Here is a 72,089-nt window from a genome sequence, read left to right as displayed (position 1 = left end):
CTTAAGATGAAGAGTCGGCGTTGCAGGATTTATTTTATTTTTTATTTGGAGATTTTTTGTTTATTTAAGGAAATTGACTTTGTATAAACAGAGGGCATTTTTTTTTTTTTTTTTTTATGATCCTGGGTGTATTTTGATGTTTTTGGACTTGTATAAATCGAGAATTTTATTGAAAAATTCGGGGCGTGACAATATGGTATCAAAGCATGTACCCAGCCGGAAGTGTAAGTATAGTGATGATGTAGACGGGTGTGAGTGGGCGAGTGTGTAACACTGGTGAGCTACCACTCGTACCGGGTGTGTGTGGGCGGATGGCGTTCACCGGCAGCTACTGGGATGGTTGGTTAGTATGGTTGGGCAGGTAGCCCAGATTTGTTATTGTTTGTTTTTTTTTTTTAGTGGGCGGGTGACGCATCGACAAGCTACCACAACGGTTACGGAGTGTGTGGGCGGGTGACTAGCACTGTCAGCTACCACAACGTCCTACATATCATTATATCTCACATCGCCTGAGGTAAGGATTTGGATTTGGTTTTATGGTTATTGGTGTTTTTGGGTTTATGGACTGTTGGATTCGAATTTCGGGAACAAAATTCTTTTTAAGTGGTGGAGATTGTGATGACCTGAATTTGTGAAATTTTAATTTAATTATTTTATGAATTTTAGACTGTTTAAATTAATTATTTATTTATTAAAATTAGTGGGTTTTGAATTTTGATTTGTTATATATATATATATATATATATATATATATATATATATATATATATATATATATCATTTGGAAAGCTTTTTGGCAACTTTTGACTTTGGTTCTTTTTGCACGTGGGTTTGTTGGAGGAAAGGTGAGAGAATGGGTCTTTCATTTGGTTTATTATATATATATTGTATATATATTTTGTGTTCTAGATAAGTAGGTGATGGGTGGCAAAAGGAAAAAGAAAAAGGTGGACTAGCCGAAATAAAAAGAAATTTGAAAATTGGCAATTGTAATGATTTTGTTGGAGCCCATAAGGATTTATTTTGCCAAAAATCAATGATGTTCACGTGGGTTTGGTTTGATGGAGTGAGATTGTATTGGAATGAAAATGATGTTCACATGGGTTTGGTCAAGCGTATTGGAATGAGATTTTTTTTGTATGGTGAGATATATTGTGTCGGTGGAAAAGTCTTTAAAAGCTGAGTATGTGTGTGCTTTCAATTTGTGTGAATAACAGGAGAGAAATTAGACAGAGAGCTGAGACAGAGAGTTGAGAGAGAGAAAAATAAAGTGATGACAGAGAGAGTTTGAGCAGTCAGTGAGTGTGTCGAGAGTTACAGAGGGCACAGCGGAAGCTTGAAAACTTGATGATTTAGTGAGGAAATACTTTTTCAGTGTAGGGTTCTTTATCCCTTGAATGGCATGGGGAGGTTTTGCTTTAATGTTTATATTTAATGTTTTCAATCAAATGCATACGTATTAAATGTATATGTTTATGTCGTGAAGCTGTTTTGTTAAACCTCCATGAAATTCTTGTTATGATTTTTTCTACTGGGACTTTTGTCTCACCACCCTCTAGTTTCAGGTACCGAAGATAACCAGGGATTGCTAGATACGGGCTTAAGATGAAGAGTCGGCGTTGCAGGATTTATTTTATTTTTTATTTGGAGATTTTTTGTTTATTTAAGGAAATTAACTTTGTATAAATAGAGGGCATTTTTTTTTTTATTTGTGATCCTGGGTGTATTTTAATGTTTTTGGACTTGTATAAATCGAGAATTTTATTGAAAAATTCAGGGAGTGACAAAATGGTATCAGAGCCTGTACCCAGCCGGAAGTGTAAGTATAGTGATGATGTAGACAGGTGTGAGTGGGCGAGTGTGTAGCACTGGTGAGCTACCACTCGTACCGGGTGTGTGTGGGCGGATGGCGTTCACCGGCAGCTACTGGGATGGTTGGTTAGTGTGGTTGGGCAGGTAGCCCAGATTTGTTATTGTTTGTTTTTTTTTAGTGGGCGGTGATGCATCGATAAGCTACTACAACGGTTACGGAGTGTGTGGGCGGGTGACTAGCACTGTCAGCTACCACAACGTCCTACATATCATTATATCTCACATCGCCTGGGGTAAGAATTTGGATTTGGTTTTGTGGTTATTGGTGTTTTTGGGTTTACGGACTGTTGGATTCGAATTTCGGGGACGAAATTCTTTTTAAGTGGTGGAGATTGTGATGACCTGAATTTGTGAAATTTTAATTTAATTATTTTATGAATTTTAGACTGTTTAAATTAATTATTTATCTATTAAAATTAGTGGGTTTTGAATTTTGATTTGTTATATATGTATATATATATATATCATTTGGAAAGCTTTTTGGCAACTTTTGACATTGGTTCTTTTTGCACGTGGGTTTGTTGGAGGAAAGGTGAGAGAATGGGTCTTTCATTTGGTTTATTTTATATATATTGTATATATATTTTGTGTTCTAGATAAGTAGGTGATGGGTGGCAAAAGGAAAAAGAAAAAGGTGGACTGACCGAAATAAAAAGAAAATTGAAAAATGGCAATTGTAATGATTTTGGTGGAGCCCATAAGGATTTATTTTGCCAAAAATCAATGATGTTCACGTGGGTTTGGTTGATGGAGTGACATTGTATTAGAATGAAAATGGTGTTCACGTGGGTTTGGTCAGGCGTATTGGAATGAGATTTTTTTTGTACGGTGAGATATATTGTGTCGGTGGAAAAGTCTTTAAAAGCTGAGTATGTGTGTGCTTTCAATTTGTGTGAATAACAGGAGAAAAATTAGACAGAGAGTTGAGAGAGAGAAAAATAGAGTGATGACGGAGAGAATTTGAGCAGTCAGTGAGTGTGTCGAGAGTTACAGAGGGCGCAGCGGAAGCTTGAAAACTTGATGATCTAGTGAGGAAATACTTTTTCAGTGTAGGGTTCTCTATACCTTGAATGGCATGGGGAGGTTTTGCTTTAATGTTTTTATTAAATGTTTTTAATTAAATGCATATGTATTAAATGAATATGGTTATGTTGTGAAGCTGTTTTGTTAAACCTTCATGAAATTCTTGTTATGGTTTTTCCTACTGGGACTTTTGTCTCACCACCCTCTAGTTTCAGGTACCGAAGATGACCGGGGATTGCTAGATACGGGATTAAGATGAAGAGTCGGCGTTGCAGGATTTATTTTATTTTTTATTTGGAGATTTTTTGTTTATTTAAAGAAATTGACTTTGTATAAATAGAGGGCATTTTTTTTTATTTTTTATGATCCTGGGTGTATTTTGATGTTTTTGGACTTGTATAAATCGAGAATTTTATTAGAAAATTCGGGGCGTGACAACTCCATTTTGATGTAAGTTGTCCATGATGTAAAGTAGAGGTTAAAACTCGTGTAATTTATTTCAATGATGTTTTATGTGATCACGTGTTGGTTTTCTTGTCTATAACCATAGAGTAACTTAGGATTGATGATTTGACTCAAGATTAAACCATTGCAAAGTCTCCATTTTAGTTCCCCTCTCATCTCCATAAGGCAGCAGGTCAGATTCAGGATGCAGGGCTCGGAGAAGCCACTTCGGTCGACCGAACCCCTTTGTGGACTCTCGGGATCTCCATTTCGGTCGACCAAAATAGGGTTCGATCGACTGAACCTTTCACATACTCTCAGTATCTCACCTTCGATCGACCGAAGGGCCATTTCGGTCGACCAGTTCTGGAAGGCCTACTTCGGCCGATCGAAGTGTGCCTGTTTTGGGTTTCTTGTTCCTTCTTCTTTTGTAAATCTTTCCTTGACCCTTGGATTTTGTTTTGATTATTTAGGAGAGCCTAGTTTGATCCTAAGGATGAGGTTTTGACGCTTGAAATGTTAGGATTGACGAAGATGACCTCGGGTTCTTATAAGGACCCGGCTAACAGTTCGGACCCCCGGGTTTAGGTTGTTACATGTAGCTTGATTGAGTCCATAGTCACTTAGGATGGTGATAGGAAATCTTGAACAAAGTGGTCCTCTAGAAGCCCAATTATCCCACCAAAATGATGTGAAAGCACCATTGCCTTTGGAATGCTTGATAAATAATCTTGCTGGTTGCCTCAATTGAAGGATTTTCCTCCAATTCCAAGAGCAAGGCTGTGGGTAGTTGAGTGTCTATAGGTTCTTGGATTTAAGAAGGTGAGAATGGCACCACAACACCCAAAGTTTGTTTAAGTCATCTGTTAAGAGATCCCAAATGAATCTGATGATCCCAGCCCTATTTGCAATCTCCAAATTGGGGATCCCCAACCCTTCAGCATGCTTAGGCCAGCAGACCAAATTCCAAGCAACTTTACTACCAGAAGATTTCATTTCTGGTCCAGACCATAAAACCTTCTGAAAATCTTGTTAAGTTCATCAATGACTCCCTTGGGCAAAATGAAAATATTGCACCAATAGTTTTGTGTGGAGACCAAAACTGCTTTAATCAATTGAAGTCTACCTGCATAAGAGAGGGATCTAAAAGTCCAGTTAGAGATTCTATAGTGATCTTACTTACCAATAAACTACAGTGATCTGCCTTTAAATTGGTTGAGATCAATGGCATTTCTAGATATCTCACTGGCAGTGTGCCCATATCAATCCCCAGTAGTGAAGTAATGTCATGTTGTGTTTGGTCATTAATTCCAGAGAGGTAAACTTCACTATTTGAAAGATTAAGAGTGATATTTGATTGAGAGATTAATATCATTCCTAATTTAAAGCCACCATTTTGAAGATAATTGAAGCCTCTGCAAGGTGGAATCGAAATATCAAAATAGTAGTACTATTTCCAAAATTCAACTAAACTAGATTTAACAATTTATTTATCTATAAAATGGCACCCTTTGTGAACTAATCATTCATCCAAAATAAAATATAATTTTTAGAAACATTTATATCAATATATGTGTATATATTAACCATAGAAGTTGAAAACCTTTAACCACTTCAAGTCATAAATATTTTACAATTTTACTTTAACAAATATGTTTAACTAATTAGCCTGAATACCAATTATGGTTATTAAGTATTTCGCGTGACAAAAAAGGCCAATTGCCATCCTACTTATTCTTATTAGGGTAAAGTGCAAAAAAATCCCATGAACTATGTCTGGATTTGCAAATAACCCCATTGAAGTATATTTTATGCATAATATATACCCGCTAAACTATCACATTTAGTTGCAAAATGTCCCAGTGGCTTGACTATTTTCATTAAATGAACATAGTTCCCTTTCTTATTGAATTACACTTAATCTATTTTTCTTATTGAAATTAATTATGAAAAAAAATCATACTAATTTGATTACATATTCTACATTAAATTTGCATAAATTTATCTTTACTTTTTAAGATTAATTTTTTAAATAAAAATCTTAAGTAGAAAATTTTAAAACAATTTAAGTAATTTATTAATTTTTAATGAATATATTGCATAAAAAATAAAGTATTTTTATTGAAGTAATTCATTAATTTTTCATGTATATATTATATATTGTAAGAAAAAGAATGTATTTTTTTTATGGTAAAAAGGTTTCAACCAACTATAATAAGTTTTATCATAAATAGTAAAATTTTAATAATAAGTTAATCATTTTAGAAAATGGTAGTTATAATATTTTTTTTTTCCACTTTTATGATAAATGTATACTAATAATAAAATTAAGGTAAATGGTTAATTTTTAGACAAGAGAGAAGATAATAAAAATAATTTAATAAGAAATGAGGAGGATAAAATAGTCTTTTGTGATGAATTTTTGTTTAATTGCAACAAATCATTAATTCAGGGGGGTGTTATTTGCAAAAGGATAATAATTTAGGGAAGTTTTTTGCACTTTACACTTAGGGTAAATTACACTAACCTCCCTTAAAGTTTAGGCATATTACACGCGGGTAGAGCATTTGAGGTTTATTATTTTGACTACCACTTAAGTTTAGGGTATATGTTTAACAATACCCTTGCCATTTATTGTCTATTAAAGCAACTCCAATGTTTTCTCATTTGAGCTCTCAAACTCAAAATATGAGAGGTGGCTAAAAAGTGAGCTCTTCAATGGACTCTCATTTGGTTCTCAAAATTTGAGATTTTCAAATTCACTCTCAAATCTAGCAACTGCCAATTTTTTTGGCAAGTCTCTTATTTCGTTGTACGATACCGTTTCCTTCCTTTTGTCTCCCCCCATTTCATTCTATCAGTCTCGAGAGAGCCCTAATCTAACCCTACCACCACCATCACCGATTTCTAATCCATCCATCCCATTATGTTATCTGAACCTGACAATAAATGCCTTATAATTGAAACATCTATATTCATAAATTTTCCAAATAATTCCCAAGTTAATAAGTAACAAAAAAAATGCAGAAGTCCTTTGCAAATATAGAATCTGGCTGTGGCCGAGTTCATCCTCGTAGAACTCATCGCCAGCCCATTCCCGCCGGATCTATCACAGCCGCTGTTCTCGGCTGTCGCTTCATTCCGCCAAGCACCGCCGAAAGCCACTGCCGTCCCAAGCTCTCTGTTGTCGCAAGAACAATTCCTTGCTTACCGAAGCTTTCTATCGTCGCCAGAGTTGTTATCCTTGATGTTTGCCGCCGACTCAGTTCACTACGACTGCGGCTCTCATTTATGCTCTGACTGCAAATTACCATATATATATATATATATATATATATGAGAGAGAATATATATAATTTTTTTTTTCCGGAAGGTATAATATATATAATTTTTTTGTTTTCACATATATATATATAGATTTGTTCACTTGTTTCCTGGTGTGCAAGAAAATGTATGAACACCTCAAGTATTAACCGTTAGATTTTATTGGGCAATTAAAAAAGTAGTTTATTCTTTTATATCCAACGGTTAAGATTTAATTCGTGCATAAATTCCTTGCACACCAGTGAGCAGGTGAATAGTCCTATATATATATATATAATATAATATAATTATTTGGTTGTGGGTTTGGGTGTAATAGTTGTGAAGTGATCCAAACAAAGAGTTGATTGTTATGAATGCTATTGAAAAAAAGTTTTGCATTGGAAATGCTATTGAAAGAATATGGTACTTAGAAAAAAATGATTGTTTTGTAAAAAAAAATAGCATGTTGGATAAAATGCACCATTGGAGCAAAATTGCTAAAATATAATATTGTGACAGCTCCTCTCAAAATATAAATTTGACATGCAAAAATAGCATTTTGCATTGGAGATGCTCTTAGAATTGTGAAAAGAAATTTACAAAATGACTGTGCTGCCCTTGTCTTATATGAAAAGACGGTAATAGGTTTAAGTTTTGTAATAAAATTACTGAATTACCCAACAATTACTTTTTCTGTCCAATTATTTTATTATTGTTTTTTTCATTTTGAAATGCACATGATCCACCATCGCCAACCACCACCACCATCGCCCTCCTCCTCCGCAAGCAAAAGCCCCCAGTACACCATCGCCTACTTCCTCCACAAGCAAAAGCCTCTATTACAAGTTATTTCTATCTAAAAGTCATGCATCTTTATATACATGCGTATGTATAAATAGTCTTTCTAAAACCAATATATATATATATATATATATATATATATATATATATATATATATATATTATGGTTTGTAGTCGCGGTGTAACGGACTCGGACAAAATCAGAATAAATTGACCGATACAACGATACGGCAAACCATGGTATATATATATATATATATATCAACCTAAAAGGAATAACCAGAGACATGGTAAATGGAGGGAGCTTACTTTCTTTCTGCAGGTCAGTTGCAACAAAAAAAGGTAAGTAAAAAATTTTCAGTTCATATTGGTTGATGAAATAATATATATATATATATATATATATATATATATATATATATATATATATCAACTGTTTGAAACCTTAAACCGGCCTATTATTTCCTACCTATAATTAACCCTCTAATCCACCATAAATCCGCATCAAACCATGGGATTTTCATTCCAATTTTCATACACAGTCAAAATCGTCAAAAAATGATGTTAGTTCCTTTGCTTCAGAGATGGGGCAACAATTTCATATTAAGTTTAGCCGGAATAAGGTGTACAAGATGATCTTCACAGCTACTATGTATTATATATGGAATGAAAGGAATGGTAGACTTCACAATGATTTAATTAGGTCTCCTTCCATGCTATTGAAATCCATTGTTTGGGATGTATTAGATATAGCAGGGGTGTCTTCAAGATTTTTTATGTCCTTAGGAGTTTGAGGTTGATGCAGGGTTTGTCTGTACTTCCTTAGATGTCCTTGTATGTTTTCAGTGAAGGAGATTTACCTCACTTCCTTCTTTGTACCATATTGTTATATGTTTATAAAATTTTCTTCATTTAGGGGGAAAAAAATCCTTAGAAAAATTCTTGAAACTTCTCACGAATTAAGAATGTGGTGTTGAGTAAGAATTGGTTTTGCCGAATCTGCCAATGGGTTTTTTTTCAAAGCATGGGTATTTTTGCTTTGAAAAGAATTTGTAAGAAAATCAGTAGTTGATGGATTCAATTTACCCGTATATATAATATACATGTACACCCATATGCATTAATAAAATCGACCAAGATAAAATAGACCCAAATGCTTTAATGACCACAACTTGACCTCATGTATTAATACATCTAGTTTGCTTCTGTATACCAAGCATGGCCCAAATTTCTGAATGAAGTATCTACTGATTATGGATTGTAGCATCTGAATAAGCCATTGAGGAAAGAGGAGAGAGAAATGGAAAGGAGAGAAAACAAATGTAGGATTTTCGTGGTGATGATGGCGGTAGAAAGAGGTGGCCGTGGGAGGAGGCGGCGGTAATCGAAGGCAGTGATATTGGCTAGGTGGGTGACGGTATGTGTCAGTGATGTAACTATAGAGAGAGAAACAAAGAGTACTTAATACTTTGCACCTGCATTATAACACCGAAGCATCATTACTTTAATGCTGCACTTGGTATACAGGAATGGAATGCAATATAAGTGGGAATGGAATGAGAATGTGAATGACCATTCTCATTCTATTATTTGGTTGTAAATATGAAATATGTAGAAATAGAATGATAATAACCATTCTAATATTTGGTTGGACTATTTTAAAATTTAGAATGGAACAAATTAATTTCAAATTGAGTTATCCAAAATATCCCTTCTACTAACAAATAAATTATATTAACAAAGTGACATTCTTCTATAATTTTTTAAAAATAAATGGTGGCAGTGGTAATGACGATGGTGGTGGAGGTAGAAAGCGGTAGTGGTATTGGTGGTGGAAAGAAATAGCGATGTAGGTGGCAGTGGTATAAGCCAATAGAGGTAACTGTGGTGGTGATGGAAGGCCCAGAGGTAGCGATGGTAGTAGTGATGGAAGGCATTGGAGGCGGCGGTGGTGGAAGGCGGTGGTGGTGGAAGGCGGTGGCGGTGGAAGGTGGTGGAAGGCGGTGGCGGTGGAAGGTGGTGGATAGCGATGGCGGTGGTGGTGGTGAAAGGCTGTGATGGCGGTGGTGGTGAAAGGCTGTGATGGCGGTGGTGCTGGAAGACGGTGGCAGTAATGGCGGCGGTGGTGAAAGGCGATGGGTTGGTGGTGGAAGGCGGTAGTGGCGGTGGTGAAAGGCAGTGGCGACGGTGACGGTGGTGGTGGAAGGCGATGGCGGTAATAGTGGTGAAAGGAGGTGGCGGTGAAGGTAGTGGTGATGGAAGGTGGTCATGGTGGCGACGGTCATGATGGCGCTGAAAGGCGGTGGTGGCAATGGAAAGCGTTAGCGGTGGTAAAAAGCAGTGGTGGTGGTGATGGTAGTGGAAGGTGGAGAAAGGATGTGGCGATGGTGAAAGGTAGCGGTGGTGAAAGGCTATGGCGGTGGCGGTGGTGGAAGGTGGTGGCAGTAGTGGCGGTGGTGAAAGGCGATGGCAGTAGCGGTGGCAACGGTGGTGGTTGCGGCAAAGGAAGACCCAGTCATTTTCCTCCCTTTCCTTTTCTCAAATTTTACGGATAAATTTTTTCCGTTTAATTTTTTTTCCCGAGTTTTGTTTCTCGTCACTTGGTGTCATCTCGAATGATTGGAAATGGTTTCCGAAACTCTTTCCTTTAAATTGACAACTTTTTTTAAGGACCGAATCATTTCCATATTTTTATTTTTTCGACACTATCCACTTTTCGTCATTTCCCTATTTTGTCTTTCTCCCCGTTGGTCACTTTTTTGGCGCAACCTCACTTTTCATGCTCGAAGTTGGTTTTTGATTTCACGTATCTTTATTCTATATGGTTTCCACGAAATATGTATCTTTACTTTTGTAGAAAAGTACTCTGATTGCTCCCGGTGTTCATAAGGGCATAGATGTACAGTTCTTCAGAATCTTTTTCTTTTCTTGGGGTGTTTTTCATAAATATCTTTTGAAGATATTTTATTTCAGGGGTTTTTAAGAAAATATTTTTTCAAGATATTTTCATTCTGGATCGTTAGTGCAGTTAACCCTTTTTGTAGGTGCAATCAACGAAAGTTATTACAAAATACCTCGTTTTGAGCCTGAATCCTCGTGCGGGATTCATTTTCACATTTCGTCGAGTCGTGTGCTCTTAGAATTTCCTCCCGAACATTTTCCCCAATTTCAGGGATTTCTGACCCAGGTTGCCGCTGAACTTGTTCGAGGCATATCTCTCTGTTTGTGACTCGATTTTCGACGTCGTTTCTTCCGTTATTTTTTTTTCTTTTTCATTTTGGTTCTTTTTCGTTCATGGAGTTTCGTCGTTTGAGCGCGTCTGCTCAAATTCCACTTTTCTGGACCCGGTAAGACCCTTCCGGTGCACTTTTAGGGTTTTACTATAAATAGATTGACTTAAAGTCAAAAATCTGATTTTTCATCATCTTCTCCACTCTTTGGCCGGCAGCCATGGTAGCCCCTTGGGCTGCCACCTTTTCTTCTTCTCCTTCACTTGATTTCCTTTGTAAAAAGTCTTCCGCCTTAACGTTTACCGTAAGCCTCGTCGTGCTCTACCTTTTCCCCTTTTTAGAATCCGTTTCTGACCACTTTTGAGTTCGGGTTTTAAGTTCGGGTTTAGATTTTCATGGTACCTCAAAAGTTAAAGTTGTTCCTCTCGTTGTCCCCGACATAACCCAGCGGTATCGTCGGATTTGGAGCACTTTTCTTTCGGTGGGGAATTGAGATTTTAATCTCAAATTGAGGTAGGGGGTGTTATAATTTATATTCTTGATGTATTGCATGCTATTGATGCTTATACAACTCAATTACATGTCTTTGTATTAAATCTAGAGATTTTATTATTTATTTTTCTTGTGTGAGATTTGATTTTCCGGTTGGTTATAGCTTCGTTTAAACTTGTGGCATGCTATTATATTACACCTTAATATGATCATTGACATATATTAATTTGAGAGTATTTGGACAAGTATTGAAATTTTTATTTAATATTTTTTTGAATGAAAATTTAATTCACGTGGCCTTATCTAGCTTGAAATCAAAATGTAATGTCATATTATATTAGGCCCTAGTATATTCTTCCACATATATGAATTTGAGAGCATTCGAAGATATTTTAAAATCTAGAGATAATTAATTAATTTATTCCAATTGCACTATTCACTCAATTGAATTTCCGACTTGATATTATTGATATGCATGCCATATACTTTCACATATATTAAATCGGGAATATTTGATTAGGTTTTGAAACTTTTCATTTATTATTTTTCTTGCATGAAAATTTAATTATCATGATTATACCTTCCATGGAAATCATTTGTATTAGACTGTTAAATCAAGTCTTGGCATGTTATATAACATACTTTAATTTGAGAGCATTTGGATGAATTTTGAAATTTAGATATTTTAATTAAAAGAATTGATTAAAACATATTCAATGGTTCCATGAGTTTAATTAAGTTCTAACTTGGTATTCATGATTTCTTTGACAAGTTCCTTCACGTGTATTAATTTGAGAATAATCGGATAAGTTTTGAAACTTATATTTAATTATTTTCTTTGTATGGAACTTAATTCACATGGTTGTAACTCTTATTTCATGGGGCTTTTAACTTTTTATCATGTATCTAGACTTCTTGTAACTTGACTCCATTAATGTGTTTAATGAACTAGTACAATTGTCTTGGAATGATTTAATTATCCATGTATTGCTTAGTAAATAATTAAATCATTAATCTTATACTTGTGGTATTTTTACATCAATGGATTTCTTGTAGTTTAAATTCTAGTTTGTAATCTATGTAGATGCATACCATGATCTCTTGACATTTCACATGCCATCATAGTTGAGAATTTAGGGCATGACTTGTGTGTTTCCAAAATCTTGGTTGTGCATGAAACGTGGTTAATGCATTACTTGTATCTTGATACTATCTTGATTTACACAACTTGTTGATTTTGGAACTTGGGATATCAATTAAGAATTGACATGGCTAGAACTTGGTTATGAAACGTGGTTATTCCTTGAAGATTTAAAACTTGTCGTGTTATGTGAAATGTTCCAATCTTGTTAATTACATATATATTATGCCTTACCCTTGATTTCATGTATTATTCTTGTTGTGTAAATTGAAATGTTCCAATCATGTTAATTGCATTGATAATGTGATCCTTGTATTCAAGTACCATTCTTGTCGTGTTATATGGATTATTCCAAACCTTGTTCAATTACATTGATAATGTAACTCATGTTAAATTATAAACTGGTCGTGTTCCTTGGATTATCCCAACCTTGTTTAATTTCATAGATATCTTGATTCATGTTGCTTCATGTTGATATGACTTAGGAAAGATCCTATGTAAGCATCTTGACTTAGATTCTAGGTGGCATGAACCGTTCAATAGTTATCGCATTCTAGGTTAAAAGTTGATAACTTTGGATACCTATATCTCGTTGCGTTACACAATATGCCCCTATGTTGTTTAAATTGCATGAATGATGTGGTTTATGCTAGAGATACTCTAAGGTAGCTTAGGATGCTCCCTGAGTCTCATTTTGACATAGACATTAAGTTACATGTTCCCCTTTAACATGTTTCACCTTAAGGTAATATTATTGTAAAATGTTAGGTCGATATATGCTCATTTCCTACGAGTAACTTTATGTTACTCACCCCGAAGTTACTGGGGATATTTTTCAAGTACGAAGACTTGGTTTGTAATACTCATCATTCCTTGGATGACTTGTAACTTTTAAATTTCCATTTTATGCAAATGTTAGCTTGAAATGTTATTTAGTGACTTTCTATGTCAAAACTTGTATCTTTAATTCCATATATGTAATGTGTACTTAAGTACACCTTTTGTAACGTATTTGACTTGTGTGAGATGAGGCCGGAGGCCAATGACATTTATATTGCATCTTATGTAATTCTTGACTTTATGAAATATTGAAAAATCGCAAATCATTGCTTCACCATGTTTGCATCGAGTATGGGAATTCCATTTTTATTCTTTCATAGGGTCTCATTAATCGTGTATAAAGTGTGGCCAAGGGCCAAACGGTAATTTGAGATCATTTGTTAATTTTGGTTTTCAAAATTTTCATTTCTAGTTCATTTTAACCATTTTGGCCGTCGGGGGGTCATATTTTGCATCGGCGGTATTTTTACGCCGTGGGTCATTATAGCGTGTCCTAATAGGTAAGTTACGTCTGTGTGCATGATCGTTTTCAAGAAAAACCCTTTCCTTTGTGATTTAAGCTTCCTATAGACTCATTTTACAATTTTCTTGTATAATACAGTTTAAGGGCATTTTGGGGTTTTCCTTCGGGAAATAAACTCCGGCCTTGATATGGTCACTTAGAAAACGTGGTTTTAGGGAGGGTTTCATCTTCGTGTTTTTCCAGAAAAATGTCGTGTTGGTGCTGGAAATCTCATGCAAAGTTCAGTTTTCTGTTTTGCTTATAGCAGCTTTTTAACTCTCTTATCCTTTTCTGATCTTGGGGCATTCTGGGTATTTCAAAGTGTGTTTTTAACTCTCTTGCCCTAAATCACTCTCGGAACCCTTGTGACACGCTAACTGGTGCGTGAGATGCAAAACGAGGCACAAAAATTAAATAATCCAAAAAAATTAAATAATACCGAAAAAATGATAAATTGCGAAAAGTTGCGTACACTAACAACTTCTTCACGGAATCAAGTCTCTTACTTTCGATTCAAGAGAACATGTACCGTTTTGCATGAAACGTTGCTTCCAAAGCTCGGTACTTTAACCAATCTACTTCAATATAGTTCACTCTCCATTGCCGGTATTGCATTATCTGCAAATCAATTTTTTCTTTTTTTTCTTTTCTAACCAATCACTCGTTTTTATTGATTTTTCAGGATTGCTACTAGCAGAGGCCAACAGGTTATTGTCGTTACACCTTATTATTGATTTCTGTTCCTCATTCATTGTTTCAGAATACAATTGGTTTTTCATCATTCTCAATCTTTTTATGCATGTTTGTGTCTTATGTGTGTGGGTGTATATATATGTGTGTGTTTTTTTACATATTGGGTTATACAGATTGACAGTAAATTTGTGTGTGTGTGTGTGTCCGTATCAGGGTATTTACATATAAATATATAATATATATGATTTTATTTGTGTTTTTACATATGGGGTAATGCAGATTGGTAGTAGATTGATTGCTAAGGCTTATCAGAAACCAATTTGTTTCTTCCTCTTTTCATTGTCATACCTTACGGCTAGAAAATTTGGTATTGGAATTGCTCACCCAATTTGTTTAGAGATAGGTAGACATTTTTTTCTCCAAAGATTGAAGATCTTTGGACATACTAACCTTGTTTTAGTGGAGTGGCCGGTGGTGGCGAAGCTTCTATAATGAATTAAGTGTTCCGTTGACAACTTGACACATATTTGTATAATATGTGTAATTTGTGAGTAAGAAGTGGGGTTGAACATGATGGTGAGAGAAAAAATAGTGCTAGAGAGAGAGATGTGGTGGGTTATTTTATAGGCAGAGGGTTACAAGATCAAATTGAAGGCAAATATAGAATTGTAAAAATATACAACTCACGTGCTGCTGCTGACTGAAAATGTGCCCAAAGGGGCCTAGGGACATGTGCTCCCCTTAGCCTGCCCCCTTATATAACATATATGAATTTTAAAATTATTTTTACATATATATAGAAATTTATATATTAAGCCCTCCTAAAAATATTAAATTCCTAAAATTCTCTTAACTTTTTCCTTCTTTTTTTTTTCCTCATCTATTTTTTAAATTTCTTTAATTTCCTTTTAAAAAAAGTTAAATTTTCCTTATTCAATCATACTTTAATTCATTTCTTTAAACTTATGTCATTTTTCATTTCCTTTTTTTTTTTTTTCTCGGATACTGTGGCCCCCAAATTTAAATCCCGGTTCCACCCCCGACAGACAGGGAACAATATGCATGGTTTTGATAGTTATTGTACCAATTTGTTCACTTTTGTAACTCAAAGAGGTAAAATGGTAATTTTTGATAATTGAAGGGAGTATTTTTTTTTTTTTTTCAACCAATGATACAACCTGTGGACTTGGTTACCGCGTGAAATGACACAATATTGAATGGAATAATAATGATTTAATGAAATCAGATCATGGACCACCTGTGCTGTTGATGATTGTGATAGTGAGTTTGTTTTTTATTTTGGATATTTGTTAACAGTGAAAAAATGAACAAGTCACTAACTTCTTGGCAGGGCACTGTCAGTGCACTGTTTAGTTAGAAAAGAAATTATTTTATCCAGCTTAATATGGTAACCAAGCCCTGAAACAAATTCTTGGCTGACAGTAGTAGTACACATGGGTGAACCTACATCTTATCTTATTATAATCTCATACAGCAATGATCATTTCTGGGAAATCAAGAACTGTTTCCAGACTCTAGCCATGTTCTCCAAGCTTCTAATATTACTACTGCTCTATAGTAATAGTACTCTTCTTGGCTTGGCAGCCACTGAAGAAGATATTGGTTTCACCTACAATGGTTTCCGATCCGCCAATCTGAGCCTAGACGGCATGGCCCAGTTCACCCCCAATGGCCTCTTGCAGCTCACCAATCACACCGAACAACAAACGGGTCATGCCTTCTACCCTAACCCAATTACTTTCAAGAATTCATCAAACACTACCACTTTCTCCTTCTCCACCACTTTCGTCTTTGCCATCATCGCCCAGCATCCGCTAGGGGCTGGTCATGGAATTGTTTTCGTGATCGCACCAACAAGAGTCCTCCCTGGTGGTCTTGCAAGCACATACCTAGGTGTTTTCAGTAAGACCAACGATGGCAACTCCTCTAATCACATTGTTGCTGTAGAGCTCGATGTAATTGAGAACAAGAAGTTCAATGATACTAATAACAACCATGTTGGGATTGACATTAATGGGTTGAATTCCAAAGTAGCCATGCCAGCAGGCTATTACGATCCTAATAATTGTCCTTGTCTGTTACAGAAATTGTCCCTTACTAGCGGCCAGCCGATGCAAGTCTGGGTGGACTATGATGGTGTGGACAAGTTCATGAACGTCACACTAGCTCCTGTTCATGTCCAGAAACCAAATACTCCACTTTTGTCCTTTCACTATGATCTTTCGACTGTAATCAATGAAACCATGTACATTGGCTTCTCATCGTCCACTGCTGCTGTCCCAACCAACCATTATATATTAGGATGGAGCTTCAAGATGAATGGCCAGGCTCAAGGGCTCAACCTCTCTCGACTTCCTGAGCTTCCTCGAATTGGACCAAAGCAAAAATCTCGAGTTTTGAGAATCGGGTTGCCTGTGATTTGTGTAGGTTTAGTGTTAGCAGTGGTCTCAGGCACAGCATATTATGTTAGATGGAAGATGAAGTATGCAGAAGTACTAGAAGATTGGGAGCTTGCCTATGGACCTCACAGATTCAAGTACAAAGATCTATATATTGCCACCAATGGGTTTCAAGACACACAATTGTTGGGAACCGGAGGATTTGGAAGGGTCTACAGAGGTGTATTACCTACCTCTAAAATTGAAATAGCAGTGAAGAGGGTCTCTCATGAATCTAGACAGGGTATGAAGGAATTTGTAGCAGAAATTGTTAGTATTGGGAGACTACGCCACCGCAACATAGTACAACTCCTGGGCTATTGCAGGCGCAAAGGAGAGTTGCTTTTGGTGTATGATTACATGCCCAATGGAAGTTTAGACAAGTTTTTGTATGACCAACCGGAGTTCACCTTGAATTGGAGCCAGAGATTTCGAGTCATCAAAGGTGTAGCATCAGGGCTTTTCTATCTACACGAAGAATGGGAACAAGTTGTAGTTCACAGAGATATCAAGGCTAGCAATGTCCTGTTGGATGGAGAATTTAATGGGAGATTGGGAGATTTTGGCCTAGCAAGATTGTATCGGCATGGAACTGCTCCTCAAACGACCTGTGTGGTTGGAACTTTTGGGTACCTTGCCCCGGAGCACAGTAGGACCGGCAAGGCCACAACGAGTACTGATGTGTATGCTTTTGGGGCATTTTTGCTTGAGGTTGTTTGTGGAAGACGGCCAATAGAGCCGAGAGCACCAGCTGAGGATATAATATTGATTGATTGGGTGTTTGGTTGTTGGAGTGGAGGTGATATTCTTAGGGCGGTTGATGTAAACTTGGGTACCAACTATGTCCAAGAGGAAGTGGAGTTCGTATTGAAGCTTGGGTTGCTGTGCTCTCATTCAGAACCGATGGCTAGGCCAACAATGCGGCAAGTTGTGCAACATTTGGAGGGTGGTATTTCTCTGCCAGAGTTGTCATCGTTTGGTATAACTGGCACTGGACTAACATTTGGGCACCATGAAGGCTTTGATGAATTTGCAATATCATATCCATCTTCTATTGGGAAGCTATTTTCACAAACATCTTCTTCTGTTGCAGAATCACTTCTCTCTGGAGGCCGATAATATTAGACCATTTGTTTCAGTTATTAATCTCATGGACAATTGAGGTATTTGGTGATAGGAAGTTTAATTTTAATTTTAATTTTTCTCTTTTTCCTGCTTATGCATATTGGCGCGACATAGAATAATGTAAATCACAAATCCTCTGATTTCAATTTTCAAGAGTCATTACACAGTTCCAATCCAAGTCTCGTATGCACGGGTAAAGGTTACAAACTCCATTTTGTTTGGGAGAAATCTAGATTAGGGAGACATTCTTGCCCACACAGATCATTGATATTTCTCCCCCCCTCTAAAAAAATCCTCCATCTATATTGAAACTGTTTTTAATTTATATGCTCTATTTTGGGTGGATCCACATTTTATGTAACGACTCACTCCACCACATAATATGATATTGTTTGCTTTGCGCCTGAGTCCGCACGGTTTTACTCTTAGGTTTTACCCTAAAAGACCTCATACCAATTGAAGTGACACACATACATATAAACACTTCACCTTTCCATTTCCCAAACGATGTGGGACTGTGCACCCGTAACTCGCCAGTGTGATAACCTGACAGTGTCTCGCACCCGCCCACAAGGTCATCACAATCCACCCTCCTTGGAGGCCCGATGTCCCCATTGGCACACTTTCGATTGGGTCAAGCTTTGATACCATTTGTAACGACCCACTCCACCACATGGTATGATATTATCCGCTTTGAGCCTGAGCCTGCACGATTTTGCTCTTGGGTTTTACCCCAAAGGCTTCATACCAATTGGAGTGACACACATACATATAAGCACTTCACCTTTCCATTTCCCAGGCGTTGTGGGACTGTGTACCCGTAACTCGCCAGTGTGGTAGTCTGACAGTGTCTCATACCCGCCCACGGCACACCTGTCCACAGGGTCATCACATTTTACACATCACAAATATCTAATGAATGTATCAATTATGACTATCTACACTAATGACACGAGGTGAGAGTCTATTTTTACAAACTAGGGGTAGAATATTTTCACTGAAAACTGTTCTATAAAATATATATATAAGAGAGTGAGAGCACTGTCGAAGGACACTAATATACAATAATCAAATTGACTAACATATAACACAAAGAGTTGTATTCGCCTTAAAATTGTTTTTTAAACTTTTTTGGATAAATTATACAAACCTCTCATATGATTTGTTATAATTACAGGGACCTCCCATTTAGTTTGGGAATTTACTTGGATATCCCCTAAAAATGAAACTAATCTACGCTGTCCTCCCCTCCTAGTGACGGACGGTCAAATAGATTAACAGACTTGTTTAATTTACTGAAATACCCTAAAGTTACTAGAATAAATGGCTAAACTACCCATCTCTCTCTCCATCTCTCATATCATCTCTTTCTCTATCCTAATAAACCCATATGTGTGTGTGTGTATCTTATCAGGAAATTGAACTGGCCATCAAAGAAACGGCAATGAGACCCAATACTGCTTCGGCTTCGACCCAATAACGATTCGTACACCGTCGAAGACGACAGTGTTAATCCGAACAAGCATGCCAACATTGACGAGCATCAATTCCTCACTTCTCCGATTCGTACACCACCGACGGCGACGTTGATCCGAACAAGCACGCCATTACTGACGAGTAGTGGACCATCGCTGGTTTGACGACGCTTGAATCTTTTCCCATTTGGGTTTGTTTGAAGTCTCTATGTTGTTTTATCGATGTTTTTGAGTTGTTGATGACCTCTCTTGTTGGTCTTCAATGGAGTTTTGACATGGTGGAGACTTAGAGGATTTGTCTGTATATTTCGACGAGCATCGAGTTGAGAGGGTGATGTCGATAGTGACTAAGGGTTATTGGTGTTGGTATAACTGATGGTGACTTTGTTCCGGCAACTAATTACGTTGGCGTTTCTGTGATGATTCCAGAGGCAGATGAGAATAAAATGAAGCCAATGACTGTAATTTACAGAAGTCAAAGGATGAAAATTTCTGCAACCACAAATCACAGTAGCCAAACCCAATTGCAAAATTCATACCCACAAACCCGATCGTTCGCAGCCACTATTCCTTTTGCCGGAATCACTGAGAATTAAAAGGATCCAAACTTCTCTCTGGCCGCCGTCCTCGTCACAGATACTGTGTCTTTCACCATCGAAATTTTTGGTATTTGCTCGCCAATCAAAAGCTTGCCTGCCGAATCTATCATAGCCTTCGTCGAAGCTCGTCGCTGGAAGCTTTCTCTGGTTGTCGGCCCTGTTTGTTGGTTGAATAATATATAGAGAGAAAATGAGTAGATTTGAGATAAATGGAGGGTAAAATAGGCATTTTACATAATTTAGTACACGACATCAACTTAATCTGCCATTGACTGCCGTTGACTCTAATAGAAGGGAGGTCAGTGTAAATTAATTTCATTTTTAGGAAAAGTCCGAGTAAATTTTCAAACCAGATGGAAGATCCCTGTAATTATGACAAACTAGAGGGGAGGTCTATGTAATTTACCAAAAAAAAAAAATCATTTTTTTTGTGTTTAGTTGTCATAAAATATTTATGAAGAAAAAAAATAAGCAAAATCAAACAAAAATAAATTACTCATTAAGATGGACTCGATCTCAAACTCAATCTAGACCTTTTGTTGAATATTAGAAAAATAAAAATAATATATATATATATATATATATATATATATATATATATATATATATTACCTCCGTTCCTTATTAATTGTCCATCTTTTATTTTATAACATTTTAAGGAAACACGCAATTAATATATTGTCCCTTTTAAAATTACCAAATTATTCTTTTCAATTTAAATATATATAGTCATAAAGTTTGAAAATTTTTAAAAAGATAAAAGAAAATGATGAAAACATAAAGAAAAGATGTTTTGACTTTTTAAAGAAGATAATTAATTTGGAATATGTAAAAAAAAATAAAAATAAACTACTAATAAGGGACGGAGGAGTATATAATTTAAGACGGAATTCCAACTTTAGATTTTTTTTTAATTTCAAAGTCCATGCTACGCCATGTCAACCATGGCATCATGAAAAAGAAAGAAGAATCCCACATGGCTGATGGCTCCTTCCTGCACATATCTTCCACGAGGCGACTTGACTTTATGCTAAGAGTGAACTTCCGACAGGTCAAACACTCCACACATTAGAAGTCCAAATTGTCGGCGAACAATTCATTTTTATTAGGTCAAGTCATGCATGGCAACAAAAACAATTCAGACATATGAGATAAATTTATTATTAATTAGAAACTTCTCGTCATACTTTTCAACGTAGAGTATAGAACACGAGGAAGACGAAGAAGACAATGTTTTTTTCTTACAAAACAATTTTCCAATTATCCAAGACTTGTTTATTCCTCTTTCTCCACTTCATCAAAGTGGGGTCCTCTTGTGACAATGGTTTCCATTTTTTATGAAAAATTCAAAATAGTCGAGGACAGAGACTGCACCAGATGGCCTTCTCATACTTCTTAAATTTAATATTACTTTTGTAATTAACTCATAATATATTTCTAATTGCGTTAAATCCCACTTTTTAAAAATAATTACAAAATCACTGGCCACATGTCCTTTTATACTAGCCGTTTTTAGGAAAAAATAAAATATTTAGGACACTTCTACACGTATCCAGATATCCCGCACCCTTAAGTGGAGTACCCGTGCTTTCCAGAATTCAAGAACTCATTAATTGATAATGCTCTTTCTATCCCCACCATGTTTGAATTTGATATTATCCTTGACATTCAGAATCTCGCGATACTTAGAATGGCTTTCATGATATACATAACATCCCCCTAAAACTATTTTAGTTTCTAAAATCCTCTTTAATTTTTCCTTACTTCCCTCTTTAAATCCCTTTGATAGTAAAATTTATCTACTTCAATCACACACTTCTCTTTTTCTTTTCAAACTTGTGTCATTCTTCTTTCATTCTTTTATTGCCAAGTTTTTGCATATGCACTCACGGTGTCAGTCACCCAGTTTACCGTGACAGTCTAGTCCAATGTATCTGGTTGAAAACAAATATTATAAGTAGGTGAGACCAATTTTATTCTTCTTCCATAAGAATATCTTCTTCCGGCGTAGACTGGTCCACTACCAGTGACAAATGACGAACCACTGAAACAGTGAATCAAATGTCACATTGTCAAAAGGAGATGACCAATCCTAGGAAGAGTGGTTTCCATACTCTAGCCATGTCCTCCAAACTTGTAATTGTACTACTGGTTTGTCTTGACTTGGCAGCCACTGAAGATCTTGGTTTCACCTACAATGGTTTCCCATCGGACAGTCTGAGCCTCGACGGCATAGCAAAGTTCACGCCCAATGGCCTCTTGGAGCTCACCAATAACACGGTACAACAACTGGGTCATGCCTTCTACCCTTGCTCAATTAACTTCAAGAATTCATCAAACACTACTTTCTCCTTCTCCACCACTTTTGTCTTTGCCATGATCCCCAAATATCCAACCACGGGTGGTCACGGAATAGCTTTCGTTATTGCACCAACAAGAGGCCTCCCCGGTGCTCTTCCAAGCACATACCTTGGTCTTTTCAATAAGACGAACGATGGCAGCTCCACTAACCAAGTTGTCGCTGTAGAGCTCGATACAATTATGAACATGGAGTTCGATGATATTAACAACAACCATGTTGGGATTGACATTAATGGGTTGAATTCCAAACTAGCCGAGCCAGCAGGTTATTATGCACCTAATAATGGTCTGTTCCAGAACTTGTCCCTTATTAGTGGCCATCCGATGCAAATCTGGGTGGTCTATGATGGTGTGGAAAAAGTCATGAATGTCACACTAGCTCCTGTTAATGTCCAGAAACCAAATACACCACTTCTGTCCTTCTACTATGATCTTTCGCCTATAATCAACGAAACCATGTACGTTGGCTTCTCATCATCCAGTGGCTCACTCCTAACACTCCATTATATATTAGGATGGAGCTTCAAGATGAATGGCCATGCTCAAGGGCTCGACCTCTCTCGACTTCCCAAGCTTTCTCAAATTGGACCAAAGCAAACCCCTCGAGTTTTGACAATTGGGATACCTGTGATTAGTGTAGTCTTAGTGTTAGCAGTGGTCTCAGGCACAGTTTACTATGTTAGAAGGAAGGGGAAGTATGCAGAAGAACTAGAATATTGGGAGCTCGCCTATGGGCATCATAGATTCAAGTACAAAGATCTATATATTGCTACCAAGGGGTTTCGAGACAAAGAATTGTTGGGAACTGGAGGATTTGGAAGGGTCTACAGAGGTGTATTACCTACCTCTAAAACTGAAATAGCAGTGAAGAGGGTCTCTCGTGAATCTAGACATGGTATGAAGGAATTTGTTGCAGAAATTGTTAGTATTGGCAGGCTCCGCCATCGCAACGTAGTACAATTCTTGGGCTATTGCAGGCGCAAAGGAGAGTTGCTTTTGGTCTATGATTACATGCCCAATGGAAGTTTAGACAAGTTCTTGTATGACCAACCAGAGTTCACCCTGAATTGGAGCCAGAGATTTCAAGTCATCAAAGGTGTAGCATCAGGGCTTTTCTATCTGCACGAAGAATGGGAACAAGTTGTGGTTCACAGAGATATCAAGGCTAGTAATGTCCTGTTGGATGGAGAATTAAACGGGAGATTGGGGGATTTTGGCCTAGCAAGATTGTATCAACATGGAACTGTTCCTGAAACTACCCATGTGGTTGGAACATTTGGGTACCTAGCCCCGGAGCTCACTAGGACCGGCAAAGCCACACCAAGCACTGATGTGTATGCTTTTGGAGCATTTTTGCTTGAGGTTGCTTGTGGAAGACGGCCAATAGAGCCGCGAGCACCAGCTGAGGATCTAATTTTGGTTGATTGGGTGTTTGCTTGTTGGAGTGGAGGGGATATTCTTCGGGCAGTTGATACAAAATTGAGTACCAACTATATGCCAGAGGAAGTGGAGTTGGTGTTGAAACTTGGCTTGCAGTGCTCTCATTCAGAGCCGGTGGTTAGGCCAACTATGCGGCAAGTTGTGCAACATTTGGAGGGTGACATTCCTCTGCCAGAGTTGGCATCGCTCCGTATAACTGCCGCTGGCCTAACTTTTGCACATCGTGAAGGCTTCGATGATTTTGCAATATAGTATCCAAATTCTATGGAGAGAGGCATTTTCACACTCATCCTCTGCTGCAGAATCAGTTCTCTCTGGAGGCAGATTTGTTTCAGTAATTAACCTCATGGACAATTGAAGTATTTGGTGAACCATAGAGGGTGTTTTTTATTTTTCTTTTTCATTTTTTTAATGAGCGTTAGTGCACCTGTCATATCAGTATTGGTGCGATATTGAATTATGTAGTATATCGAAACTCCCCTGGTTTCAATTATCAAGGGTCATTACATAGTTTCCAATCCAATCTCCTACGCACAGGTAAGAGTTACAGACACCATTTCGTTTGGGAGAAATTTAGATCAGTAAGATGTTCTTGCACACAAATAATTGGTATTTCTCCCTTCCTCCCTCTCTTACAAAAAACCCACCATCTAAATTAAAACGGTTCCAATTTGTATATTCTATTTTTGGGTGGATCCACATTTTATACATCTTAAATCGAACTACTGTTAAAAGAGCACAGGAAGGCAGATCGATTATGATGATCTACACTGATGACATGAGGTGAGAGTTTTACAAACTGGGGGTAGAAAATTTTACCAAGAACTGTTGTATAATATATATAGTGTGTATATATATATGCATAAGAAAAAAATGATAAGAGTAAGAAAGAAGGAAATCAAGTAATGGAAGACCAATATTCTCGCAAAATGTGAACAATGTGCTTGGTAGTCTGGCTGGGGATAAATGTCTCCTAATATGGAAGTGAAGTGTGTTTTTCTTCTTGTTTCGAACAACGAACATGCAGAAATCAAAGTGATCAATCACCCACTGACTAATAGAACATGTAACAAAAATAGTTAGTAAAATTTGCATCTTTGGGGATTTAAACAGTTATATAACATAAATACTAATGGACATTCTTGTTATTTAGTAATTTTTTTACATTTTTGGGGTCAAACAGATATATAGCATAACCCTAAGGGTTACCCTAGTTGGAAAAAGACTTGGGCTCTGGTTCCTCATGAAGCATTAGGTCTCAGAATCGATTCCTGTTAGGTGCAAACAATTCCTTCGGGTGTATTAAATAAAAGTCGATCCAAATTGCCTGCTTTCGGACCCGATTTCTAAACTTGATTAAAAATAAAAGTTAGTCCAAATTTCTTAAAAGTTGTCGTGGCACTATTCAAAAAGAACCACCATTTTTTTTCTTTTGTAAGTGTGGGTACGTGTATTGGCATGAAAAGTAACCCAAAGACACAAAGCCAACCATCTTTTCTTCATCTTTTTTTTTTTTTTTTTTTTGGTAAAAGACACAACCAACCAGTAGCCATTGACAAGGAAACATGAAACCTCATCTGCATGAAGGCATGAAATCAAAAACCCAAGTGATGGGGCGTAAATGATCTAGTCATGATTTCAAGTTTCATGGGGTAGCCATGGTTGCTCCTCAGCCAACTCTAAAAGACCGGTGAAAAATCTTTATCTCACATTATTCTAATAAAAGTGTCTGCCAAAGAGGTAAGATGTTTTCTGATATAGCTTTAGTGGTGATTGAGTTTTAAAATATTTGTTGAAATGGAGTTCATCCCTTTAGAATTTTTTATTCTCAATCTATCCAAAATCTTGTCAAGCAAGGCACCAAGAAAAAGAAAGGAAATTATTTAGGAAAAAAAAAGAAAAAGAAAGGAAATTGGGGAATGATAGGTATTGAATTCATAACAAGAATTACTTTACTTTCATTGATTTCACAGAGTGAATTTCTACAGCTTATTCTTTTACAGTAATGCCTGTCATGTTCATCTACTCTATATTACTACATGCACAACACAAGACAAGAAATTGCCCAGCTGAAGTCATTTTAAGGATAATTTAGCAATCTCTCATAATCCTATGCACCTTTAGAGAAGAACAAATAGTTTGAAGCAGAGTACATATTTTGATTCATGTTGTCTAGGGCTCATTTATTGTTCTTTCTCCTTATCAAAGTGGTATCCTCTTATGATAATGGTTTCACATTTTACAAAAGCTTCAAACTAGTTGGAGAAGCAGAAATTATACCTGATGGTCTCTTCAAGCACATCAATGAAACATCATGGGGAATAATCCATACTTTCTACTCCCTTCCGTTCAGCTTCAAGAATTCGTTAACTGGTAATCCTCTCTTTCCCCACTATGTTTGTATTTGAAATTGTCCCTGAAATATAGAATTGCAAAGGAGTCAGAATGGCTTTTGTCATTGCTCCCTCAAAAGAGATCCCTGGAGTTGGAGATTCCCAACATCATGGGCTCATTCAATCTAACAAATCATGGACAACCATCGAATCATATCGTCTCCATCAAGTTTGACACATTCAAAGAAATAGAATTTGGGGATATCAATGATAAGTTGATAACTATGTTGGGATAAATATTAACAGCATAATATCAATCAAATCCGCTCCTGCAGGCTATTTTAAAAATGAAAATGGTGAATTTAAGAACCTCAGCCTTATGAGTGGAGAGCCGACACAAGCTTGGGTGGAATACGATGGTATTGAGAAACAACTTAATGTCACTTTGTCACCCATAAACATAAACAAACCAAATCGTCCACTCGTCCTTGAAAATTGATCTATCACCAGTCTTTTTAGACCAAATGTAAGTGGGGTTTTCTTCATCTATTGGCATAAATCAACAGTCTCATTATGTTCAGGGATGGAGTTTTCAGTTGAATGGGAAAACTGAGGAGCTTGGTCTTTCCCAACTTTGGTCTCTTTCACATGAAAAAAATTCCAAGAAGACAGATTACTCTGGCTATTGGATTGTCCTTAATGGGTATAATTTTGGCAGCAACAATAATTTTTATCATTTTTTTCTTGTTGAAAAGAAAGGCAAAATACTCCGAAATACTGGAAGATTGGGAGGTTCAATATGGACCTCACAGGTTTCAATACAAAGATCTATTTCTAGCCACCAAAGGTTTCAAAGATACAGAACTTCTTGGAAGAGGAGGTTTTGGTGAAGTCTATAAAGGCGCCCTACCAATGTCCAATGTTCAAATTGCTATGAAGAGAATTGCACACGATGCAAGACAAGGAATGAAGGAATTTGTTGCAGAAATTGCCACCATTGGGAGAGTGCGGCATCCCAATTTGGTAAGACTGCTTGCTTATTGTCGACGAAAAGGTGAGCTCTATTTGATCTATGATTTCATGACTAATACTAGTCTCGACAAATTTATCTAAATGACAAATGCCATGCTTAAATGGAATCAAAGATTTAAAATCATCAAAGACGTAGCTTCAGGACGTGAATCAAAGATTTAAAATCATCAAAGACGTAGCAGCGATGTTTTTTCATTTGGCGCATTTCGTTTGGAGGTTGCTTGTGGTAGGAGACCAGTGGAGCATCAAGCACCATATGAAGAGATAATTCTGGTGGACTGGGTATTGGAATGTTGGAGAAATGGGGAAATTTTGATAGCGGCAGATTCCAAACTGAAAGGTGATTTCAAGGTGGATGAGTTAGAGTTAATTCTGAAGCTTGGACTGCTTTGTTCACACCCTGCAGCAGCCATTAGGCCAAGCATGTCTCAAGTTCTGCAGTGCTTGAACGGCCATGCTTCGATTCCTGAAAAGTTGGATTCTCATTGGACAGAGGATCATTTTGGAGGTACTTCCCAGTCGAAGGACTCTAAACCTTTGTCAACAATCACTGAATTGTTCATTGTTACTGGCCGTTGATTGTATTAAAGAAAATTCTTAGAAGCTGAACTTTGTAGATAAATAGTTAATTCCTGTAATTATGATGGTCATCTATGTTTGAGGAGTATAATTTATATATGAATTTAACCAGGTCAAAGGAAGAATTTAGTATCGCGTGCCAGCCCAAAGCTGGACAGCTGGTGCTAAAACATTTTATTTTTCTAGTATCAAAAAAAGTGTATGCATTGTCATTGTGTTCCTGGGAGTTATGACCCATTACTTAGCACTTCAGTTCATTGAAAATTTTCGGTGTGATAAGTGACAATTGGCTCACTACAATCAGCAAATAAGGTCTTGGAGGATAGTTTTTATTCCATTAAACATTCAGACAGGTTCAATGCAACATGCATTTTAGTTATATAGATATTTATCACAAAGGTAGCTGATGTAATACTAATGCATCAGCAAATCAGGCCTTGTAGATGGATTGATGATCGGCATTAGGAATCTGAAACTTCAGCTAGTTTGTGCAGCAATCCATTGTCAAATTGAGTTAATCAAATTTAGCTTCAGTTTTGAGAAGCATAATCTCTTGTAATTGCTATCTACAAGTAGAAGTTTGGATCTCCTGTTACCACTGGTCAGTTTGCTGTTGCTTGGTGAAGCTGAAGAAAACTACAAATGTTAAGGGGAATCTCTCCAAATTGGTATGAAGAGTATTAATTAAGCCCAATTAGAAAGTAATAATCCGATTAATGGCCTCAACAAAATATTAAAAATATAAGGTAAAATTACACCGACCTTATTTGAGATTCGTAAAAATTAGACCATATCCAGATTTTCAAAAATTACGCAAAACTCACTCGTCAAAAAATCCATTACACTTTCACAGTGCCTTAATAGATACTATGATATGATATTTTGCACCTTAATTTGTTTTTCAGTTGGAAACTCAAATTTTGTGAAAGAACAGAGTTATCTTCTGTTCTCTACTCTCTTTTTAAACTCTCATTTTCTCCGAAACCCTCTCTTGTCAGAACCCCCTAATTCCACCACTACACATGATTCTCCCCACACTTAATCTCTCTGTCATTTATTTGCCATTAGAGAAGCAACTTCAGATTTATCCATAAAAAGATGTCTCCATTTTGTCGAGGTTTTCCACCAGTTTCTTCAAAGATCACAGCGGAGAGGTGCATATTGATAAGTGCTTAAATGTTGCACATTTCAGCACCTAAGCTAGGGTATTTTAGTCTTTGCATTTATCTTATTTTTAAGTTTTAGTCCTAATTTATGTTTATGTGTATTTCAGGGTAATAAAGTTTAAATGGGTTTAAATCGGTCCATTACCGCATTTTTGGAGACAAGCAGAAAGTTCCAGAACATTTCAGAAGAAATCAGAAAAATGCCAAGGATGCAGCAGAGTGCATTGCGTCCGGACGCCATTTCTTGCGTCCGGACGCAAGCTTTCCATACACTGCGTCCGGACGACATGTTGCTGGCAACAATTTAAGTTACGGGTTTGACATGTTTTGATGGCTATGGGATTTTGTCTTTTGGGCTTATTTTTGTAACTTATGGGCTTTAATAGAGTTTGTTACTTAAGAGAAACAAGCCCATTATTTTTAGGGTTAGTTTTTCATTATTTTAATTAGGAGTTTTTATCAGATTATTATTAAGTTTTTAGTTTTGGGGAATAAAAAGAAAGGATATATTACGCTCTCTTTGGAAAACGCGAAGGAGGAGGAGGAAGAACAGATTAGGGTTAGAAGAAAAAGAAGAGTGGAGGCACAAGGGTTCCAAGAACTTCAACACACACACTCATTTCTCTTGAGCATCAAAGAAGAAGAGGAAGGAGCAAAGCATGGAGGAGGATCTTGTTAACACCTTGACCACCACAACCATGATGGGCTAGCTCTCCACTTAGGGCTTGGTTAAGCCCTAAGTTTCTTGTAATCTAAACCTTTGCAATTTCTATTTTTGGGTAGATTAATATATTGTTGTAGTTGATATTATGGCCTTGTGATTCTTATTTACATGCTTGATTTGACAAATCATGGCTTGTATTGGTTTAATTCTTCCATTAACTCTATATGTTGATTACATGTCTATGTGTGATCAATGTAGGGTTATGCTCTTGATTAGATGTTAAAGATTAATTCTTTTATTAATTCTCTATGTTAATTGTATGTCTATGTGTGATTAGAGAATTATACTCAACATTTTGTTCCATTGTTATTTGGGTTTAGTGATGGCCATGGCATGGTTTTTATTGGATGAGATTGTTGATTAATTTGATGGGTTGTACTCTATCTTGATGGGTTGTGTTACAAATTAGTTTACTTGTCATTAGGTAGACAATCTATGTTTGAATTGATAATCCACACTTATTATATGCAAATTCCATTATCCTCTTGATTAATGTATGCTCTCATTAGATGCAATTGTGGTTAATTTTATGGAGTATGCTTAGGCTTGATGGGTTATTCTACACCCTAGTTTACATGCCATTAGGTAGACAATTCATACTTGCATTTGATAATTCATGTATACTTGATTGCAAGTTGTTTTAGCGATTGAAGCTACATTTAAATTGCAATAATATTCTCCCCATTAATGGAAAGCAAATGGTTAATTGCATGAGCTTAGTGGTGATTCCAACAAACCCTAAGAATTCTCTTCTATCTCTTAAATCCCTAATTCTAACTTAGTTTATTTTCATTGCATTTCAATTTAATTGTTCACTAACTTAATCAACCAACCATCTCTTTTACTCTCTCTCTCTCTCTCTTATGGTAATCATTTGTTAAAACCAATTGTCTTATTTAAATCTGAGGCAAAGGTCTCTTGGGTTCGATCCTTACACACTATATACTTCATTATAATAGTAGTGGTTTTTATAAATATAAATTTGATTCTTTGATAATTCTTTCAAAAAGGCTTTTCCTAAACCACACATTCAAACATCTCATTTTGATTAAAGGAAAAACGACCCCCACAAAGGGGCTTGATCACATATCCACTATAGATACAAACACGGAACACAAGTACAACACGACAAAAAATAATAATAAATTATATAATGTATCATTGTATTAATTCTATCCTTTCTAGTCTTACCGCAAATTCATCTCAACATTCGCATTACAGCCACACTCACTTTATGTATATGTTATTTCTTAGTTGCCCGACATTTTGTAGCATAAAGTATGGTTGGTCTAATAGCAGTTTGATGGAACTTCCTTTTCAATTTTAAGTTGATACACCTACCAGACAATATACTAGATGCATATTATATATAATTCTATCCTCTCTAGCATTTCAGCCGCACTCACTTTATGCATATGTTGTTTCCTAGTTGCCCAACATTTAATGTCAAAGTATGGCCGGTCTAATAGCGGTTCAATAGAATTTCTATTTCAATCATAAGGGGATATGCCTATCACACTAAATACTAAATGCACTCACCTATTTAACCCATCCTACCTTGATTCTACGATTACCTTCATCTCCAATTTCTCCTTCATTATGAATAATTGAACCTAAATAACGAAAATGTTTGCTTTTTTAACATAATCCACTTTGAGGTAATGCTAGGGAAATAGGAAGACCAAGTTAAGTTGGGTAGAATTACTAAAGAAGGATATGATGGCATGTGGTTTGACTCAATCTATGGCCTAAGATAGAGTGGAATGAAAACATAGAATTCATGTAACCAATCCCACGTACTTGGAAAAAAGGATGCTTCTTGTTATTGAATATATGTAAAAATATATATATACATATATATATATATATATATATATATATATATATATATATATATATATTATTTTTGCTCATTTTATCCACAAATTATGAATGCAATCACTAATTCGTTCATAAGTTTCATCATTTAAGTATGTAGCATTGAAATCGTAGAATCCATTTCCTTCTAAATTCAAAAAGCAATATAGCATTTACAATATTCTAATCGTTTTTGCTATATTTTGCAGGTCAACGATGACAAATAAGAAAAATCACGAAGCAAATTCCAAGAAAAAAACAATCGCCAAAAAGCAATGCACTAACAGTCGCCAACAGTAATGTATTAACAGTCACCAAGAACAAATTCCAAGGGAATAGAAAGTGAGAGACCGAAAAACCTGGAGGAGCTCGTGCTGGAGGAGAGATAAGGTGGTGAAGGAGCTTCTTCCCTCTAATGGAGGAGCTTGCGGTAGGCAGTGTAGGAGGCCGAGACGGGCGGTGGAGGTCGGCTAGGTTAGATCGTGATTTAGGTTTTAAATTTTATGTTATTTTTGTATTGATTCTAGGAAGACAATTTATGCAGGGTAATTTCATTCATACCCCGTGAGATTAGGTCATTTTTGAGGAAGATGAGAATTTTGATTTTAACTTTCACTTGTTCCCCAACTTACTTTTTAGTATCTAATATATGTGATTAACCATTTTACCCTTAATTTTTTTTAATACAAAATATATATAATCTTAAATAACAAAAAGACCTATACATATATATATATATATTCAACTGCTACCCAACCCTTAACACCTTCAACGGATCAGAGTTGCGGAGATCCGACGGAATCAACGCTGGCGTCCTCTCAGGTCTCCTTTACACTGTCGTCTCTGCCCACCGACGCTGCTTTTCCATTTCGGTGATGAAGCTCGATTGGTTCAGCGGTGGCTTTGGCTGTGATGAAGCTCGGCTGGACTGATGGTGATGCAACGACGGGCTGGTTCAGCCGGTGTAGACGGGCTCGGCCGTGGACGCCGGTGCAGACGGGCTTGGTCGTGGATGCCGGAGGAGACGGACTCGGTCGTGGACGTCAGAGGAGATGGGCTCGGCTGGTGGTTTGCGACGGAGGTGGGCGAAGAGGATGTTGGTTTGAAACTTAGCCGTGAAGAAGAAGATCGGTTGATGGAGAAGAACCCACCGGCGGCGATGGATTTGGCAATGGGCGGGCGGCCAACGAGATCTCACGGCGGTTATGAGCAAAGGCGGTGGAATCGGCTGGACTGAACTCAGTCGTGATGAAGACGACGACTCGCAGTGTTATGGCAGCGATGATTGATGGCGATGATGGATGTGCACGGCTAGGAAGGTGATGGCAGTGAACAGGCCTGGAGAAGCCAAGCTTCTGGAGGCAATGTGGATGATGCTACAACAAGAGAGCCCCGACGACTATGTGGTGGCGACGAAGTGGCGTTTAGGTACGTTGGGTTGAATTGGAAGGACCATATAATGATTGACAAGAGGTATTTTAGGCCTGTCAAAACGGCAAATCGAATCGGTGATAGATAGGATTTGGGTCTTTCCAGCACTGTGCTTCTTCTCGGTGGAGGAGTGGCGTCAGTGGTGTTGGGTCTTGAGATCGACGTCGGCTGGGAGGCGAATTAAATAGGGTTGGCAGGTCGGCGAGTTGAGTGTCGCCACCTACACCTCTTCGACCTCGCCTAGCCACCGCCACCTCCAATCCACAACCCAAATCCCCATCATCGATCGGGCCGACTGGCTCCCGTCTGTTTTGTATGTGTGTATATATCTATGATTCTATATATGTTAATAATTTTGTATATATATATATGTGTAATTTTGAGGAGTGGTGCAGTGGTTTTGTCCGGCGTGAATTGGGGATGATGATGGTACGTGGACGAAGAAGAGGAAGGTGTATGTTGGGGTATTTTGGTCACAAAAATAGTCAATAGAAGGTCAAAGGGTAGCATAGTCATTGAACACCTCAAAAGTACTATGATCCCACCAAAAATTGACGTTTGGGGTGTAAGTGAAATGTTAAACCACTAATTCAAATATAAGTGAAATCTAAAGCCAAAATTCTCATCTAACTGAAAAATGACCTAACCTCAGGAGGTCTGAGTGAAATTTACCCATTTATGTATCATAGAATGACACTGTATATCAACTCCTGTATTCATCTCCTTACAATCATTAAGTGTATATATATATATATATGTATGTATGTATGTATGTATATACATTCAAACATTTATATCAATATATCTGAGTTGAAACCTTTACCCACTTCTTTATTTTTATTTTTTTAAAATTAAAAAATATTAGAAATTAAATTAATAAATATCAAAGTGTCTAAATTTAACATTTCAAAACAAACGTAGACACTAACCCACTTCAAATCATAATTATTTTACTTTAATAAATAAACCTAACTAACTAATGTATCGCGTGGCAAGAAATGCCAATTGCTGTCCTACTTATTAGGAGTATTATTATTTCTAAAATATCTAGCCCAATACGCTAAGTAGATGGGCTTGAGCGAGACGATCCATATAGGCTCATAGTTAAATTGGGCCTGTATTACCTACTATTTTTGGGAAAGTGAACAAGTAATAGTTCCCACTGCCAAGTCAACTTTACTGAGCCCATCGTAGCTACACCATCATCTCAATTGACCGTGACAGCATCTCCGGAATTGATCAGTGATAACAACCTTGGACCGACCTTTCTTTTTTTCCTGGAAAGTCAAGCAACAATCTTGGACTTGGTTAGCGGGTGAAATGATACACTATTAAATGGACTAATGGTATAATGAAATCAGATCATGGACAACATGTGTCATCGATTGTGATAGTGAGTTTGTTATTTATTTTGGATATTTATTAACAGTGAAAAAAAAAAAAATTGCATATAGTTTCAAATATAAATTAAAAGGCGCGTAATTGCTTTAAAATATATATTGAAACATTTATTAAGTGCAATTGGAATATTAAAATGGTAGTACTATCTCTAAAATTTAAATAAAGCAGATTTAATAATTCATATGTCTATTGAGTGACACTCTATATGAACTCCAATATTTATCTCCTTTCAATCATTCATATATATATATATATATATATATATATATATATATATATATATATGAGGATGCAGCAAGTGGCATAGGCCAGATATAGTTCGCTGGAACGGGATCGGGTCGAACAATTGAAGTATGGCCCATGCCAAAGCACCTCGGAATGGGCCGAACCTGGAGGATCCACCGAGGAAGATCAAGCCCATTGGAAGATCAGGCCCAGAAGGAAGAAAACTTTTGAATATAGGCCCAATGTAATCAGTTAACAATAATAATTGTAATGGTCTATAAATAGACCATTACAGGTGGATAAGAAGGGAGGAATTTTTTGGAAGAATTCTAGAGAGAGAGAGAGAAAGAAGAAACGAATTCTTGCATCTTCAATTGGCGCCGTCTGTGGGAAACGGAGAAGAAGATCAATTCGAGCCCGATCAGTACCATATTAGTTCAATCAAGTTTGTGAGTGCACAGTGTGATTTCTGGAAGTTGAATCCAGATCAGTGAGATTGTAGTTTGTTCAGAGAGAATTCTTGCTTATTGTGGATTCTGAGGCATTTGCTTCGGAATGGCGCAATTGTGATTTGCTCAATTGCAGTCAGATCTGGTGAGTTCAAAGCTAGAAAAGTTCAGATCTAGCAAACAGTGATCACGATTCGGTGAAGTTAAGCCCAGATCTAACGGAGTTTGCATCGGTGACGCTTAGATCTGTTTCGAAGTTCGTAATTCATGCCTTTGCTTCGATCCGGAATCACAATAGGGGGTAATTCAACCTCTTGATGGTGCTGGGCTGTCTCCTCATTATTGTTGGTATCACCATCCTCACAAGGTGGAGAGTCGAGGTGAATGACAGAATCGTTCTGTTGAGTCCTACCCTCAATAGCGTTGGAAGAATCATTCTGCTGAGGGTTATCTTCAGTAGTAATAACAGATAGAGTCAAGGTGGACAGAGGAAGAATGTCCAAAGTCAGAGCAGCAGAAGGAGTATGAGTGATCCGAGAAGAGGCAATCTCTTGGCATTCATCAAATATGCCCTCAGCAGCGGTGGAGTCTGGATCGGCATAAACACCAGGAGGGTCAATATCCAGTTCTTTGTCAACATTATCAGGGATAGAACCGGTCTGACCCTCATCCGGAACACTATTGGCATAACCTTTTCGGAACCCCTGAGCATATCTGAGGGCTCCAACTCTAGAAAACCGAGCATGCAGAGCTAGCATACTACTGTTTACCCTACTGATGGTATCGAGTAAAGCGTTGCGCTAGCCCAAGGCCCTCTTCTCAAAGGCCATCTGAGCGGATTGCTCATCACTTAAAAGGCGTAGCAGTTCTTCCTTTTCAGCCTTAAGGGATTCCCGCTCGGTATGCCAGGTACTCTTTTCGAGCTGCAATGCATTCCTCTCTTCCAGAAGAGAGTCAGTCTCCTTCCTCAGCGAATCCCCCTCCTTTTCAATCTTACCAAGCTGAACCATCAACCCGGTCTTCTGAGCAGCCAAATCATCGTTCTCCTTGTTTACTGCATTAAGGCTGTTAGAAAGCGCATGGACCTTGGCATTCACAAGCTCAACTTGTTTCTGCATAGCCATCATCCCGTACAGGGTCTGTAGAGATATACAGGACAACTGGTTAAGCCGAGCAGATGGTTAGAAGAAAATAAGTGTAAAGACTGTATAAAGACTTATTAACTAAGGGGCAGAAGTTACCTCCATGGTGGATAAGGGAAATCGGCTGAACACTTCCCTCTGGGACAGACCTTTGGCTACCTCAATGTCCTTGGGAGTCCACATGCTCCTGTAGTAAGCCATTACGGTCTGACCATCTTTGAACATGGTCTCGGTCGGTTTAACAGACGATCCGTCTGTTCGAATGAAGTGAGGGTTCCATGGAGTCGTTCCTGAAGCGGAGGCATGCCCAAAAGGGGTAGGGGACCTAGTCTGAGGAGGTCTCGCTAGGGATATCACATTCGGCCCAGAGGGCCTAACCCTTTGAGACAAAGGAACATCATCGACACCGAGGGCACTATCAGGTTAGTGCCTTTTTCCTCTTGCCTTTTCCCGTGCGGAAACAGTAGTAGAACCAGGAGGATTGCTGACAAAAGGGGTAACGTTCGGACTGGCGGTCGCTGTGTTAGCGACCGGGTCAGCAGCCGTCACGGATGGATCGGTGGAAGGAGTGGTATCAAAAAGGGTTACAGAGGAAGATGCTGAAGCTGGTAAAGAATTTGATGCAGGGGTGATAACAGGCCTGGGGGCAGTTTTCTTCCTGCCGAAGGAAGGGATATGGAGTTGGCTCATTGTCTTGCCGAGGACTGAGATATCGAGGAAATTGTCTGAGGTGAGGAGGTCCGAGCAGGAGGGAACGTTGGTCAGAACGTACTGCTTCAGGTAGTTATCCCTATCCCTGCACACACCGTAGCTCAAATCATCACAAGGAATGCCTAAGGAATGGCACAAGAAAGTACAAAAACGAGGAATGCAAATCTCGCAAGGACAGTCACTCTTATGGTTTTTATATTTCTTGTAAAAAAAGACAGAGCACTCTCCAAAAGTGCTCAGGATAGGGAAATCCTCCTCAGCTGGAGAGAACCAGGCTCCCCTAACCCCAATTATATTTTTCCTCCAACCCTTCTCGGATTTGATTTTATCCGTGCAGATGGACCTCTTCTCAATGGGAAAAAAGTGGTAAAACGGTTCATCAGTTCTGATCTTGCTAACCTTGTAACAGAGGAGAAGATCTATGAGGTCCAGATCCAGACCTCTGTCACGAATCAGGAGTAACATAACAGACAAAATCCTAAGGAAATTTGGGTTTACTTGCAAAGGGGAAATATTTAGCTTGTTGAAAACATAGCAAAAGAAGGGATGCAAAGGAAACCTAAGGAGATTAAGATGGAGGAGTGAAAACAGGACCTCGCCGGGAAGAAGGCTAGCACCGGTTCTAATATTCACCTCTCGGGGGCAATTTCTAATTTCTACATCGTCAGGGAGGTGAAGTTTCATGCGAAGAACGTCTAGATCTACTGTCATGGTGAGAATGAATGAAGATTTCGAGGAGAAGAAAGAAGTCTTCCAAAAGAAAAATGCAAATGAAACTAACCTCAGAGAGTGAGAACGGCAAAAAGTACTGCAAGGCCATTGGAAGGAGGATCTTTTGCAAGAGATCGCCGGAAAGGATTCGAACAACTGAAAGTGAGATGGAGACGGTAAAGAGGATTGATGGAACATCTATGAAGCTTATAAAGACAAGGTGAGCTCAAGGGCCGAGGAGTCAGGAAAGCGATGAGTTTTTTGAATCTCGAAATGCCGACCCCTAAATCTAACCGTCCATTCTCCCACGTGATCTTCTCGAGCCGTCAGGTTATCATTAGCAGCCTCTAATAATTACCCCATAATCAATAAGGGGTAATTATGGGGGCAGTTGAGGATGTAGCAAGTGGCATGGGCCGGATATAGTTTGCTGGAACGGGATCGGGTCGAACAATTGAAGTATGGCCCATGCCAAAGTACCCCGGAATGGGCCGAACCTGGAGGATCTACCGAGGAAGATCAAGCCCATTGGAAGATCAGGCCCAGAAGGAAGAAAACTTTTGAATATAGGCCCAATGTAATCAGTTAACAATAATAATTGTAATGGTCTATATGGTCTATAAATAGACCATTACAGGTGGATAAGAAGGGAAGAGTTTTTTGGAAAAATTCTAGAGAGAGAGAGAAAGAAGAAACGAATTCTTGCATTTTCAATATATAGAATTTCTTGTCATTGATTCGTCAAGCTTATTTATTAAGGTAAAACAATTATGACTTGAAATAGGTAAAGGTTTCCAATTTCTATCTAGAAGAATTCTAGAGAGAGAGAAAAAAAAGAAAAAAGAAACGAATTCTTGCATCTTCAATATATAGAATTTCTTGTCATTGATTCGCCAGGCTTATTTATTAAGGTAAAACAATTATGACTTGAAATGGGTAAAGGTTTCCAACTTCTAATTGCTTATTACTATTATTATTTCTAAAATATCTAGGCCAATACGCTGAATAGATGGGCTTGTGCCAGACGATCAATATAGGCCCATAGTTAAATTATGCGTATATTACCTACGAAGGCTACGATTTTTGGGGGAAGTGAACAAGTAATAATAGTGCCCACTACCAAGTCGACTTTGTTTAGGGTTTCAACTTAGCCTAGCTACACCATCGCTTTCTTTCTAAATCAAGCAACAACCTTGGGACTTGGTTAGCGCGTGATATGATACACTATTGATTGGACTAATGATTTAATGAAATCAGATCATGGACAACTTGTGCCGTTGATTGCGATAGTGAGTTTGTTATTTATTTTGGATATTTATTAACAGTGAAAAAGATGAACAAGTCACTAACTTGTTGGAAGTGCACTGTTAGTTAGAAAATAAATTATTTTATCCAATTTAATATGGCAACCCAACCATGAAACAAATTCTTGGCTAACAGGTGTAGTATACATGGTTGAGCCAACATCTTATCTTATTATAATCTCATACACATTTCTGGGAAATCAAGAACTGTTTCCAGACTCTAGCCATGTTCTCCAAGCTTCTAATATTACTACTGCTCTGTAGTAGTAGTACTCTTCTTGGCTTAGCAGCCACTGAAGAAGATCTTGGTTTCACCTACAATGGTTTCCAATCCGCCAATCTGAGCCTTGACGGCGTGGCCCAGTTCACCCCCAATGGCCTCTTGATGCTCACCAATCACACCGAACAACAAACGGGTCATGCCTTCTACCCTTACCCAATTAATTTCAAGAATTCCCCAAACACCACTACTTTCTCCTTCTCCACCACTTTCGTCTTTGCCATCATCGCCCAGTATCCACTAGGGGCCGGTCACGGAATTGTTTTCGTGATCGCACCAACAAGAGGCCTCCCCGGTGGTCTTGCAAGCACATACCTTGGTGTTTTCAATAAGACCAACGATGGCAATTCCTCTAATCACATTGTCGCTGTAGAGCTCGATGCAATTGAGAGCAAGGAGTTTTATGATATTAATAACAACCATGTTGGGATTGACATTAATGGGTTGATTTCCAAAGTAGCCGAGCCAGCAGGCTATTATGATCCTAATAATGGTCGGTTCCAGAACTTGACCCTTATTAGTGGCCATCCGATGCAACTCTGGGTGGACTATGATGGTGTGGACAAGGTCATGAAAGTCACACTAGCTCCTGTTCATGTCCAGAAACCAAATACTCCACTTTTGTCCTTTCAAAAAGATCTTTCGTCTGTAATCAATGAAACCATGTACGTTGGCTTCTCATCTTCCACTGCTGCTATCCTAACCAACCATTATATATTAGGATGGAGCTTCAAGATGAATGGCCAGGCTCAAGGGCTCGACCTCTCTCGACTTCCTAAGCTTCCTCGAATTGGACCAAAGCAAACATCTCGAGTTTTGACAATTGGGTTGCCTGTGATTTGTGTTGTCTTAGTGTTAGCAGTGGTCTCAGGCACAGTTTACTATGTTAGAAGGAAGAGGAAGTATGCAGAAGTACTAGAAGATTGGGAGCTTGCCTATGGACCTCATAGATTCAAGTACAAAGATCTATATATTGCAACCAATGGGTTCCGAGACAAAGATTTGTTGGGAAGTGGAGGATTTGGAAGGGTCTATAAAGGTGTATTACCTACTTCTAAAATTGAAATAGCAGTGAAGAGGGTCTCTCATGAATCTAGACAGGGTATGAAGGAATTTGTAGCAGAAATTGTTAGTATTGGGAGGCTACGCCACCGCAACATAGTTCAACTCCTGGGCTATTGCAGGCGCAAAGGAGAGTTACTTTTGGTGTATGATTACATGCCCAATGGAAGTTTAGACAAATGCTTGTATGACCAACCGGAGTTCACCTTGAATTGGAGCCAGAGATTTCGAGTCATCAAAGGTGTAGCATCAGGGCTTTTCTATCTGCACGAAGAATGGGAACAAGTTGTGGTTCACAGAGATATCAAGGCTAGCAATGTCCTGTTGGATGGAGAATTTAATGGGAGATTGGGAGATTTTGGCCTAGCAAGATTGTATCGGCATGGAACAGTTCCTCAAACGACCCGTGTGGTTGGAACATTTGGGTACCTTGCCCCGGAGCACAGTAGGACAGGCAAGGCCACAACGAGTACTGATGTGTATGCTTTCGGGGCATTTTTGCTGGAGGTTGCTTGTGGAAGACGGCCAATAGAGCCACGAGCACCAGCTGAGGATATAATATTGATTGATTGGGTGTTTGGTTGTTGGAGTGGAGGTGACATTCTTAGGGCAGTTGATATAAACTTGGGTACCAACTATGTGAAAGAGGAAGTGGAGTTAGTATTGAAGCTTGGGTTGCTGTGCTCTCATTCAGAGCCGGTGGCTAGGCCAACAATGCGGCAAGTTGTTCAACATTTGGAGGGTGATATTCCTCTGCCAGAGTTGTCATCGCTTGGCATAAATGCCACTGGACTAACATTTGGGCACCATGAAGGCTTTGATGAGTTTGCAATATCATATTCATCTTCTATGGGGAAGCCATTTTCACAAACCACCTCTTCTTCTGTTGCAGAATCACTTCTCTCTGGAGGCCGATAATATTAGACCATATATTTCAGTTGTTAATCTTATGGACAATTGAAGTATTTGGTGAACCATATAGGGTGTTTTTCTTTCTTTCTTTTTTTTTTTTTTTTTTTCTTTTTTTTCTTCTTTTTTTTTCCCCTGCTTATGCTATTGGTGTGACGTAGAATAATGTAAATCACAAATCTTCTGGTTCCAATCCAAGTCTCGAATGCACAGGTAAAAGTTACATAACTCCATTTTGTTTCAGGAAGACGTTATTGCACACGCAGATCATTGATATTTCTCTTTCCCTCCCTCCCTCTATCTCTAAAAAAATCCTCCATCTAAATTAGAACTGTTTACAATTTATATGCTGTATTTTGGGTAGATTCACATTTTACACATCACATATATCAAGCGAATGTTAAAAGAGCACAGGAAGGAACATCAATGATGACTATCTACACTAATGACATGAGGTGAGAGTCTATTTTTACAAACCAGGGGTAGAATATTTCACCGAAAACTGTTCTATAAAATATATATATACGAGAGAGAGAGAGAGAGAGAGAGAGAGAGAGCGCTAACGATGGACGGTACTAATATGCAGTAGTCAAAGAGAGCAGTCATAATGGACTACCAGTTGGTATCTTCATTATCATCTTTTGACTCTAGGAAACTTACAGTCTTTAAACATTTTTAATCTATTAATCACTCAATAAACGAAAAAAATCTTGATTTACTAATGGTTATGCAGTTGGGCTATTAATTAAGGGGCTCCATTTATTTGTTTGTAAAATATTTTTTGATATTTAATTATCATAAAATAATTAAGAAAAAAAAATATTAGAATATAATAAAAATAATTTATTCATTAAATTTTAATAAATTATTTTATACACCTTGAATAGACTCGACTTTGACAAATGCTAAAAAATTAATAATAATAATAATAACAATAAAAAGTATTTTATCAAAAAAATAATAATAAAAAATCTGAAAAAAATAAACGGAACCTAGTAAGTCCAACTTTAGACGTTTTCTTAATATCAAAGTCCATCCAATGCCCTGTCAACCAATCTGAGCATCATGAAAAAGAAAGGAGAACCCACATGGCTCCATCCTGCCGTATCTTCCACGAGGCGGGCGACTTTGACTTTTATGTGGGATATGAACTTGCAATAATAATTGGTCACAAATTACAAGTCCAATTTGTGGGCGAACAATTCATTTTATTAGACAGGTCATGCAGAGCAACAAAAACAATTCAGACATGTACGACAAATTTGTTAATTAGAAACTTCTTCTCATACTTTTCAATGTACGATAAAAAACGCGAGGAAGATGAAGAAGAAGACAATTTTTTTTATTACAAAACAAATTTCCAATTATGCTATCCCACACTTATTATTCCTCTCTCTCCTCGTCATCAAAGTGGCTTCGACAATGGTTTCATTTTTTTAATGAAAAAATTCAAAATAGTCAAGTGGTTGAGTTTGCAATAGATGGCCTTCTCAAGGTCATCATGAAACTTCATGGAGCTTAGGATATAATTATTTTGATTCAAGTTGGGGGGATGCAAACGACACGCAACAGGTGCAACTAGGACCGGTCCTAAGATTAAAAAAATCTTAAAAAGCCCTAGGCGAATTTTAAATATAAGGCTCTCCACACATAAGTTTCACATACGCAAAAAAAAAAATAAAAAAAAAAAAAATAATAAATAAATAATATATTTATAACAAATTCATTGAGTTTACATAATTTTTTATTTCTCTATATATTATAACTTTCCTAAAACAATTATAGTATTTTCTTTAATTATTAAACTTCAATATATAGAGAAATTTGACACTTGACCTAAAAGATTTCTATTCTTTTCTTTTTAGGGCTCCCAATTTTTTTTTTCTTTATACATTATAACTTACCTAAATATTTTATTTTCTTATATCATTAAACCTTAACAAATACAAAATTTAATAGTGTGCGCAAAATATTTCTATCCTAATATTATCTTTTTCTTTTTTCTTTTTTTTTTTTTCATCCTTATTACATCAGTATATATACACACACATTAAAATTAAATATTGTATTAAGCCGCCCTTTATATATATATATATATATATATATATAAATTGGATCTAAATAATTGTAAGTTTTTGATCAAAATGAAGCAAAATGGCTGTATAAAATGGTTAAAAAATCAGTACCCAAGAATGGCAAGGAGGCAGATTCTCCAAAGGATTCTAAAACAGACTACATAGAGAGTGGAACAGAAGAGCGAAGACGATGATAATGTTATGTTTTCAATTTTCTGGATTTTGAACATTTGATTTTTGAGAAATAAAAACTTTTAATTGTTACAATTGTAGTCTTGCAGAGCAGAGAGAGAGAGAGAGGAGGTAACCGGGTAAGCTGAGAGTTGAGAGTCTGTTGAGATTCTTGAGAATGAGAGTTACGATAATGGAGATTGGCGGTTCAAATGATTTGCTGGCATTTGCCTTTTTTTTTGTCTTTTTTTTTAAGACCCCTTAAATGATTTGTTGGGTTACAATTTTTTTTTTGGCCTATCATTCATGGGCCTATAAATTTTGAGGCTCTTTAAAAAATTTGTTGTATTTGGTTACAATTTTTTAAGTTTTGAGGCCCTTTAAGAAATTTTTTTTTTTGATGGCCCATCATACATGGGCCTCAAAATTGAGGCCCCTTAAAATCTGAGACCCTAGGCGACCGCCTTGGTAGCCTTGAGCCAGGGCCGGCCCTGGGTGCAACACGATCATTTTTTTTTTTTAAACACGTACACGGAATAAATATGCCAAAAATAAAAAATTAATATAATTATTATATATATAAAACAATATATTTTATTTATATAATCACTAATTAATTTAGAACTTAAAATTAGATGGTTGTTATTTTTGTTTTTTTAAATTTAATATTACTTTTGTAATTAATCCATAAAATATTTTTAATTGCATTGAATCCCACTTTTAAAAATAATTACAAAATCACCCACCATATGTTCCCTATCAGTGTTCAAGAAAAAATTAAAAATTTTAGGACACTTCTACACGTGTCAAAGTATCCGATACCCTTAAGTGAAGTGTCGGTTCTATTAAGAATTCAAGAACTCATCAACTGATAATGCTCTTTCTATCTCCACTATGTTTATATTTGTTCTTGAAATTCATAATCTCACTGAACTTAGAATAGCTTTCATAGTTACATTCTCAAAATTCAGAATCTCACTGAAATTAGAATGGTTTTCATGGTTACACACTCAAATGGCATCCCTCAAGCTATAGATTCCAAGGGCGGAGCCCGTTCCCGTCGACTATATTATATATGGTTATTTTTTAAATTTCTTTACATATATATAAAAATTTGTATATAATGCCCAGTAAAACTATTTTAATTTTTAAAATTTTCTTTAATTTTTCCTTACTTCCCTCTTTAAATCCCTTTAATTTTCTTTAAAAAGTAAGGTTTTTCTATTTCAATCACACAATTCTTTTTGTCATTCTTCTTTCAGATTTCTTATTGCCAAGTTGGCATAATAATTTAATGGGGACGCAAATCATCTGCTTTGCGATTCCCATGCTGTTTCCTACAGTGAGCGGTAAGTGGCCTTGGTTTGGCCACATTTTACTCCACTTAATAAACACTAAGACTGTATTTGACATTTGCACCACTATTTATAAGTAACATTTCACCACCATTTATAAGTAACATCACAGAAGTCTAAAAGTAATATCACATAGTCTAAAAAGTAACATCACCACGATTTATAAGTATCTTCACCCTCAAAATGTGGTGATGTTACTTTTTAGACTATGTGATATTACTTTTAGACTTCTGTAATGTTACTTATAAATGGTGGTGAAATATAAAAATAGTCTAAAAAGTGACATCACCACCATTTATAAATTTCAGAATCTGGGAATTGTATATTGTCATTAATTCTTTCTGTTAAAACAAGTAGTATTCCTTTATTAAATTATTGTAGTTAAAGCCTCTAAAAAAAATTGTATTTTTTGAAAATGCAAGCACTACAAGTAATTTCATAATTTGTTGAATATATGCTTAATTTGATTAATTTATTTGTGGAAATTCTAAAAATTATTCTAACCCTGGTTGATTTCTTAATTTTATTTTAATTTTCTTAGTTGAGAGTGTTAAAATTGCACAATTAGATCAATTTTTTCAATTGGGTGTCTAAAATTTAGGCCAAAACTCGAATTTGCTGAATTGGGTGTTACATATTTAGATGTATATATATTTTTACATTTCACCACCATTTATAAGTAACATCACAGAAGTCTAAAAGTAATATCACATAGTCTAAAAAGTAATATCACCACGTTTTGAGGGTGAAGATACTTATAAATGGTGGTGATGTTACTTTTTAGACTATGTGATATTACTTTAAGACTTCTGTGATGTTACTTATAAATGGTGGTGAAATGTTACATATAAATAGTGGTGTAATTGCCAAACACAGTCTTAGTGTCTATTAAGTGGAGTAAAACGTGGCTAAACTAAGGCCACTTACCGCTAATTGTAGGAAACAGCATGGGAATCACATAGCAAATGATTTAAGCCCAATTTAATGGTAACAGATCATGGACTCACATGCTCAGTCACAGTGACAAAGTCACCCGTCCGTGGCAGTCTAGTCCAATGTATATGGTTGAAAACAAATTTTGTTATTATGTGAGACCAATTTTATTATACCATTCTCACTTAGATATAGATGCATTCTCATTTAGTTAGAGTTTAGTATACCCAACTCAACAAATATCTTCTCCTATAAGAACATTTATTTCCCGTGTAGACTGGTCCACTCCCAGTGGACAAATGACTAACTAGTGAAACAATGAATCAAATGTTACATTGTCAAAAGGAGATGGCCAATCCCAAGAAGATGTTTTTTTATTTTATTTTATTTTATTTTATTTTTATGACCTGGGAACCCTCACCGCTACCTCCCTTCGAGTTGAAGCTACAAGGTAAATCCTCGGCTGTTGACGCCGATTTTACATTGTAAGTAACTGTAACGACCCTAAACTAAATACCAAAAATAATAAAAAAAATTTTAAAAAATTTCGGTATGATCTTCGCTAAAAATGGTTCGACAACAACCTATTAAAAAAAAGAAAAGAAAAAACGGCCTTTCAAGACCTGCCCCAACACATAATACAAAAGAAATATAATGCATTCCCCAATGCCACAATATCAATAACCTTCCCAAATTAACCCATCATCGTCATCCCCTTCAACTTAAGCATTTATATGGTCTTAGTTTATAACAAAAATAATCAAGTATCTTAGTTATGTTACAGGGCCATGATTTGCAAAAATAAATACTCTTTTACATAGTTTGAGACAATACAAAAAAAAAAAGGGCGAAGATACAAAAGATAACAAAATACAACTCCTAATCTTCTTCAAGCTTGCGGGGGATTGTCATCCGCCACTTATTTTTCAAGCCCTGAAAAATGTTAAATAATAGGGATGAGCAAAATTGCTCAATAGGTAGTGCCTAAGGCACACCTCTTGAGACCCCGTGAATCCACATAATGAATAGGAATAAGGAAATTAGGATCATACCATGCCGGGGGCAAAAGTATAACTACGATACCACATCATTAATCCAATACCACAAATAAATATGCCATGCACTGAGATACCGTGCCATGCAATGTCACTCCCTATTTTCCCAAAACCATTTCCATTATCATTTCCAAATCATTAGTGAACCCGTCCCATGGCAACTCCATGGAGGCACGAGAGGAGGATTGGCCACTATCCCTGACCCATGGCAACTCCATGGCGTCATTTGGGGCCCAGGTAACTCAACCACACTAGGGCGGTCTCCCTAGTCCCGTTTAGGCCTTACTATCGCAGCGGTCCCTAGGCAACTCCTAGGCGGCCGGGTTTTTCACAAAATTCTTTTCAAAATTCTTTCCCAAAATTCATTTTCTTTCTTTCAAATCAATTTTTCCCATTCTATCTCAATGAATGCATATATGTCTTATGCATTTCAATGACGTACCAAGAAATTTTTTTTTATTTCTTACAAGTCAAATATTTACAATATACATGCCTCATAGGAATATTCTAAGAATTTATATCATGCTTCAAAATCATAAAATTCAACATATAGGTATGAAATTTAATATCAATTTAACATGGTCCTTTATCACATAACAACTAACATATATATATACACATCTCATATACAACATATAACAAATATGAAAATAACACAAATTAGAACACAAATTATGAAAAATAATTCACCAAAATCTAAGAGATTGTGGATTAAACACCCCTACCTCAATTTAAGTCAAAACCCCTAATTTCTACCTCAAACCCTCAAAATGGGTCAAGATTTTTCGGACACCCTAGGTTGCTCAAAACTGAAATTGCTGGTACACACGTGTAAAGCTCGCCATGCTCTCCGTTTTGCCGCAAACGGCACTTAATATGACCAAGAGGTTGCAGATTAATCAAAGCTTTAAGGTTGCAAAAGAAAAAAGAAAAACAGTACACACAGAGAGAGAAGATGCGGCAAAGAGAAGAGAATTTTTTTTTTTTTTTTTTTGATGATCTGTTAACCCTTAAGCCAAAACATAACTTATAATAGGGTGGGTCCCATAAAACTTATTTATAATATTATTATGTATATATGCAAACGAATTGAAACATTACATTCTCCCCAACTTAAAAAGATTTCGTCCCCAAAATCAAGCCATACCTGAGGAAGAAAACAACGCTGGGTACTTGGAGCGAACCTCCTGTTCGAGCTCCCAAGTAGCCTCCTCGACTCCGTGGTGTCTCTAAAGAACTTTCACCATTGGTATCGTCTTATTCCTCAACACCTTCTGCTGTATGTCAAGGATCTGAACTGATCATTCTTCATAGGAAACATCCTCATTAATGTCCATATCAACCTAACTCAAAATGTGAGATGGATCCGGCTCGTACTTCCATAGCATCGATATATGAAAGACATTGTGAACCCTGTCCAACTGTGATGGCAAAGCAAGTCTGTAGGCAACCTCTCCTACACAGTCCAAAATCTCAAAAGGTCCTATGAATCGTGGCGATAACTTGCCACTCTTCCTGAACCTCAATAACCCCTTCCATGGAGAAACCCGAAGCAAAACGTGATCTCCCACCTTAAAGGATATCGGTCGTCTCCGCTTATCCGCATAACTCTTCTGTCGGTTCTGAGCTGTATGTAACCTCTGTCTGATCAGCTTAATCTTCTCAGTAGTCTCGAGTACTATGTCGGGTTCTAAGGCGGCGGTCTCACCCACCTCAGTCCAACAAACAGGAGACTTACAAGGTCTACCATATAATGCCTCAAATGGAGCCATCTGGATACGCGCTTGATAACTGTTGTTGTAGGCAAACTCAATAAGCGGTAGATGATCTTCCCAACTACCACCCAAGTCAAGCACACATGTCCGAAGCATATCCTCCAAGATCTGGATAGTACGCTCCGACTGGTCGTCTGTCTGTGGATGGAATGCCGTACTAAGATGCAACGCTGAACCAAACGCTACTTGAAGTCCTTCCCAGAACTTCGAAGTGAACTTGGCATCCTTATCTGAGATAATGGTTACTGGAACTCCATGTAACCTTACAATTTCCTTCACATAAAGTACATTAAGCGTCTCTGCATCATCTGCTGCCTTAATAGGCAAAAAGTGAGCCGTTTTGGTCAATCTATCAACAATGACCCATACGGCTTCATTGCCCCTCCGTGACCTTAGAAGACCTATCACAAAATCCATAGCAATATGTTCCCATTTCCACTGTACTACAGGTAATGGTTGCAACAAACCAACCGGTCTCTAATGCTCGGCCTTCACCTGTTGACAGGTAAGGCACTTAGCCACAAACTGAGCAACATCTTTCTTCATCCTGTTCCACCAATACTGACGTCTCAAATTGTGATACATCTTGGTACCACCTGGATGAGCTACAAAGCGGGAAGTGTGAAACTCCCGTAAGACGTCCTCACGACAAACTGTGGGAACTACTAACAAACCCTTGGACCGTAGACCCCCATCTGCATGCAAGGCCCAATCTTTCACTGTCTCACCACTGGAGATCAAAGTGTGAATGACATCTAAATCCGGGTCTTGTCTCTGTGACTCAATTACTCGTACAACAAGAGTAGGCTGAGCCACAAGACTAAACAAGAATGCCGGCTCACTGTCAACATCGTCATCAAAACAATACAATCCCATCTCTGCTAAATCCTTAAGCATCTTCCACTTCCGAATAGCCAAAAAGGCCAGAGTCCCACAAGATTTCAGCTTAAGGCATCTGCTACCACATTTGCCTTACCCGGATGATACTGCAAGTCAAAATTGTAGTCCTCCAAGAACTCAACCCATCTTCTCTGTCTGTTGTTCAAGTTCTTTTGGGAGAAAAGGTACTTGAGACTTTTATGATTCGAGTACACCTCGAATCTCTCACCATACAAGTAATGTCTCCAACACTTCAAAGCAAATACAACTGCCGCTAACTCTAAATCATGAGTAGGGTAATTAAGCTTGTGAGTCTTTAACTGTCAAGACTCATAAGCCACTACTCTACCATTCTGCATCAACACATATCCCAAACCATCACGTGAAGCGTCACAATAAATTACATAACCCAAGCCACACTCAGGTATCACCAACACTAGAGCTGTAGTCAATCTTGTTTTCAACTCCTAAAAAGATGACTCACATGCTTCATTCCACACAAACTTAATCCCCTTCCGGGTCAAATGGGTCATAAGAGCCGCTAAACAGGAGAAAGCCTTCACAAATCTCCGATAGTAACCCTCTAGGCCAAGGAAACTCCGAATCTCAAAAACATTCTTGGGTTGCTCCTAAGTCAAAACTGCTTCAACCTTTGATGGATCTACTGACACTCCACCTTCTGAAACAACATCCCCCAAAAATTTCACCTCCTGTAGCCAAAACTCACATTTCTTATATTTGGCATACAATCGATGCTCCCACAAAATCTGTAATTGGATTTCGTGCTCCTCCCGAGATTGTGAATACACAAAAATGTCATTCACGAAAACTACCACAAACTAGCCCAAGTAATCATGAAAGACACGGTTCATCAAGTCCATGAATGCCGTTGACGCATTAGTCAAGCCAAAAGGCATAACAAGGAACTCATAGTGTCTATACCGTGTATGGAATGCTGTCTTTGGGATATCCTCATCCCTAACCCGTAACTGATAGTAGCCAGACCTTAAGTCAATTTTCGAAAAACAACTGGCTTCTCTCAACTGATCAAACAAATCATCTATCCTTGGCAAATGATACTTATTCTTGATGGTGGCATGATTCAACTTCCGGTAATCAATGCACAACCTTAAAGAACCATCTTTCTTTTTCTCAAACAAGACCGGTGCTCCCCACGGTGACACACTCGATCGGATGAAACCTTTCACGCTCAAATCATCAAGCTGCCTCTTTAATTCTTCCAATTCAACTAGTGTCATACGATACGGTGCCATAGAAATTGACGCGGTACCTGGCATCAAATCAATAGTAAACTCCACTTCTCGGTGTAGAGGTAACTCTGTCAAATCCTCCGGAAACACATCCAGAAAATCACGAACAACTGCAGGATAATCTTCTTCCAGAACATCATCTTCTTCGGCTAGAAGACTAGCCAAGAAGTAATCACCACGACTCCGTCCACGAACCCCATAAAACGATGAAATGTGGGAATCACTCCGATCTCCCACGAAAAGAAACAGTCTCCCTCGGGAGTGCAAACTGTGACTCTACCTCTAAAACAGTCGATCGTGGAACGAAAGGAAACTAACCAATCCATCTTGAGAATGGCATCAAAGCTAGTCATCTCCAGAAGGATAAGGTCAAATACAAAGGTCCACTCAGCTATCACAATGGAACAATCCCGCACAACTCGACTCAAAGACACTGAAACCCCAACTGGCGTATTAACACACAACGCCTGATCCATGAAACTGACATCTACCCCGATGCAAATGCAAATGATGATGATATGAAGGAATGAGATGCACCAGAGTCAAACAAAACACAAGCCCAAGAATCAAACACTGGAAATATACCTCGAAGAACTGACGATCCAGGAGATGCATCAGTCGGTGCAAGTGCAAAGACACGTCCCTGTAGTGCCTGTGCCTGAGAATTGCCAACCTGAACACCTGACTGCTGCACTGACATAGTAGGAGTATCCCTCATAACTGGCCGTAAACCCTAAGAGGACATGGCAGGCTGTGATGGTGGTGGTCTAAAACCTGATTGAACCATAGCCAACTATAATGGCCTCTGTTGTGACCCTCTACCACTACCGGTGCCTGCTCCCTGATTAGGACAATTCTTAACCTTATGGCCCTGTTGGCCACAACCAAAACAAGCCTCAGAATTAACTAATGTCTGTGGACACTCTGACTTGTAGTGACCCGGCTGATTACAACGATAACAAATGACACCACTCTTGGCAGACCCTGCTGGCATAGGAGTGGTAGGAGCGGATCGTGCTGACTGCTGCCCCTGAAACTGAGATGAACCACCCCTGTTCCTTTTCCCTGAAGGTTCCTCTGAAAATGACCCTGCATTCCTCTTTTGCTTCCACTGTTCCCTTCTTGCATCTTTATCTTTGGCCTCCGCTTCTAGCATTAGTGCCCTTTCCACTGCCTCAGAATAAACCTTAATGCCCTGTGCTATTAACAACGGCCTCATCTTATAGTCAAGTCTGGAGATAAACTTCCGAACCTTATCAACTTCATTACTCACCATCTCTGGAGCAAAGCGAGAGAGTGAGGTGAACCTGTTCTCGTATTCCACCACCGACATATTGCCTTGGATAAGGCCAATTGGTGCGACCGAGCGTGTGCACAAAATAATGCACAACACTTTAGGTTTAGAAATAATGTCAAGTGGGCACCATATTTTAAAATTTATAAAACCACTAAACACTTATACTATGGAGTATGAAGTGAGCAGGGATCGTCCCAAGAGATCTAAACAATTATAGGTTTTCCAGAATTGAATTCTACTTTAATGCTTATGTGATTGCCAAAAGGGTTTTGTTTGTGATTAAAACTAATTTTAAACTAAATGATTGCAATAAAGAAATAGAGTTTAAGAGATTGGAAAGAGACTTAGGGTGTAGGATTCACCACTAAGCACATTCCCTAACTCACTCACTTTCAACTAATTGGGGAAATAATACTATGTAATCTATATGTGGCTAACAAGAGTAATGAAAAGTGTAAACCATCAATTTCAAGCATGAATCAACTACCTAATGACAATTAAACTAAGTGTAGTGCAATTCACCCATTCAAAGCATGATTTATCAATCCAAGTTACAAATTTAACACACATTAATCTAGAAGATAATGCAATTGTGACAAAAAGTATGGAATTCAAACATAAGTATGGATGGTCTACTTACCTAATAATTGAATTGCAATTAAATTAATTAAACTTAAATTAAACTAATTAAACATGAATTTAAAACTAATTAAACAACAAATTAACCTAAACATGTAGTACCATCCATCAAATGTAAGCATTTTTCATCAATTTGAAACACAATTACAACTAAGCAATACCATGCATAGCCATCACAAGAATCAATTAACAAAGAATTCATGTGTAAAATTTGTTTATCAATCAACCACACATAAGACAATATGAGGTTAATACAGATAATCAATTGGAAGAATTTAATTCATAATATTCAAGACTATACACTAATTACATAAATTAATCCCCAAAAAGTATGAAAAGAGAGAGAGAATAGGTTACATGCTTAGGGTTTATCCAACCCTAAGTAGAAGAATCAGCCACTCATGGTTGATGGAGTCGAAGAGAGGACAATCCCCATCATCTGCTTCATCTTCTCTGAACTTTTCTTCCAAACCCTAGCCTGTTCTTGCTTTTTCCCTTTATTCGCGTGTTTTTCCAGAGAGAAAATACGATACTACGATACAGAAAAATAAAAAATAAAATAAAACTTTTTTTTTTTTTTTTTTTTTTTTTTCTCTAATAATCTTTACCTAAATAAAAACTAAAACTAACCCTAATCTAATGGCTCACTGGGCCTTAAGTAACAATCTCATTAAAGCCCAACAGTTCCCAAAATGAGCCCAAAAATTAAATAAAAACTGTAATGTTGCTAAGTCCTGGGGGATCGATCCCCCACCCTGGGGATCGATCCCCCCAGAGTTGACAAATTCCTTTAAGCCCTATTCAGCTCCATTTTTGCCCCGGCTATTTGGTTTGCTTCTCCATCTTTGGGAACATCATCAAAGGCCCGAAATTGACCGCTTTGTGCCATTGTCTGAAAATCTTCGCTTAACTCCAAAATGGCTTAATTGGACTGTTCTTAGCTCATTTTAACTTTATTGCCCTGAAATACACATAAACATAAATTAGGACTAAAATATAAAATTAAGATAGATGCAAAGACTGAAATACCTTAGCTTAGGTGCTGAAATGTGCAACATTTAAGCACTTATCACGCCCCCAAACTTAGATATTGCTAGTCCCTAGCAATAAACTACAGCATGGAAATGAAACAAACATATATACGATTATGAACTAATAAAGCAAATAAAGATAACACCACTTTCGTAGGGATCACGGTTGCATTTAGCATATGCAACAAGCCTTTTAAACCCCTAGGTTACCCCTAGTGGACGAGTGAAGTCTCGTGAGGGTTTACAGAAATGGTACCCACAAATATCAACAGCTCTTTCTTACTTGAGAAGTAACGACACATATTAAACAAGTGTTGAAAGTAGACTACCTCAAGTATGCAAATTTCTGCCATTTCTAAGCTATTCTCAATATTTCAACATCATGTAAGCAAAAACGGTCATCCACGCATCAATCAATTAATCATGCAAATTGAATCAATTATATCATCCTTTTAAGTGAACCGGCATCAAAATGTGTTGTTATCCTAGCAAATCAAAGTAATGGCATAGCCTTACCCTCAAACTAGCATGCAGATATAGTACCAACCATCAAGACATTGAATGAACCTTGTTATTTAATCAAACATTCTTTTTTTTTTTTTTTTATTGATTTCATTTTTTATTTTTATGTATGACCATGTGCAATGTCCAAGTTCCTTAAGCTCTCTAATCACCCCATGTAACAAGCGTTGAGCCAACGACTCCCAAACCAGATGGTCTTAGGGCGTTAAGTGTAAAGACACTCCTAAGGGCGTAATGACTCGGAATGGCTAGGCTACGAACTCAAACTAATCATACATCTTACATTCTTCCCTTGTCTTCCTTTTTAATCAGTTGACATGTTGAAAGAATGCAGTTTTTTTTTTTTTTTTTTTTTTAATTTATTTCTTTTCTTTCCTTTGCAAGGTCATTTTATCAAGAATGAAAGCTTTCAAAGCATACTAGCTCAATTGGAACAAACCAAAACAATAATCAACTAAGCATGTACCCCACAAATTGAATGCTAGTGTGCGCAAGTGCAAATGTAGAATTCTAGAATCAACTCTCAAAGCATTTTCAACCAACAAGATGATGTGTACCACAAAAGCAAACATGATGTCAAAAATTAAAATTTACCCCTAAATGGCATCCTAGAGCATACAAGAAGTATTAGACTCTAACAACTTGTTTTTTAAAGGCACTATGCTTCAAAAGTTCAAAATCATTGCCAAATATATCTCAAATCTCAATCATGCATTTAAAACTCAACTTAAAGTAGAATGTAACAAGGCTACTTTACCCCCAAACTTAAACTGCACATTGTCCTCAATGTGCAATGAGAACAATGAAAGAAATGGAAAGAGTATACCGTGATGGCAAAAGTTAATGACGTCCGGTAATGATCCATGACGAAAGAGGTCTTCCCCAAACTTGGATGCAAAAACCTACTAGAAAAGCCACACTAGCAACTCACATCAAATATCAAATGGAATAAGTAAAGCATACATTCCAAAACAATATAGAATAAGATGTAAAGAGATATGATATCAAGCCCTTTGTAAAAGATGAAAACATGTATAACTAAGCAGAAGGGCATAACGGGGACACATATTTTTGAAATTTTGGTGATATGTTTTTTTTTTTTTTTTTTTTTTTTTAATTTCAAGAATGGGATTGATTTCCCAGTTTTTTTTTTTTTTTTTTTTTTTTTTAACACAAAGAAAAATATTCTAAACTAAAAAGAAAAAATATATATTAAACTAAAAAGAAATAAATATATACTAAAATAAATCAATTCAAGTTTTTTTTTTTTTACAAAGGAAAAAAACATGTATATACAACCAACAAAATAAAATAAGAAAAATGGGCTAAGTTTAACGTCATGTTACTGAAATTTTATTTTATTTTTATCAAAAATAAATAAAGAAATAAATAACTAAAAACACTACTACAAATTCTACTTAGCCTTTTTTTTTTTTTTTTTTTAAAACATCAATGCTACTCTTTTTTTTATCTATTTTTTTTTTTTTTTAATAAATCAATTCAAAATATATATATATATATATATATATATATATATATATATATACTTTTTAATTATTAAAATTTTTATGTTATGTTTTTATTTATTTATTTATTATTATTATTATTATTATTTTTTTATTATTTTATTATTTTAATTTTTTTCTTTTCTTTTTCTTTTTCTTTTTTTTATTTTTTTTTATTTTTTTAAATTTTTATGTATCAATTGGAACGGCGAAGCCAAAAGCTCGCCGGAGAAGATGAACAGCCGCGACCGCTGTTGGAAGAACCAACCGCCGGAAATCGTGGCCGGAGAAGAACCAGCCTTGTTCGCCGGCGAAACCAAGCCGAGATCGCCAGAGAGAAACGAACCCGCGACGCCGGAAAAATGAACCCAGTTGCGACCCAGCAGCGATCGGAGAAGAACCCAACCGCTATGCCGTTGGACGAACCAGCAGCAATCGCCGGAGAGACGACGCTGATGCAGCCGTAAACCAGCCGCGATCGCTGGGAGAAAAGGGACGCCGATGAAGCCGAGATCGCTGGAATATGATGCCGATGCAGCCGCGACCTCGCTGGAGAATAACGAGCCGCGAACCCACCAGCTGGAATTACCGGCTAACGAACCCAGAAAACGGCAAACGGCGTCGGAAAGACGAACCCAGATGCAACGCAGGAAAGCAACGAACAACCGCGTCATCGGATGACGAGACAGATCACCGGAAAGATGAACCCAGCTGCGAATCCGCTGCTGGGTCTCGCCGGCATATGAAATAGCCGTGACCCAGATCTGACGGCGGAAAAATAAAGGCCGAAACAGCCTTGATCGCTGGAGAACACCAGCCTAAATCGCTGGAAAAACTCAGCCTCGACGCCAGAGAAGAACTATGAACAGCCAAGAGAAGAGAAGAGCGAACCGTGAGGGTTGGACAATGAAATTGGGTTTAGAGATTTTTGGGGGAAGAAGCAGAATTTCAAGCAACAGAGAGAAATGTATTCGTGGCTTCAAGGGCTAAGGTGCGATCGATCTGCTTTGATGGGGGATCGACAATTTTAGGCAAAAAAATGTCCCCTTCACTGTTTAATAAGAAGGGAGAAACATAAGTAAAATGGGATCGATCCATTTAGACGGGGGATCAATCCACTTGGCCTATTTTTTTGTTGCTCTCTGCCAAGAAAATGGGATCGATCTCCTACCCATTTTGGGGATCGATCTTTCTTTTTTCCTTTTTTTTCAATTTTTCATTTTTTTTAAATAATAATAATAATAATAATAAAAATAAACAAAAAAATAAAAAATAAAAAAATAAAAAAAATAAAAAAATAAAACAAAACAAAACTAAAAAGAATATATACACTAAAATGAAAAATAGATAAAAAATAAAATAAAAATAATAATAAATAAAATTGAAATAAAATCACTTATCAACCTATACTAATTAATATTTTTTAATTTTTTTTTTTTTTTATGTTTTTGAATAAATCAAAATTAACATGAAATATATACAAAAATAATAAAAATAATAATAATAAAATAGAAATAAAATCAAACACCAACCTACATTACTCATTTACAATTTTTTTTTTAATTTTTTTTTTAAAATTTAAAAATGCATAAATGTACAAAAGGAAAAATAGAAATAAAATAATAATAAAATGAAAATTAAAATGCAACGAAGGAGAAACTCGATACAACTAGTGTTTAACGTCGCTAGAAAGACGTGAGATGTTCTCAATCTTCAAAATAAATGGGATCTACCAAGAGGGCAGATTCCACATTTCTTTGAAAATTTTGTCCATCAATGTATGGTTTAAGCCTTTGACCATTAACTTTGAAGGTCCCTTCATCTTTTAGATTTTTAAGTTCAACAGCCCCATGAGGTGAGACGGAGATAATTTGATAAGGGCCTTCCCATTTGGTTCGAAGCTTTCCAGGGAAAAATTTGAGCCTAGAGTTGAATAACCAAGCCTTTTGACCGGCTTCAAAGGACTTTTTCACAATATGTTTATCATGAAATGCTTTTGTCCTTGCCTTGTAAATTTTTGAACTATCATAGGCATCATTTCTCAATTCCTCTAGCTCATTGAGTTGGAGTAAACGGTCCTTTCCAGCCTTATCAAGATCAAAGTTGAGCCTTCTTATTGCCCAAAGTGCTTTGTGTTCTACCTCAACCGGAAGATGACAAGGCTTCCCATAAACAAGTCTATATGGAGACATGCCTATTGGAGTCTTGTAAGCTGTCCGGTAAGCCCACAAAGCATCGTTCAATTTTCTTGACCAATCTTTTCGGGTCGGATTGACAGTTTTCTCAAGAATATGCTTGATTTCCCTATTTGACACCTCGACTTGCCCACTTGTTTGGGGATGGTAGGGAGTGGCCACTTTATGTGTGACGGAGTATTTCAAGAAAAGTTGCTTCAAGAATTGATTACAGAAATGTTTTCCTCCATCACTTATCATAGCCCTTGGCATACCAAAACGAGCAAAGATATTTGATTTAACGAATGCAATTACCACGGAGTGGTCATTCGTTTTGGTAGCACAAGCCTCAACCCACTTTGAAACATAATCAACGGCAACGAGTATATATTGAAAGCCATAAGACATTGGGAATGGTCCCATAAAGTCTATGCCCCATACATCGAAGATTTCAACTACAAAGATTGAAGTTAAGGGCATCATGTCTCTCTTTGACATTGATCCCAACTTTTGACACCGAACACACACCTTACAAAAGTTATAGGCATCTCGGTGGATAGTGGGCCAGAAGAGCCCACTTTGAAGAACCTTCAACGCGGTCTTTTTTCCACTAAAATGCCCACCACAAGCAAGTGTGTGACAAAACGCAAGGACGCTCGGAACTTCACTTTCCGGCACACATCTCCTGATGATTTGATCCGGGCAATAACGAAACAGAATGGGATCTTCCCAATAGTATTTCCGGATGTTAGCAAAGAATCGGTCCTTTTCTTGTTTTGACCAATTAATGGGAAGTTTGCTGGTTGCAAGATAGTTAACAATGTCGGCGAACCAAGGCAACGTCCCATTTGAGATTTGAAAGAGTTGTTCATCCGGAAATGATTCATGAATTTCAAGATTTGGAGAAGATTCAACCATTAATCTAGACAGATGATCGGCAACGACATTGTCGGAGCCCTTTTTATCCTTGATTTCAAAGTCAAATTCTTGAAGAAGTAGAATCCATCTTATCAAGCGAGGTTTGGTTTCCTTTTTCATTAAAAGATGCCTAAGAGCGGCATGATCGGAAAACACAATTACCTTGGATCTTAAGAGATATGACCGAAATTTATCAAGGGCATATACTACGGCAAGTAACTCTTTCTCAGTGGTAGAATAGTTCAATTGGGCACCTGAGAAAGTCTTACTCGCATAGTATATAGCATATGGTAGTTTACCTATCCTTTGCCCCAAAACAGCACCCATTGTGAAGTCGGAAGCATCACACATAATCTCAAATGGTAAGGACCAATTTGGAGGTTGCATGATAGGAACGGATGATAGAAGAGTGCGAAGTTGATGAAAAGCATTTAGGCATGCTTCATCAAAGACAAATGGAGTCTCCTTGGCAAGAAGGTTACACAAGGGTCTAGCAATTTTGCTAAAGTCTTTGATGAATCGGCGATAAAAACCGGCATGTCCTAGAAAGGAGCGGATTTCTCTCACCGTATTAGGTGGAGACAATTCAGAAATTAGCTCAACTTTCGCTCTATCTACTTCTATTCCTCTTTTAGAGATGACATGTCCAAGCACGATTCCTTCTTGAACCATGAAATGGCTCTTTTCCCAACTTAACACAAGATTAGTCTCACGACATCTTTGAAGCACTTTTTTGAGATTTTGGAGACACGAATCAAATGAGGACCCAAAAACTGAGAAGTCATCCATGAAGACTTCTAAATACTTCTCCACCATGTCCGAAAAAATTGACATCATACACCTTTGGAAAGTGGCAGGAGCATTGCACAATCCGAAAGGCATCCGTCGATAAGCAAATGTACCGAAAGGACATGTGAATGTGGTCTTTTCTTGATCCAATGGATCTAAGGCCACTTGATTGTACCCCGAGTAACCATCTAGGAAGCAATAGTATTGTTGCCCAGCCAATCTTTCCAAGATTTGGTCAATGAAAGGCAATGGAAAATGGTCCTTCCTAGTGGCAGAATTCAGCTTTCGGTAATCTATACAAACACGCCATGAAGTGGCGGTGCGTTTCGAAATAAGATCACCCTTAGCATTTTCAACAACTGTGATTCCCGACTTTTTAGGAACCACTTGAGTTGGACTAACCCACTTGGAATCAGAGATAGGATAAATGATTCCCGCATCTAGAAGTTTCACAACCTCCTTCATGACCACTTCCTTCATATTTGGGTTCAATCTCCTTTGAGCATCCCTAAATGGCCTTTCATCCTCTTCCATGTGTATGCGATGCATACAAATAGAAGGGTCAATGCCTTTTAGGTCAGCCACACTCCATCCAATGGCTTCTTTGTTAGCTTTAAGTACTTCCAAAAGATCATTCTCTTGGTCATTTTCAAGATTGGAAGCAATGATGACCGGAAGAGTCTCTTTTGGGCCTAAGAAGGCGTATTTCAGATTTGATGGAAGGGGCTTAAGCTCAAGAATATGAGGAGAGATGAGAGATGGAACTGGTGGAGTACTAGAGAGTGTAGGAAGAGGTTCTTTCTTGCTTTTCCAAGGTGGGTAATCCAAAGTGGCCACATAGTCCATTAAAGCATTCACCTCACTTATGGATCCTTCTGTGTCAAAACCACAACTTTCAAACATTTCGCAAAGGCACGCCTCAAGAGGGTCCTTAGATAAAATAGAGGGAAGAGTCTCCTCTATGGTTTCATCCAAGACATCTACTAGGAAACACTCGTCTTCATCTGTGGGATGTTGACTTGCATTGAATACATTAAGCTTAACCATCATGTTGCCAAAAGAGATGTCCATAATGCCGGATCTACAATTAATGGTGGCATTGGCAGTGGCAAGGAATGGCCTTCCTAGGATGACTGGAATGTGATTGGTGAGATTAGGGACTGGCTCAGTATCTAGTACCACAAAATCAACCGGGAAATAAAATTTATCAACCTTAATTAGAATATCCTCAACAATCCCCCTTGGTTTCTTAATTGATCTATCGGCTAGTTGGATTACTACCGATGTTGGCTTCAAGTCCCCTAATCCTAATTGCAAGTAAACAGAGTATGGAATGAGATTGATACTTGCACCTAAATCAAGGAGAGCTCTACGAACCTCTTGGTTTCCAATAACACAAGAAATAGTCGGAGCACCCGGATCCTTGAACTTAGGAGGAGTGTTAGAAAGAATGATGGAACTCACTTGTTCTGTTAAAAGCACTTTCTTAAGGTCCCTTCCCTTGCTCTTCCTCTTTTGTGTGCACAAGTCCTTCAAGAACTTTGCATATGGTGGAATTTGCCTAATTGCATCTAGAAGAGGAAGATTGATTTTCACTTGTTTAAACACTTCCATCATATCATGAATTTTTCCTTCTTGTCTCCCAAATGATGAAGTTTCTCTCAAAGCTTGAGGAAATGGAGCTTTTGGCTCATAAGGCTTCTCTAATTGGGGAGATGATGATGAAGATAATGGAATGTCCTTTTTGGAACCACTAGCATCCAAGGAAATTGGAATAGAATTTGGAATGGGATGGATGCAACCACTTGGTTGTGCCAATTCATTATCCTCCTTAGGTACCTCTACCTTATTATCCACTTTCCTACCACTCTTCAAGGTAGTAATTGCTTGAACTTGCTCATTTCCAGAAAATTCTGATGAAGGACTTGCTTGCGCCATAAATTGCCCTTTAGGATTGGTCTCAGTTTGACTAGGCAACTTACCTTTCTCTCTCACATTTAAAGAATTAGCTAATTGCCCAATTTGAGCTTCAAGCTTTGCAATTGATTGAGAGTGAGAATGAAACAGTTGATTATCTTTTTGAAGATTACCTAAAGCCTGCAAGACTTTGTCCTCAAAAGCTGAACTTTTAGGAGGCGCTTGATTTGGATTAGAGTAAGATTGAGAATTTGATGCTTGAGGATGAGAGTAGGACTGAGGATTTGATGCTTGATGTTGAGAGTATTGATTCACATTCTGAGGATAGAATGAAGGACGGTAACCTTGAGAATTCTGATTTTGATTTTGGAGATGTGGGGGAACATACTTTGCTTGGTAACCTTGATTTTGAGGAGGGTTTGCACCGTCTCCTTGATTTCTCCATGCAAAGTTTGGATGATTTTTCCATCCCGGATTGTAAGTATTGGAATAAGGGTTGTTCCCTTGATGAATGAAAGCAGCATTTGCTTGTTCTTGAGACTCACTTGGTATAATTTGTCCAAGAGGGCAATTTGAAGTATGGTGAGTGTAACTAGAACAAGTCATGCACATTTCATTGGAATGGTGAGGATATGATTGAGTTGCCGGACCTTGATTCAAAAGGAATGTATCAAACCTTTGAGTAAGATTTTTGACCTCAGCGGCAATTTCCATGGAAGAGTCTATTTGATTTATAACTTTCTTTCCTCCCATATGTGCTAGGTGACTACCCCTAGAAGATGAAGATCTATGCATTGAGTTTTCACTCATTTTTTCGAAAAGTTGCCAAATTTCATCTTCATTTCTTTCAATGTAGCTTCCGCCACAAGAAGCATCAACAATGCCCTTATTGGCATCGGATAAACTTGAAAAGAAACATTGAACTAATTGCCACTTAGGAATGTCATGATGTGGACACTTCCGTAGCAAGTCATTCAAACGTTCCCATGCTTCATGAAGGGGTTCTCCTTCTTGTTGTTTAAATTCACGAATGGAAGTTCTCATGGCATCAGTTCGACTTGCGGGGTAATACTTTTTTAAGAACTCTTGTTGCAATTGTGCCCAAGAGGTGATTGTATTTGGCCGCAAGTTGTTGAACCAATATTTAGCTTTATCCCGAAGAGTGAAAGGGAAAAGCTTCATTTTTAGGACTTCTTCCGGAACATCCGTGATTTTCACGGTGGAACAAACTTCCAAGAACTCATCTAAATGTTTATAAGGCTCTTCATTGCTCAACCCATAGAAAAGGGGGCACATGTTAATGGTGGAAGCCTTAATCTCATAATGATGAGCACGAAAATTTGGCAATTGAATGCAAGTAGGTGCATTATATTGATTTGGAGTGTAACGATCCCTAAGGACCATTGGAGGATTGAGAGGAGGATATGGCATTTGACCTTGTTGATGATATGCCATTTGACCTTGTTGAGGGTATGCCATTTGAACATATTGTTGTTGTTGCTCACCAATTGGGGGAACAACATTTGGCCTTGGCATCCCTAGATTAGGTTGTTGCACCGCATGATTAACTGGTTGTGGCATTCCCAAGGGTGGATGCACACCTTGAGGATCCACAATATGAACTTGTGGTGGGTGGTGCACACCATTATGATCCACATGACCAAGATCTACAACGGGATCTTCAATTGGATCTTCCATTAAAGGTGATGGAAGATCAAAATTTAAAAGATTAAGATGACTATCCCTAGTACTACTTCTTAAACGCCGAAGAAAAATTTCGAGATTTTGATTTACAGGAGCAAGAGGACGATTAAGTGATCTACGACCATGCATGCACTAGAACAAGTCAACACACCAACATTTCAAAATTTCAACCTCCACATACGATGTTCCCAAACTCCTCAATAATATCAATGCACTTAAAACAAATAAATGCCTCCACACGGGCCGATGCCTTCTACAAGAAGGTATGCTTGGACTTAAAAATAAAACAATTCAATTTAAGCCTCCACTTGGGCTGTCCAAAGCATGCAAATTGGTATACAATTAAAGTACTAAAATTAAAGAGAACTTACAGATGGTCCTTAAGCAACTTCAAATTTTTTTTTTAATTGCTTCTAAGTCCAGCGTTTGCTCCACTTTGCTTCAAGTACCTAATTGACAAATCAAATAAAAAAAAATTAAAAATTAAAATGACTTAAAAGTAGACAATCAACAAAGAACTAATGTTTAATTCAATTATTTAAAACCGTTAGATCCCCGGCAACGGCGCCAAAACTATGGTGCGACCGAGCGTGTGCACAAAATAATGCACAACACTTTAGGTTTAGAAATAATGTCAAGTGGGCACCATATTTTAAAATTTATAAAACCACTAAACACTTATACTATGGAGTATGAAGTGAGCAGGGATCGTCCCAAGAGATCTAAACAATTATAGGTTTTCTAGAATTGAATTCTACTTTAATGCTTATGTGATTGCCAAAAGGGTTTTGTTTGTGATTAAAACTAATTTTAAACTAAATGATTGCAATAAAGAAATAGAGTTTAAGAGATTGGAAAGAGACTTAGGGTGTAGGATTCACCACTAAGCACATTCCCTAACTCACTCACTTTCAACTAATTGGGGAAATAATACTATGTAATCTATATGTGGCTAACAAGAGCAATGAAAAGTGTAAACCATCAATTTCAAGCATGAATCAACTACCTAATGACAATTAAACTAAGTGTAGTGCAATTCACCCATTCAAAGCATGATTTATCAATCCAAGTTACAAATTTAACACACATTAATCTAGAAGATAATGCAATTGTGACAAAAAGTATGGAATTCAAACATCAAGTATGGATGGTCTACTTACCTAATAATTGAATTGCAATTAAATTAATTAAACTTAAATTAAACTAATTAAACATGAATTTAAAACTAATTAAACAACAAATTAACCTAAACATGTAGTACCATCCATCAAATGTAAGCATTTTTCATCAATTTGAAACACAATTACAACTAAGCAATACCATGCATAGCCATCACAAGAATCAATTAACAAAGAATTCATGTGTAAAATTTGTTTATCAATCAACCACACATAAGACAATATGAGGTTAATACAGATAATCAATTGGAAGAATTTAATTCATAATATTCAAGACTATACACTAATTACATAAATTAATCCCCAAAAAGTATGAAAAGAGAGAGAGAATAGGTTACATGCTTAGGGTTTATCCAACCCTAAGTAGAAGAATCAGCCACTCATGGTTGATGGAGTCGAAGAGAGGACAATCCCCATCATCTGCTTCATCTTCTCTGAACTTTTCTTCCAAACCCTAGCCTGTTCTTGCTTTTTCCCTTTATTCGCGTGTTTTTCCAGAGAGAAAATACGATACTACGATACAGAAAAATAAAAAATAAAATAAAACTTTTTTTTTTTTTTTTTTTTTTTTCTCTAATAATCTTTACCTAAATAAAAACTAAAACTAACCCTAATCTAATGGCTCACTGGGCCTTAAGTAACAATCTCATTAAAGCCCAACAGTTCCCAAAATGAGCCCAAAAATTAAATAAAAACTGTAATGTTGCTAAGTCCTGGGGGATCGATCCCCCACCCTGGGGATCGATCCCCCCAGAGTTGACAAATTCCTTTAAGCCCTATTCAGCTCCATTTTTGCCCCGGCTATTTGGTTTGCTTCTCCATCTTTGGGAACATCATCAAAGGCCCGAAATTGACCGCTTTGTGCCATTGTCTGAAAATCTTCGCTTAACTCCAAAATGGCTTAATTGGACTGTTCTTAGCTCATTTTAACTTTATTGCCCTGAAATACACATAAACATAAATTAGGACTAAAATATAAAATTAAGATAGATGCAAAGACTGAAATACCTTAGCTTAGGTGCTGAAATGTGCAACATTTAAGCACTTATCACCAATAAACTGATTCTTTAACTCCCACCTCTTGGAAACAGGGAAATACTTCTCATAGAATAGCTTCTTGAACCTATCCCAACTCATCTCTTCAATTTTATACTGATTTGTGACTGACTTCCACCAAAACTTGGCATCCTTTGAAAACTTGTAAGTGGCTAGGATGATTTTCAAGTGATCATCCGTCACATCCATAGAAGTCCATTGAGTTTCAACTTGCTCCATGTAGTCATCCGCTACTATGGGATCTGCACCGCCTTCAAACATCACTGGCATCAACTGAGAAAACCCTTTAATAATCTTGAGACGCTTCTGTGCTAGCGTCTCCACTACTTGCACTACCGGTTATGGTACAGGCTGCGGTATTGGCTGCAGCTGAGTAGTAATGGTGGCCCTCAAGGCCTTCTGCAACAAGCGATTCAATACTAGTTCTGCCGGACTTTCACCCTCTTCAACGGGTGCTTCCACATTATCCCTCATTGTAGGAACAACTCTTGGGGCAATCAAATCCCGAAGAAGTGTGTCCTTATTAATTGGCTCCGCTGGATTAGAGCTAAAGCTCTCGCCAACATCACCCCTTGTTGGCCTAGGGCCAACTTCCCTTGGTTCCTCACGTCGTGACATCATTCTATAAAACAAAGAAAACAGTTCAATAATGATAACACTAAGGTCCAACCATGAACAACTCAACATAAAAGGATGCTATACTAACACTTAGCATGCAAGACTATGCAATGAACACATTAATGTAAGCATATAAGCACATAGGCACGTAAACAGTAAACAGTTAGCAAAACACTTTTGCAAATAAGGAAATAACAATGCCAATGACTTCCCAGACAACCCTAGGTAGGCCTCTACTCGTTGTCCTAATGGTTTTCGAACCAAGGCTCTGATACTAAATTTGTAATGATCCTAAACTGAATACCAAAAATAATAAAAAAAAATTTAAAAAATTTCGGTATGACCTCCGCTAAAAATGGTCCTTTAACAACCTGTTTAAATGAAAAAAAAAAAAAAAAAAAAAAAAACGGCCTTTCAAGATCTATCCAACTTACCCCAACACACAATACAAAAGAAATATAATGCATTTTCTAATACCACAACATCAACAACCTTCCCAAATTAGCCCATCATCGTCATCCCCTTCAACTTAAGCATTTACATGGTCTCAGTTTACAACAAAAATAATCAAGTATCTTAGTTATGTTACAGGGCCATGATTTGCAAAAATAAATACTCTTTTACATAGTTTGAGACAATACAAAAAAAATGGGCTAAGATACAAAAGATAACAAAATACAACTCCTAATCTTCTTCAAGTTTGCGGGGGATTGTCATCCGCCACTTCTTTTCCGAGCCCTAAAAAATGTTTAATAATAGGGGTGAGCAAAATTGCTCAGTAGGTAGTGCCTAAGGCATACCTCTTGAGACCCCGTGAATCCACACAATGAATAAGAATAAGGAAATTAGGATCATACCATGCCGGGAGTAAAAGTATAACTACGATACCACATCATTAATCTAATACCATAAATAAATATGCTATACATTGAGATGCCGTGCCATGCAATGTCACTCCCCATTTTCCCAAAACCATTTCCATTCTCATTTCCAAACCGTTAGTGAACCCGTCCCATGGTAACTCCATGGCGGCACGAGAGGAGGATTGGCCACTGTCCCTGACCCATGGCAACTCTATGGCGTCATTTGGGGCCCAGGTAACTCAACCACACTAGGGCGGTCTCCCTAATCCCCTCTAGGCATCACTAACACTGCGGACCCTAGGCAACTCCTAGGCAGCCGGGTTTTTTTCAAAATTCTTTTCAAAATTCTTTCCTAAAATCCATTTCTTTTCTTTCAAATCATTTTTTTCCATTTTATCCCAATGAATGCATATATGTCTTATACATTTCAATGACATACCAAGAAAGAAATTTTTATTTCTTACAAGTCAAATATTTACAATATACATGCCTTATAGGAATATTTTAGGAATTTATATCATGCTTCAAAATCATAAAATTCAGCATATAGGTATGAAATTTAACATCAATTTAACATGATCCTTTATCACATAACAACTAACATATATATATATACACATCTCATATACAACATATAACAAATATGAAAATAACACAAATTAGAACACAAATTAAACACAAATTATGAAAAATAATTCACCAAAATCTAAGAGATTATGGATTAAACACCCCTACCTCAATTTAAGCCAAAACCCCCAATTTTCACCTCAAACCCTCAAAATGGGTCAAGATTTTTCGGACTCCCTAGGTTGCTCAAAACTAAAATTGCTGGTACACACGTGTAGAGCTCGTCGTGCTCTCTGTTTTGCCACAAACGGCACTTAATATGACCAAGAGGTTGAAGATTAATCAAAGCTTTAAGGTTGCAAAAGAAAAAAGAAAAACAGTACACACACAGAGAGAAGACGCAGCAGAGAGAAGAGAATTTTGTTTTTTTTTTTTTGATGGTCTGTTAACCCTGAAGCCAAAGCATAACTTAAAATAGGGTGGGTCCCACAAAACTTTTTATAATATTATTATGTATATATGCAGACGAATTGAAACATTACAGTAACAAAGTAAGTCAGGGAGAATAATGGGGATGGATGGGTTCGAACCTGGGCGGCAAGGTAAGTCAGGAAAAATAATGGGGATGGACGGGTTCAAACTTGGGACGTGATTATTTCTAGGTCATTACCTTACCAAGTCCTGGGGGCTTTTTTATAAGAGTTTTGTAAGAGTTGTGATATAATCCTAGGAAGAGTTGTTTCCATACCCTAGCAGTGTCCTCCAAACTTGTAATAGTACTGCGGTTATGTCTTGACTTAGCAGCCACGAAAGATATTGGTTTCACCTATAATGGTTTCCAATCAAACAATTTGAGCCTAGACGGCATAGCAAAGTTCACACCCAATTGCCTCTTGGAGCTCCATTTTTTATTTACTAATGGTTATGTAGTTGGGCTATTAATTAAGGGGCTCCATTTATTTGTAAAATATTTTTTTAAAAATATTTTTTTTTTATTTTTCGTTAATTAATTATCATAAAATAATTAAAAAAAATTTAAAATATAATACAAATAATTTATCCATTAAATTTTAATAAGTTATTTTATACGTTTATAGATTTGATCTCAAATATCAAAAGTAAAAAAATAATAATAAATAAATAAATTTTACCCAAAAAATAAAAAATAAAAAATTGAAAAAAATAAGTGGAGCCTAATAAGTCCAAACTTTGGGGTCCGTTTGGTTAGATAAAATTTTTTGATGGAAAGTGAAAGTGAAAGAAAGGAAAAGAAAGGTAAAGAAAATCAAGTTTCTATTATGTATTTGGTTAGCAAGAAAATTTTTCAAGAAAGTTGTGAGAAAATATTGTTTTATGAGTTTGGAAAGAATGAAAGTGAAAAGAAAGTGATTGTAGTTCCCAAAAATACCCTTTTAATCGTAAGATTACTTTGTATTCTTTTGAGATATTATTATATCTCCAGAATTATGAACAAAATTAAAATTTTAAGTTCAAAGATAAATTAATGGACATTATAGTACTTGTCTTCTGATGTTTAATAATTAGATATATGTGATTATATGTACAAGTTTAATTAATAAAAAAATTTGATCCGAATATTCTTGAGGATAAAAGGTTGAAGTTAATATATGTACTTTTAGTCAAAAAAAAAAAAAAAAAAAAAAACTTTAGTCTAATAGAAATAAAATACTTGGTACATATAATATACGTAGAGTTAAAACTAAATTAATTTGGTATATCTAATATACGTAGGGTTAAAATTAAATGAGTTTGGTACATTTTAGTGGTTGAGTCTTAAAGTCATGAGAAGTCTATGTGTGTGTGTGTGTATATATATATATATATATATATGAATTAAATTATAATTTAAAAACTTGTATAGACACTAACATAGTTTTTTACCTAATACTTTGTTACCAAATACTCATATATATATATAGTTTTATATCAAAATTAAAATTTTATTTTATTTTATTTTTTCCTTCCACAATTAATAATGATTAAGAGTTATATATATATATATATATAACTCTTAATTGTGGAAGGAAAAAAATAAAAAAAATAAAATTTTAATTTTGATATAAAACTATATACAATTAAATTAGTATTTACATGATCTTATAAGCAATTTGTAAAAGAATAAAACTCACTTGTTTTAGAAGTTTGTGGAGAAAGTGAAGAAAGTGACATGGGCATAATAGGAAACCAAGATGTGAAGGAAACACGGGAAAGTAAAATTTTCCTGAGAAAAATTAAGCAGTTCAAGAAAATTATTTTCCTGTAATTTTTTTTTTTTCACGCTAACCAAATCTTTAAAAAAGTTAAATATTTTTCTTTCCTTTTACTATTTATTTACTTCATGCTAACCAAACCCACAAAGTCCATCCAATGCCCTGTCAACCATAGCATCGTGAAAAAGAAAGGAGAATCCACGTGGCTTCATCCTTTCCCACGAGGCGACTTTGACTTTTAACCGGTGAATGAACTTTGCATTAATAATTGGTCACGTGATTGCTTCCTAGTTGGTGTCAAATAATAATAATAATAATAAAAAAATAAAAATTGATCACAATTTACAAGTCCAATTTGTCGGCGAACAATTCATTTTTATTTGACAGGTCATGCAGAGCGACAAAAACAATTCAGACATCAATGACAAATTTATTAATTAGAAACTTCTTCTCATACTTTTCAATGTCACGATATAGAACCCCACGATATAGAACCCGATGAAGAGGGAGAAGAAGACAATTTTTTATTTTTATTTTTATTTTTTATATTACAAGACAAATTTCCAATTCTGCTATCCAGCACTTATTTATTCCTCTCCCTCCTTGTCATCAAAGTGGTGTCCTCTTATGACAGGTTTCATTTTTTTATGAAAAATTCAAAATAGTCGAGTGGCAGTGATTGTACCAGATGGCCCTCTCAAGGTCATCATCAATGAAACTTCATACGGAGCTTAGGATATACGGAGTAATTATTCCGATTCAAGTTAGAAGAATGCATACGACACCTGACAGGTACAACACGGTATGTCAATTTTTTTTTTTTTTTAATTAAACACGTATATAGTATAAATACGTCAAAAATAAAAAAAATTAATATAATTATTATATATATAAAATAATAGATTTTAATTATTTTATTTATATAATCAAGAATGAATTGTTATTTTTGTTTTCTTAAATTTAATATTACTTTTGTAATTAATTCATAATATGTTTTTAATTGCGTTGAATCTCACTTCTAAAAATAATTATAAAATCACCCACAAAAGTAAAATTTTTTGGGACACTTCAACCCTAATTCATCAACTGGTAATGCTCTTTCTATCACCACTGTGTTTGTATTTGATATTGTTGTTGAAATTTAGAATCTCATTGGACTTAAATAGCTTTTATAGTTAACACTTAACATTCTCAAAATTATCTCACTGAACTTAGAATGACTTTCATAATTACACACTAAAATGACATTATTGGAGTTATAGACTCCATGGGCGGAGCCGGTCCCCGCCCATGATATTATATATTGTTATTTTAAATTTTTTTTTTTTTACGTATATATGAAAATCTTTACATAATGCTCCCTAAAACTATTTTAGTTTATAAAATTCTCTTTAATTTTCATTACTTCCCTCTTTAAATCCCTTTAATTTTCTTTAAAAAGTAAAATTTATCAACTTTAATCACAAAATTCTTTTTCTTTCAAAATCGTGTCATTCTTCTTTCATTTTTCTTATTGCCAAGTTGGCATAGTGATTTAATGGTAACAGGTCGTGGACTCGCATGTGAACTCAGTAACCGTGACAGTCTAGTCCAATGTATATGGTTGAAAATAATTTTTGTAATTATGTGAGACCAATTTTATTGTAAGATGCCTTCTGATTTAGATTGAGTTTAGTATACCCAACTCACCAAATAATCTTCTCCCATAATAACATCTTCTTCCGGCGTAGACTGGTCCACTCCCAGTGGGCAAATGACTAACCAGTGAATCAAATGTTACATTGTGAAAAGGAGATGACCAATCCCAGGAAGAGTTGTTTCCATTCCCTAGCCATGTCCTCCAAACTTGTAATAGTACTACTGTTGTGTCTTGACTTAGCAGCCACTGAAGATATTGGTTTCACCTACAATGGTTTCCGATCAAACAATCTGAGCCTCGACGGCATAGCAAAGTTCACGCCCAATGGCCTCTTGGAGCTCACCAATAACACCGTACAACAACTGGGTCATGCCTTCTACCCTTACCCAATTAACTTCAAGAATTCATCAAACACTACTTTCTCCTTCTCCACCACTTTTGTCTTTGCCATCATCCCCAAATATCCAACTGTGAGTGGTCACGGAATTGCTTTCGTGATTGCACCAACAAGAGGCCTCCCCGGTGCTCTTCCAAGCACATACCTTGGTCTTTTCAATAAGGCCAACGATGGTAACTCCACTAACCGCGTTGTCGCTGTAGAGCTCGATACCATTCAGAACCCGGAGTTCAATGATATTAACAACAACCATGTTGGGATTGACATTAATGGGTTGAATTCCACACTAGCCAAGCCAGCAGGTTATTATGCTCCTAATAATGGTCTGTTCCAGAACTTGTCCCTTTTTAGTGGCCATCCGATGCAAATCTGGGTGGTCTATGATGGTGTGGAAAAAGTCATGAATGTCACACT

General features: G+C 37.0%; 5 protein-coding genes, 1 non-coding gene and 1 pseudogene across 6 annotated transcripts in view; 6 read left to right on the top strand and 1 right to left on the bottom strand.

Moving 5' to 3' along the window:
* The first annotated feature begins 15,701 nt into the window (after nucleotides 1-15,701).
* On the top strand, nucleotides 15,702-20,417 carry LOC132293574 (L-type lectin-domain containing receptor kinase IV.1-like). Its single transcript, XM_059791110.1, has 2 exons — nucleotides 15,702-17,963; nucleotides 19,340-20,417. The coding sequence occupies exon 1, from the start codon at nucleotides 15,796-15,798 to the stop codon at nucleotides 17,917-17,919; it is 2,124 nt and encodes a 707-aa protein (XP_059647093.1). The 5' UTR covers nucleotides 15,702-15,795; the 3' UTR covers nucleotides 17,920-17,963; nucleotides 19,340-20,417.
* A 1,130-nt stretch (nucleotides 20,418-21,547) lies between these two features.
* On the top strand, nucleotides 21,548-24,625 carry LOC132293576 (L-type lectin-domain containing receptor kinase IV.1-like). Its single transcript, XM_059791112.1, has one exon. It carries the CDS (start codon nucleotides 22,061-22,063, stop codon nucleotides 24,050-24,052), a length of 1,992 nt encoding a protein of 663 aa, XP_059647095.1. The 5' UTR covers nucleotides 21,548-22,060; the 3' UTR covers nucleotides 24,053-24,625.
* Nucleotides 24,626-25,965: 1,340 nt separating this feature from the next.
* Nucleotides 25,966-27,744, top strand: LOC132295638 (L-type lectin-domain containing receptor kinase V.9-like; annotated as a pseudogene).
* Nucleotides 27,745-38,910: 11,166 nt separating this feature from the next.
* Nucleotides 38,911-41,440, top strand: LOC132293575 (L-type lectin-domain containing receptor kinase IV.1-like). Its single transcript, XM_059791111.1, has one exon. It carries the CDS (start codon nucleotides 39,092-39,094, stop codon nucleotides 41,123-41,125), a length of 2,034 nt encoding a protein of 677 aa, XP_059647094.1. The 5' UTR covers nucleotides 38,911-39,091; the 3' UTR covers nucleotides 41,126-41,440.
* A 9,983-nt stretch (nucleotides 41,441-51,423) lies between these two features.
* LOC132295637 (uncharacterized) lies at nucleotides 51,424-51,963 on the bottom strand. Its single transcript, XM_059793943.1, has one exon. It carries the CDS (start codon nucleotides 51,961-51,963, stop codon nucleotides 51,424-51,426), a length of 540 nt encoding a protein of 179 aa, XP_059649926.1.
* A 10,399-nt stretch (nucleotides 51,964-62,362) lies between these two features.
* LOC132297831 (small nucleolar RNA R71) lies at nucleotides 62,363-62,469 on the top strand. The gene has a single exon (XR_009479421.1). It is a non-coding gene; the product is annotated as a small nucleolar RNA R71 (small nucleolar RNA).
* Nucleotides 62,470-71,265: 8,796 nt separating this feature from the next.
* Nucleotides 71,266-72,089, top strand: part of LOC132293573 (L-type lectin-domain containing receptor kinase IV.1-like) — a 2,423-nt gene continuing 1,599 nt past the window's right edge. Inside the window, exon 1 of the mRNA XM_059791109.1 lies at nucleotides 71,266-72,089. This exon is cut by the window's right edge and continues 1,599 nt beyond it. Within this exon, the coding sequence (XP_059647092.1) occupies nucleotides 71,413-72,089 (677 nt within the window). The 5' untranslated portion in view covers nucleotides 71,266-71,412.

This window comes from Cornus florida, unplaced genomic scaffold, assembly GCF_030987335.1.
Source record: "Cornus florida cultivar Cherokee Brave unplaced genomic scaffold, ASM3098733v1 CherokeeBrave_3.0.0_Hap2_Chr02, whole genome shotgun sequence".
Lineage (NCBI taxonomy): Eukaryota > Viridiplantae > Streptophyta > Magnoliopsida > Cornales > Cornaceae > Cornus > Cornus florida.
Note: the sequence above shows the minus strand (reverse complement) of the source record. Positions and strands in the feature narration are given on the sequence as shown.

Coding starts and splice junctions, on each gene's coding strand:
- LOC132295637 (XM_059793943.1), bottom strand. CDS start 51,963: ATGTCGGTGGTGGAATACGAGAACAGGTTCACCTCACTCTCTCGCTTT.
- LOC132293574 (XM_059791110.1), top strand. CDS start 15,796: ATGGGTGAACCTACATCTTATCTTATTATAATCTCATACAGCAATGAT.
- LOC132293575 (XM_059791111.1), top strand. CDS start 39,092: ATGTTCTCCAAGCTTCTAATATTACTACTGCTCTGTAGTAGTAGTACT.
- LOC132293576 (XM_059791112.1), top strand. CDS start 22,061: ATGTCACATTGTCAAAAGGAGATGACCAATCCTAGGAAGAGTGGTTTC.